This window comes from Geotrypetes seraphini, chromosome 15 (genome assembly GCF_902459505.1).
Source record: "Geotrypetes seraphini chromosome 15, aGeoSer1.1, whole genome shotgun sequence".
In the NCBI taxonomy this organism is placed as follows: domain Eukaryota; kingdom Metazoa; phylum Chordata; class Amphibia; order Gymnophiona; family Dermophiidae; genus Geotrypetes; species Geotrypetes seraphini.
The window spans coordinates 9,947,040-10,011,441 of record NC_047098.1 but is presented as its reverse complement, the minus strand read 5'-3'; the positions used below and the strand labels follow the sequence as shown (position 1 = coordinate 10,011,441).

Sequence of the window (64,402 nt, the reverse complement as noted above, 5' to 3'; positions counted from 1 at the left end):
TTCGATCCCACAACTTCGGGGTGCAGAGGCAGCAGCTTTACCACTAGGCAGCTCTACAACTACTAATTCAAATTTGAATCCAATCTCTCGAAAGGTGCACATCTGGGGGTTGTCCAGGACTACAAACCAACCCGGTTTCCACAGTGTCAGCAATGATTATTCGTGAGGCAGAGCCATATCTATTTAGCATGTGAATCCTATTTTTACTTAAGGAGGAAATTGTCGGGAGGGTGAGGGATGCCTAGATTTTTCCAGCCTCCACAAACCCAGCCACTTTCAAGACACATGGCATCTCTATCCATGGTTTGTAATGGAGCTGAAGGCACAGACATGCAATTATGATGTTAAAAGATGGCATAGAAACCAACTACCAAGCAATGGAGGAGGGAATGGGAAACAACGTAAATTACCTTTCCCTGGACACAGTGAAGGAATTTGCTCAACTTCCCATTCGCCTATGAGTGATGGCACAGAGCACATGTGACCAAGATTACAGGCATCCTTTGGGAGGATAAAAATCCACTTACCTAGCTATGACTGGATTAGGTAGAGCAGGGGTGTCAAAGTCCCTCCTCGAGGGCCGCAATCCAGTGGGGTTTTCAGGATTTCCCCCATGAATATGCATGAGATCTATTTGCATGCACTGCTTTCATTGTATGCTAATAGATCTCATGCATATTCATGGGGGAAATCATGAAAACACAACTGGATTCCGGCCCTCGAGGACCGGAGTTGGCCACCCCTGGGCTATATTCTTATTCTCTCATTGACTCATCTTGTCCTAGTCCAGGGGTGTCAAAGTCCCTCCTCAGCCACAATCCAGTCGGGTTTTCAGGATATCCCCAATGAATATGCATGAGATCTATTAGCATACAATGAAAGCAGTGCATGCAAATAGATCTAATGCATATTCATTGGGGAAATCCTGAAAACCCGACTGGATTGCGACCCTCGAGGAGGGACTTTGACACCCCTGCTCTACCTAATCCAGTCATAGCTGAGGTAGAGTATGAGGGGCATTCAGTAGGAAAGAAAATAGTTTAAAAAAATGTTTGTTTTATTTTTCAAAATAGTCCCCTGATAGCTCCATACACTTTTACCTGCAATGACTTTTTAACCCCTTTGAAAAAAAATTTATTCTGTTTGACCTTCAAACCAGGACGTTACAGCTTCCTTTGACATCTTCATCACTTGAAAACTGTTGTCCACGGAGAGATTTCGTCAAAACTCGGAACAGGAAACGATCCGAGGGAGCCGGGTAAGGACTGTAGGGTGAATGGGTCAGCTGCTGAAACCCCCATTCTTGGGTGGCAGCCTGTGATTGTGAAGATGCAGCACGCCTGCTGTGAGATTGACTCCCGCAAAGTGATCATTGTCAGCAAAACTCTCCCTGGTTAGGGTTGTCTTATGTGGCCTGAACTCCAGAAGCAAAAGTCCTTCATCATCCCAGAAGACAGTTGCCTGGCTTTGCCTTCAGATTTTGCTGTCTTGAACTTTTTTGGAATGGGAGATGACTTGTGCTTCTACTGCATTGACTCCATTTTGAACTTGAGGTCTCTGTGATAGACCCGTCACCGTATGAAAAAAAATTCATAGCCCTGGGAGGAATTTTTTGGTTGAAATTTCCTGTGAAATGTTTTATTATCTATCAGATAAAGAATTTCTTGGTTTTGGAGCCTAAACAGCTGTTAGAATTTGTAGAATCTAGGGAAAGTGCAGCATCTGTAACTTAAAAGATACGTAACTTGTCAAAATTCAGGCTCTAGGACCAACAGAGTATTACTGTTTTCTCATTTGATTAATTGTATATTCTTTTTAAAAATTAATTTCCTGTTGCCTGCTCTCAAAATATTGTGGTCTATATAACTGAATAGATATTTCTTTTTTCTCTTGGAAATTACTGATCTGATTCAAGTTGTATTTATTATACTTGATTGTTAATAAGAAATGTGATAAATAAATAATTTTTTTTTAAAAATTCATTTGGTCTTCACGGAGCATCTCCAAGTTCTCCTGCCAGCACTGGAGCCTCGTTGCCTTCTGACATGTTGTCAGCATTCTTGAAACCCATCTTGCCCCACCTTAGACATGCCCAACTTTTCATGAATTATTTTCCAAACTACCTGCCGAGATGCCCATTTCCTCAGCTATTGGGAAACCTTAATTTGTCTGTCTGACAAAATTAAATCCTTGACTTTCATGCACATTGCTGTGGTAGTTGCTTCCACAGGCCATCCAGGGTGAGGGTCATCTTTAATAGACTTTCCCCTACTTAAAACTGGTTGCGCCAAAATTTTACTTTGTAGGATGATGAGGCAGACTCGCTATAAATTGTAGTCATGGGTCTCCTTTGGCTTTTTCCCTTTTGTGAGAAATGTTAGTACAGAAACATTGCTCCAAATCTAGCAGTTTCTTACTTAATTCACATGAGGACTCTCCTGACATCCTGTCTCTTGGAATGCTAGACACACACTGAGCCACAACTATGTATGAGTAACCTTGAGCCTAGGTTTACCCTTGTGTTTTTTGGAAAAAGCATTGTTTTTGTAGTTTTAGTGCACATTGAAACATAAAACAAAAAAGTGATTTCCCTATTCCCAAAAGACATAGTATGTTTGCTTTGTGACTAGGACGAGAAGAATTTTGAGAATTTTGTACCCCATAACTTCGCTTGAAGTGTGCATTGTTAAGCATGACTGAAACGCAGATTGGACATATTTAGCTGCTGACCACTGGAGGGTGCTGTTGCCTTGCAAAACGGACAATCTTAGTAACAGTAAATGATGCCAGATAAAGACCTGAATGATCCATCCAGTCTGCCTAATGGTTACATGTATTATAAATTCATTATTCAATTGTCATATTTCTGGACTTTAGATTATAGAAGTCTGCCTGGTATAGTACTTAGGTTCCAACAAATGGAGTTGCCGTTAGAGTTACTCCAGCCTATCTAAACCATCCCAAATTAGTGGAATTCCAAAAGCCCAGCCCATCCTAAGCCAATTAGCCATATATACAGAACACGGCCCGTGTAAATCTGCCCATTTTTGGCACTAGTTGTTCAATTTATACCCTTCACTTTCTGATCAGAGATTCTCTGTGTTCGACCCAGCCAGTTGGGTTTTTGGGATAGCCCTAATAAATATGCACGAGATGGAGGTGACGGGCATGCAAATCTGCCCCATGCATATTCATTAGTTTAAGTTTCAGGTTTATTAGGTGTTTATATACCGCCTTTCAAGGTTTATCTAAGCGGTTTTACAATCAGGTACTCAAGCATTTTCCCTCTCTGTCCCAGTGAGCTCACAATCTATCTAACGTACCTGGGGCTATGGAGGACTGAGTGACTTGCCCAGGGCTATCCTGAAAACCTGACTGGCTGTGAAAACTTGGAATGACCTCCCAGAAACAATCAGAATGGAAACGAGATGCACCTTATTCCGGAAGAAGCTGGAAACTCTTCTCTTGGACAATTGAACCTATATGCTTCTCCCAATCTCTCCTCCCACAATTTGAGCCTCTCCTTCAAGTCCTTCCTCTCCTTCTCTCCGTAAGCCACCTAGACCAGTGATTCCCAACCCTGTCCCGGCGGACCACCAGCCAGTCGGGTTTTCAGGACAGCCCGAATGAATATGCATGAAAGAGATTTGCATGGAATGAAGATGATAGGAATGCAGATCTGCCTCATGCATATTCATTAGGGCTAGGGCTGTCCCCAAAACCCAACTGGCTAGCGGTCCTTCAGGACAGGGTTGGGGACTGGCCTAGACTTGAGCCTGCACAGGTATGAGCGACACACGAATGGAAGATTAGATTAGACTGACTGGCTGGTGGTCCTCCAGGATAGGGTTGCTCTGCTCTATGTATGCTCTATATCCCTAGGTATGCAGAGCGATGGGTAGCCCAGCAGCAGAGCCCCAAGGTGCCAAGCGGGAGCCCCGGGCTCGCTTCCAATAGGATGCATTCCAAGAGAACTGGGCTAGCGGCATACATTCAGTGTGCTCAATGGGCAGAGCTCCTGTTGACGATCAAGGCCTTTTCATAGGAAAGGCACCTGCTGTTCCTTTGTGGCTTACAATAGCCTGGGATGCTCGTAAAGGAAGGAAGGGTTGCTGGGAGGGGGGAGGGGGGGAAGCTTCATTCTGGCCTAAAACAAAGAGCAAGCGGTAGTGATGGCTTTGACCTTTGTGTCTTATTCAATAGCATTTTTCTGTGGTTGCCAAATGCATAAAAAATCCGTTTGGAAGAAGGCCCTAGAACCGTGGTTCCCAAAGATGCTTAAATGACCGGCTCTCAAGGTAGCTGTAATGAATACGAATGAGATACATTTGCATAATTTGGAGACCCAGTGGACTCAAATTTTGTTTCGTGCTTCATGCACAGCCTACGTGTAAAAGGAGAAAATGTTCCTCGTGGATGTGAGCTAATAGGGAAGCATTTTTTATGCGGTTTGAAAAGGCCAGCCGGCGCAGGTCCTTCAGGCCATAAAACAAATGGAATGCTTTTCACGGTTATCGACCCTTATATCAGAAGGCAGAGCGTATGGAGCGGAATAGACTCCTGATGCAGGCAATATGGCCGAAGCATGGCTGTATCGAGTCACAATATCACTTACATTTGCAATAAACCTGTTTGGTTTTAAAGGACTTGATTTCTTCGATGTTTGTACCACTGGCAACCCTAGCCCGTCCCAACTGTATAGTCGGTACACTGATCGTGCATGTCTGCTCCTTCTCCTTACCTCTCCCCCCCCCCCATTCCAGGTGGTGATGGGGCCGTACAGTGAGAGATTGGAGAAACTGGGCCTCTTCTCCCTTGAAAAGAGGAGACTGAGAGGGGACATGATCAAAACATTCAAGATAATGAAGGGAATAGACTTATTAGAGAAAGGAAGGTTGTTCAACCTCTCCAAGACAAAGTTAGATAAGTTCCTGCTGAACCAGAACGTCCGCAGGTAGGGCTAGTCTCGGGGCACTGGTCTTTGACCTACGGGCCACCGCGGGAGCAGACTGCTGGGCACGATGGACCACTGGTCTGACCCAGCAGCGGCAGTTCTTATGTTCTTATGGATGCGTTATGCATTTTCGAAGGACACAAGGGAGCGACATTCCCGATTCAGTTCAGCTCCTAGATATATCCACAAGGATCTCAGCAGAGGTCAAATATATGGTCTATCTCTGTGTGCATGGATTGGCACCGAGATGTCTGGTGGATAATATCCTGCCCTATGTTCCATTACCCAAATTGCGTTCTGTAGGCCGTGCCGATTTGTAAACTGCATTTGAAGCTGAAGGTGTCAAGGATGAGCATGATTTCTTGAAAGGGCCCTCAGAAATGGAATGGGATTCCAATGTACATACGCCAGCAGGTCAATTTATGTAATTGTAAGCAATTATTGAAGAAACACCTGTTCAGTAAGATGAAATATGTTTTGTAGATGTTTGAGCGCTGGTCGCTGATTTGCCTCTGTTTTAAATATGTACTGTGTATGCACAGTATTAATGTAATAGGAGGCTTGGGGCCACAGCTGGAGAACGCAGCGCCGGTCACGCATTTCCAGGTGCCGTCCAGCCGCAGCCCCGAGATTACTGTGCTGCAGCTTAAAAGGTTTGCGACACAAGTGAGCTACAGCCATAACGGCAGTGGTAAAAGTTCAAACCATTGCTCTCTAAGGCTTCCACGGCTGGCGTCACGATTGCAGCAGGTTTCCGGGTCTTGCTGCGTGGGTGTAGAAAGAACCGACGTTTCAGCCATCGGGCTGCGGCTTTCTTCGAGGGTATGCTGAAGAAGCCTGCTACAATCCAAAACATTGTTTGCTTTAGGGGCCAAACTATTTAAAGTTGGCCAGCGTCAGTGAAGCCGCTGTTGCTGTCTGCTCAGTGATACCGATTGAGGCTTCTGTCTACTTACCAAAGGCAGGAAAGAAGATTCAGAAATTATACGGCTGCTGTAAAACCATTAAGATTCATACAAGCGAGCAATTTGCAGACTAGAGCAAAGAGTGCTATCGGTGCGTTTTGGGACGTAAATTACTGCAATCAGCTTGCACACGGAGGTTTGGACTGTGGGGGATGTCTGGTGCCTGGCGCAGCCTATATCTGTGGCAGCATGGTTCACAGTTCATAGGTCACATCGTAAATCAGAGACCAAGGAAACCAAGCTAGTGCTTCCAGGAGCGGAAGCAAAGAAAGCCATGGTGATTAGCATAGCTGCGTGCTTTGCTGTTCCACAATGTCATTAGCGTAGCTCTGTGTTTCCCAAGTCGGTCCTGGAGCACTCCTTGGCCGGTCAGGTTTTCAGGCTATCCACAATGAATATGCATAAAAGAGATTTGCATATAATGGAGGAAGTGTGGGATTATTCTGTCCTAATGTTGACCTTTGAGTATTGACATTTGGGGTGGATGGGAGGATGGAAGGGCATTATTAATTATTAAGGCTATTGGGAAAATCTATGTTTCTGTGTTGTATTGAATGATCATTGAGTGGGTGGGAGAAAATGATTTGGTTATGTATATTTGTAAGTTTTTGTTGATTAATTGTATGTTATATATCTGTATGTTGCACTATTACAATTTGGAAAATCAATAAAGAATTAAATAAATCAATCTTGTGCATATTTATTGTGGCTATTGTGGACCCCTACTTGGTGGAGTGGTGTAACTGCCCCTAAATATAATTTGGTTAAAGCGTCACAGTACCCAATAGGGTTTCCAAATAACTCCACACAACCAAGGGATTCAGCAAGAAAAGAACGGTAAGGTTTATTAAATAGAAATGGACAAAGAACGTCGGGTAAGCTCTTCAAATGGGTACCAATTTGTACGATTAGAATTTCAGGGATCAAAGTCCCTCCTTGAGGGCCGCAATCCAGTCGGGTTTTCGGGATTTCCCCAATGAATATGCACTGAAAGCAGTGCATGCACATAGATCTATTACACATTTTTCTGTAATTACTTAAATTTCTGTGCGGTTTCTTTCTTTAGAAAATCAACTACAGGAGCTTAATAATCTTCCCGTGCAGGCATCTGTGATCTAACGGTTTTGTGCAATGGCGTATTCACAAGCGAGGGGGGAGGGGAAGATTTGTGTTTCACAGCATTAGGAATGTTTTAATTATGAGCGCTGGCACTTTCAACATAGCTGCCTGCCTGACCAACTACCAACACCACTACAAGCAGATAAGTGGACATTTATTTTCTGGCTTGTGAATTAGGTCTTGAATGTGGTGGAACAGACGATATAGGTGCAATGATGGGCTGATGGCAGCCTATGTATAGTTCAGTTCACATCTGAACAATTAATAGGTTGTAGGGCTGTTATAGGGGAAAACACCCTCCAGGGAGTCAAGACAAAGTTAGGCAAGTTCCTGCTGAACCGGAACGTACGCAGTTAAGGCTAGTCTTGGTTAGGGCACTGGTCTTTGACCTGGGGGCCATCGCAGGAGCACGATGGACCACTGGTCTGACCCAGCAGTGGCAATTCTTATGTTAAAAATTTTTTAAGTGTATAGCTGTGATTTAAAAATATATATTTTGTAATATTATCACAGAATATTAATTATTTACTCCCATTAATATATATTGAAGTATAGAAACATTGTAACATGATGGCAGATAAAGGCCAAATGGCCCATCCACAGCGTCCGCTATCTCCTCCTCTCCCTATTGGCTAAGGCTCTTAACATTTGCATCTCCTCTCCCTATTGGCTAAGGCTCTTTCCACCTGCATTGTGATGTCATAGAACTTTATGGTTATAGAAACATTGTACACGATGCAGGAAAAAATTTATTATCCCAAAATTAAAATGCAGTAATATAAAAACCTTTTTACCAACCAAGGGACCCAACACGGTCCGTGTTTCGGACAAACACCTTCATCAGGGGTCCATGGTAAATAAGGTATAAAATGTACTGCAAAAAATGAAGATAACAATTGCCTGTATATTAAATTCGTCGAAAGTGCTGCCAGAAATGAAGGTTTTTATATTACTGCATTTTAATTTTGGGATAATAAATTTTTGCCTGCATCGTGTACATTGTCTGCAGTTTCTATTTGGTTTTCCTGCTCCGGTGTTCATTCTGCAGATTTTGATGGATTTCTTTTTGTTGTTATAGAAACATTGTACCATGATGGCAGATAAAGGCCAAATGGCCCATCCGCAGGATCCACTATCCTCTCTCTATAGGCCAAGGCTCTTTATACCTGCATTGTGAGGTCCCGCGCCTATGAAGTGACATCAAAGGATGAGCCGACACAGACGTGCGCACGTTGCTCACGCCGGAGAAGTTAAAAAGGTACCAGGAAAGAGAAGGGGGCACGCATGGCAGGAGTGGGGTGGGGGAGGTATGTCACCACCCCAGGCCTTACTACACCACTGCCAAGATGCTTACCAGAGCCTAAAAAAATCAGCACTGAAATCACGCCTCCATAGGTGTTTTAAGCCGCCTAAAGCCACCGTGGGCGTGGCTAATGCCAGAAGTGGCATTAGGTGGCCTAAAGTGCCTTCAAGTTTTCAACTTTTTATTAATATTTGATGAATCGCTTATTCGGTTTGCTAAGCGATGTACAACTTCCTAAAAAACAAAGATGTGAGGACTAACAAAGTAACTTCAGACTTACAAATCCAAGACAGACATGAGTCGGGTGGGTAGAGGGAAAAAGTTACAATTCGTTAAGGAGAAAAAACAAAAAAGGAAAAAACAAAAGGGAGGGTAAAAAATCAGAACTTAATGTAACTGATTATAGGTCAAAAGAGGAAAGATTAAAAGCGTCGTTAAAAAGATAAGTTTTTAGAAGTTTTTTTAAATGAAGTAAGATCTTTTTCTTCTCTAATGTACAGTGGTAGTGAGTTCCACAGTTGAGGGGCCATAACTGAAAACATATCTTGTCTTCTGGTGCCTATAATTTTTAAAGAAGGAATGGCTAGGAGGTTTTGAGATGTCGAACGAAGAGACTGAGAGGTGTTATAAGGGATTAACAATCTGGTGATAAATTGAGGTTCGTTAAAAATTAAAGATTTAAAAACTAAAAGTAATATTTTGAAGGTGATGCGGTGGCTGATAGGAAGCCGATGGGAGTCTATCATTAAAGGTGCGATTCACGACAAAGAGAGGTGCCGAAAATGTAGGCCTGGAAAACCCTGGAGGCGCAATTCTCTATTCAGCGCCGTCACGTGATTGACACGCAAACAGCAGTCACTTTTAGGCAGCATCTAGAGAATTCGGGCCTAAGTATATAGCCCTCGTTCGAGAACCGTTCAGCGGCCCCTCGTATATATTGAATTTGTTTTGATTACGTTTTAAAATGGTTTTTTTTGTTGTTTTGGGGGGGTGGAGTTGACGTATGTTACACCATTTAAATAAACAAATGTTAAAAAAAATAAAACTTGTAGGGTCTTCGTTTGAAGTTTCAAGAGACTGGTTCAGTTCAGGTTCAGCTAGAATGCTTTGGAATTATTTTTTCCCTTTTAAGAAATAATGACCGGTCCACGGCATTCTACAGGGATATTACTTTTTATTCAATTTTCACACTCCCTTTCCGCATGTTTTTTCCTGCCCCCTCTTCTTCTTTTTTTAAGATTATGAAAAAGATTAAATATTGTAACTATTCCCTCCCATTTTTTTCCCTCCTTATGTATCATGTCAGTCTGTTTTGTCTGTTTGTATCTGAACCCAACTTATTGTTGTACTTTGACAATTCTATTTATTTTAAATAAATTGTTCATCGCTTAGCTTGTAATAAGCGATCAATCAAATGCTAATAAACTTGAAACTTGAATATGGAAGTACTGAAAAATTAAACTTACAAAGCACAAACGCGAAAGCAGAATCATTAATTACTGCTCGTCGTCACATGTGCTCATCAAAATACTGTACAGCAGACAGTGGCTGTAATTATCTTTGGGAGCTTTCTCTGCGTGAGATTACATTAGCATGTGTACACAAGGGGTGTAACTTGGCAGTTCCAAAAGGATGGCTGGACAACTCTCCCTCCCTGACCTAAGTTATAAGACAACATAAGCTCTACAACAAGGGCGGAGGGTGATAATCATTCTGGGTGTTCACTACAGGTCAGAGAAAGGAAATGTCCTCTTATGTGCAGAAAACACAAACCCTCCCCAACTGGCGTTAAGTCAATTAATTTCAGGCCAACATTCAGAGCAGAGAGTAATAAGTGAAAACAAATGGCATTTAAAGAAACTAAAAAATGAAAAACTATAGATAAAAATCACATCCCAGCAATAGAATCATCAAACCTAACCCAAAACACAGACCAGTCCAGGAATATAATGATAGTCGTAACGTTTGCCTAACTGACCTCCATCGTTATATTTTTGAAAAGGTATATCTTAATGGAGCACTGAAAAAAAAAAAATAGTCCCCAATTCCCCCAATCTCTTCTGGTAAAGAATTCTATTCTCTTGCAGCCTGATATAAAAATAATTCACAAAAGTCCATTTAAATTGACCTGACCCCTCAATTCTGCTCTACACCTACCTCGACTCCCACGTCCTCCTCCCACCCAATTTCGCTCACCCCGCCTCTACCCCTTCTCAAAGCTAACTGATGTTACCTCGCTGTCCTATACACCGTCTTGAACTGAAAAGGTATGACGGGATATAAATAAAGCTATTATTACTATTAAAGTGAACATTTTTACCTGGAGATAGGCTAAAATGAGATGTTCACGTGATTGGAGTAATCCATTTACCAGGGAATTCCAAGAGTGAACATATGCATGGAAGCTTATCCACAGATCATTTTTTTTATTTCAGTAAAGACTAAGCTGGACAAGTTCCTGCTAAACTGGGACGTACACAGGTGAGGCTGGACTCATTTTAGAGCACTGGTCTTTGACCTGGGGGCCGCCGCGTGAGCGGACTGCTGTTATCTGACCCAGAAGGCAATTCTTATGTTCTTAAAATAGGGAAATTTATGTAAACATATCTTCTGTAAACAATTATGTTTCCAGTGGTTCCGGCCCTAGACATTTTTATGTGGATTATTTACTCATTTTAATAAAGCCTTCATCCTGGACATTAACTCTCCGCAAGACTTTTGTTTTGGATACTTTATTCATTCAAATAAAGACTCAACACTTACTTGTTTTGGTCTATACGGCCTGCATCATGAGTCTAAATATGTAACACATCATAGTCAGACTCCTGATGCAGGCTGTATAGGCTGAAACATGTATGTGTCGAGTCTTTATTTGAATGAATAAAGTATTACAATACCCTAAGGTCACCGTCGCTGTCCTTTTTGGTTTCTCCTGTGTTGTGTGGGAACAATTATATTAAAACATTAAATAAAATTAAGCCCACATTACGGATCAGAAATAAGCAAACGTTGACAAATATAGAAACATGATAGCAGGTAAAGGCCAAATGGCCCATCTAGTCTGCCCATCTGCAGTAACCATTATCTCTTTCTCTCTCCGAGATATCTCAAGTGCCTATCCTAGGCCCTTTATACAGTATATAAGGAAAATATGAAAGCATTTTAGGGATAGTTTCACAGCAAGAGGGAGGGGTGGGTGGGTGAGCAGGAGACAGAGAGGTGTCAAAGCAGTTTTAAAGACATTTTAAAAAAAAAAACTGCTTTGACAGCTGCTCACCCACCCCTCCCTCTTCCTGTGAAACTAGCCCTAAAATGCTTTCATGCTTTCCTTATATACTGCATATAGGGATCTCTCGGAGAGAGGAGATAATGGTTACTGCAGATGGGCAGACTAGATGGCCCATTTGGCCTTTATCTGCCATCATATTTCTATATTTGTCAACATTTGCTTATTTCTGATCTGAGGAAGGGTTACCTTCGAAAGCTCATCGTAAAATTCATGGAGTTAATCCAATAAAAAAAAGGTATTGCCTTCTTTCCATATATTACCGTAGGATAAAGTGAAAACAAAAAAATAACTTGACAGGTGAGAAAATTAAGATCCGAGATTGCAGTCAAGGACACTGCCCATAATCTTGAGTTCCATGGGGCCATTTTCCGATTGGCTAAAACCTATCCAATAAAACTAGGTTAGAAGTAAGTCCTTAGTTCAGAAGGGACCTATGTTATATTGATGTTATATGACGGTGTCTAATCTTTGACCACTATACCCTCAACCACACCCTATGGTAATCTCAGTTAGTCATCAATTTCTTGAAATGCAAGTAGAGAGAGAGGATAGTGATTATGGTAGATATTTTATGGCTCATCCTATTTTAATTACAACCCTTCCCTTCTGCTCTGTACCTTCCAATCACCTCCTTTTCCACCTAACACTTAAGGATACGATCACACTGTTCCTCCCACTTCCCTTTCTTCAGTCCGAGTTCAGTGGTGACTTGTTTGAAATTTCAGTGCAGTGGCCGTATGCAAAAGAGCCTCATCTTTAAAGCTCTCCGCACATTGTCTAACATTTCCTTCAGGAACATATTGCATTTGTGAGAAAGATGCAGGAGCTGAAGATTAGGAGAGGCGGAACCTGGATTTCACCAAGCCTTGTTGACGGAATTACAGTAAACACTTTTCAGATCCGAGCCTCGCACTCATTTTGATATCCGATATCCAGGTCTACTCAGCCTGACCCTGATCAGGGTTGAGAACTTCTGGCAATGACACCGGGACAATTTTTCCCTGTCCCCGTGGGAACTCATTTTCCCATCCCATCCGATTCTTGTCCTGGCCCTGCACCATTCCTGCAAGCTCCGTCCTCATCTGCACAAAACTCGAACGCTTTAAAAATAAGTGTTTGAGGCTTGTGCGGTTAAGGCAGAGCTTACAGGAATGGGGCAAGAACAGGGACGGGGGCCAAATTTGTTCCCATGTCTCTACACTACACCACTCTAGAAATAAAAATGAGCCAAGTAGAGGACAATCAAGCCATTGTGACATCACTGATGAGGTTGGCTCTTAGGCATTGGTGGATTGAGGCATGATGATGTCACAATACCAGCTCTGGTTATCAGATTTCACGCTATTTATTCAGTGTTTATACCGTTCTCCCCAAGTAGAGAATGACACAGGGACAAATTTCTCCCCGTCACCACGGGAACTCATTTTCCCATCTTTGACTCATTCCTGCAAGCTCCGTCCTCATCTTCACAAGCCTCAAACACGTTAAAATCATAAGTGTTCGAGGCTTGTGTGGGGGTTTAAGGCTGAGCTTACAGGAGTGGGGCAGGGACAGCGACAACACTCACGGGCATGGGGGCGGGGACAGAGTTCCCGTGGGGACATTCTTTAGTCATTTCAAAACTCGATTATTGCAATGCTCTCTTTCTTAATATTTCACAGAAAGAATGAAGGAGATTACAACTGATTCAAAATACTGCAATAAAATTAACGTACAACGCCAGGAAATATGATCATGTCTCACCATTATTGATAGATTCTCATTGGCTCCCCATTAGCCATAGAATCACTTTTAAAATAACACTGCTCATCTTTAAAACTTTAGCTTCAGAGGAACCCCAATTCATATCTAGACTCTTAATACCTCATAGCACACAACACTTACTTCGCTCTACTGGTCAGAACCTTCTTTCAGTCCCTTCCCTAAAAATCATTGGTACGAGAAGGGCTGACATATTCTCTGTGACGGGTCCCCTATGGTGGAACGCCCTTCCACAATATATTCGTAATGAAAAAGACGTTTTAACATTTAAAAAAACTTTTAAAATCTTATTTATTTAGAGATGCATTCAATATTTAAAAGCAGAATATGTCTTGCTAAAAATGCGGTGGTTTACCACCCTTTTCCTTTTGTTCTTTCCCTTTTCTACTCTACTTGAAAATTGTAACTTTCATCCCTTCCTTCCCAAATTCTTGTATGTTTAGGTCATAAAATTGTTAAATGTGAACCTCTTTTATTTTTGATTTGTACATCGCTTAGTGATTCTAATAGGCGATCAATCAAATTTTGCTGATAAACTTGACAGGGAAAAATGTAGCCCCGTGCCATTCTCTATTAAAAACCAAAGGAATGCACCCTTGAGAATAAAGTTCAGTGTTGGGCTCCAGTAGTGCAGCTGTTCTACTCTGGAGATGACAACGACATCTTGTCATTTGAAGACAAGTAAATCTCAAAATAGTACACCCGGCCCAAACAAGTCAAGCACTGAACTAGACCAGCTTAGCTTGTTTATGCAGATAGCTATTATCGAGATCTTTTGCATCAACTGACATTCGCTTCTGTGATGATGTAGTCCATTTCTGGGCCATGGTACAAGCCCTGAACAGGACACGGACAGAAAATTGGAGGGTGGAAGAAGCAGCTCAAATAACTGATTACACAACAGTCTAAATTATAAAGGGCTAAATAATTGCAGATCTGACCCATTTTGGCATCACTACAGTGGCTGTGTCTGTTTTGGAGATAGCTGTATGTTTTCTTAAAGTCTTTCAAACACACACCAGGGTACGAATCTACCAGATTTTTTTTCTTCAGAGCATGTATTTCATCAGCAATTTTAATTGTTCTGTTGGAGACTCAAGTTTAAGTTGAACTTTGAGGAGTTAACATTGACAGTTAAGTGGTAGAGAGCCAAAAAACGTAAATGCCACAGAGATGAAAAGAACATAAATGAATGACCCCTTGTCTAAGGCTTAAATCTACAGCCTAAGCACCCCCAAGGTTGTGGGTTCAAATCCCTCGCTGCTCCTTGTGACCCTGGGCAAATCACTTAAGGCTCCTTTCACTAAGGTGTATTAGGGCCTTAACGTGCAAAATAGCCACGCGCACTAGACCTTAAGCATTGAGCTGGCGTTATTCTAGAAGCGTACCGCGCGGTTTAGCGCGTGCACTAAAAACGCTAGCGCACCTTAGTAAAAAGAGCCTTTAATCCCCTCATTGTCCCAGGTACACTAGATAAGGTTTGAACCCACCGGGACAGACAGGGAAATATGATAAAGTACCTGAATGTAAACCACTTAGGATAGAGACATTGAATATAAATAATTAAAATAAATAAATTTACAACATATGCTCAGAGACTCGGAGCCCTTCTAGGAAAGAAATCCCTATTGAAGGACTCATAGAAACATAGAGTATGACGGCAGAAAAGGGCCGTCGGCCCAACAAGTCTGCCCACTCGAAGAACCCTCCCTCTAAGAATTTCCCGGAGCGAACCCACTCCAAGAACCCTTCCTCAACAAGAACCCTCTTTTTAAGCATTTCCCCCGGAGCGAACCTACATGTTTATCCCATCGTCCCTTGCAGTCGAGTGCATTACTGGCCTCAACTACCCGACGTGGAAGACCATTCCATCGATCAACCACTCTTTCAGTGAAGTGTTTCCTGATGTCACCATGAAATCTCCCACCCACTCGCCATCCAATCACCACATATGTGGAAAAAGCTTCCAATTTAGGGATTTTTAAATTCATTTCTTAATTTTAATAAGTTTGATTGTCTTTTCTTGCCAAAATAGCTTGTAGCGTGAACAATCAGACTCTGCCACTCTAGAGCCCTGAAGAAACGATTTATTTAAGCGTAAAACATTGGCCATCGTCGGCAGAATACAGCAGGGATCAAGTCCCGCTTTAAGTTTCAGTCTCTCTGTACAAAGATGGAAAAGCGAGCAGACACGGAGCCCTCGGCAGTACTCGGTGGAGCGACACACCTCCAAGATAAGCTACGTTTGCTTTTCATTGTACAATAGATATTTCATTTTACCGAGATAGTGCTGAAAAACTGATCAGCGTATTCGAGATCAGTATATTTTGAACTTTAAAATTTGTGCTATTCAAAGGGTTTTGTTTTGTTTTTAAAGCCAATGATAGAAGCCTGGGAGATGGCTTTTAAAATAAGGTCTACCATTTTCCTAGTTTAGAAGCCTAATTTAGGTGTCCGGTGCTTAAAAAAAAAAAAAAAAAAAGAAAAAGCAGCACAAAGCTCCTTTTTACTTACCTTAAATCCACCTGTCACCCCCCAATTTAGGCATGCAGTAAAACTGGGTGCATATGTGTAGAAACTCGGCTCTAGGACATTTGTAGTGGCTAATTTAGAGGCGTGAACTCTCAAACTTAGGAGCCCATAAAGCAACATGAAAGGCAAGTTGGCGGTCTCTGGCATTGCATTAGGAAGTGCGCTTTGCTGACCAGATGAGCCTTCTGGTTCTTATCTGGCCTCAGTCTGTTTACGTTTGACTGATATCTTATCCAGGGGCCTGAAAAAACATTCTGTGGCCACTTTGGGCCCCATATGCAAAGGAGGGATGCCCATTCTCTCCTTCTGGCACTCCTTCCGAATCCCCACCCCCAAAGCCCACCCAGACTCCCCCCTATTCCTTTAACATGAAGGCCGTCTGGAGGGATACTTACTCCCTCTGGCTGGCAGGCCTGCCTCTTTGCACTGGGGAGGGGCCTAAGGCCCTGATTGGTCCAGGCGCATAAGGCCCCTCCCATAAGGGGAGGTTTAGGCACCTGGGACAACCAGAGTCTTAGGCCTCCTTCCCAGTGCATTCTGGGCTGCATTGGGAGTAGCCTAAGACTCTGACTGGAAATTAACTGAGTTATGGGCATATCCTGGACAATCAGCAAGTGGAACTGCAGAAGAATGAACATAGAAATAAAAAGGAATTTCTGTCCTCATGCAGTTTTAACAAAACATGATCGTGTTGCGGGAGGTTGCCTGCTGTATTTAAAAGCTAAGTGCTATATCTAAGAAAATTTAAAAGCCAAGGGGGAAATTCTAGAAACAGCGCCTAGATTTAGGTGCCGGAAGGCGCCCTACCAGCGTCTAAGTAACAAATGCTGTTTAAAACAGGAGGGGGGGGGGATGGCACTGTTAAATAATATGGGCTGGAATCACACCTACTTAGGCATTTTAGGCTGCTGAACGCCACTAAGGGCGTGGCTAATGCCAGAAGTGGCGTTAGGCACCACTAAAGCGCCTACGTAGGTCCCGGAAATGTAGGCCCGGAAAACCTTGGTCTACATTTTCGGTGCCTCTCTTTCACAGAGGCATGATTCTCTGTAGCAGGGGTGTCCAACCTGCGGCCCCGTGAAGTATTTTGCGCAGCCCCGGTCGAGGGCGATGCAGTGTTTTCCTCCGCTGCCCCCGGGTGTTTACCGTCTTGCCGGCTCCCTCCTCTGTCTTGCTGCAGCGTTTGTGCGGCCCCACAAACATATTTTTCGGTCAATGCGGCCCAGGGAAGCCAAAAGGTTGGACACCCATGCTCTATAGGGCGTCGTCTCATGATTGATGCACAATCGGCGGCCGATATTAACGCCCTATAGAGGATCTGGGCCTAAGTGTTATGCCTAAGAAAATATGAGAAATTCATTCTTAAGATGCACAGAAAGATATAAAAGAAAACCAGGTTCCTGGATCTATGAAGACTGGAAGCTGTACCGGTGCCATTAAAGTTGTTGGGGTTGGTGGTAAATTTAGTTGATGTTTTTGAATTGCAATCTCTTAGAATTTATATCAATACCACAGTGTTTTATCTGCCTTAATCACTTAGTTCAGGGGTGTCAAAGTCCCTCCTTGAGGGCCGCAATCCAGTTGGGTTTTCAGGATTTCCCCAATGAATATGCATGAGATCTATTTGCATGCACTGCTTTCATTGTATGCTAATAGATCTCATGCATATTCATTGGGGAAATCCTGAAAAGCCGACTGGATTGCGGCCTTCGAGGAGGGACTTTGATACCCCTGCCTTAATCGGTTAATTTCCCAATACATTAACTCTTGAATCTTGCACACATAATTTTACACTTAGGGCCAGATTTTATAAACTAGTCGTTGCCTGGGAAAACAGCACCTACCATCTGTCAATTAAAGTTAGGCGGCATTTGTAGAATTGTGCGTGAACATCTTAGGCGCTGGTCTTTTAAGCCAGGGTTTTGCTGGCCTAATATACCCGCTCCAAACCATGCCTACTTGCCGGTAGGCGTCTTGGTGCGGTCGCCTACATCCAACTGGTTAGCTACCTACCGAGTTAAACGGCTGCTGGCAAATAAATTTTTAAAATCATTTTTTAAATTGGTTTATAATGGTGCTTTCAATTATCAGTGCCAATTAAGTCAATTAAAATTTTTTTTTTTAAAAAAAAGGTTAGGTACCTAGATTGGCCAAGCGCCCTGATCTAGGCACCTTTTATAAAATCAGGGCCTTAGTGTGCAAAACGAGTGCCTAAGTTATACACTGTTCTATAACTTGACTGCTACATGGCACTAATTTGCACTTTGCAGTTAACGCCCTCCCCCCAAAAACCCCCAAGCTTGAAATGTCAATGGGGTGTGGACCTGGGTGGGTCAGGGGGCGTGCCTAGAACTTCTATGCACATGTTACGCACATACCAGTAGTTAGGGGTGCCTTTGAGCTGGCATTAGTACTGGCGCTCAAAGCCAGGCGCGTCGCCGCAGACCTACGCTCGTATTCTCTATGGGCAGCTCCAAGCGTAATTGCCAACGCACAATTTGCGCTTCGCTTCCCGCGCAGCATCCCAGTGCCTAACTTTAGCCGATACGTAGAGGATGAGGAGGAAGGAGCGGCCTAGTGGTTAGAGCTAGAGCCTGGGCACCCTGAGGTTGTGGGTTCAAGCCCCGTACTGCTCCTCAAGACCCCGGGCAAGTCACTCAATCCTCCATGGCCCCAGGTACGTTAGATTGTGCGCCCACCAGGACAGACAGGGACAAATGACCGAGCGCCTGAATTATAAACCACTTAAAGACAATTAATAGGCGGTATACGAGTAAAATAAAAATATGGGGTGTTTTTATTAAGCTAAATGCCAAGACATCCATAGGAATATAATGGATGTCTTAGTATGTAGTATGCGCTAAATCGATTACCGCACCTTAATAAAAAGGACCCCTAAATAAATTACCCCCTGAATGAGACAAATTGCACACAAGAGTGTTATCAAACCTGTTTTCATAAATAAGTATATTATATCTTTATTAAGTTCAAAAGACATAGCACACAATTAACAAAAAAAAATGAACAAAAATCATTTTACATCAAATACTGTACACGATGCATTAAATGTCAGTGCATACTCTACAGCATAACATTTTGCCTTCATTTAGTTTGTACTAAAAACAAGTAGGGTCATTTAAATTAAACTATATCTCTAGCAATTAACTGTAAACACTATTGTTTCTTATCACTGTGTTACGAGAAGAACCTTCTAGTACTGCACCTGCCAGAATCAACACAGGCACCTCCGCTGCTGGGGTTACAGCTTCCTAGGGAACCAGGCCACACACAGGCCTCACTCTCTTCCAAGTCGACAGAAAATGAACTGAAAGCAGCTACGAATGGGAGACGGGCATGTCCACATGCATTCTTCCGTGTCCTTCACGTTGTATTGTGTGCCAAGGGGGAGGGGTGGAGGTGGTTTTACTTTAATAGCAATAAATAATTTAAAAAACAAAACAAACCCCCCCCCTCCCCGAAAAAATGGAAACAAGGCCTGCTAGCCTTGTACAGCCCATGGAGCCAATGCACCTTGGATAGACGCTTTTCCATGCAAGATTAAAAACAAAAAGCAGTACAGTTTCTTCATTTGAATTTTTCTTTGGTCCATGTAAGGAAAGATTAGGTAATAGTAGCAGTGTGAATGGCAGGAGAGAAAGATAAACACCTCCACCCCTCAATTTAGAGGGCAGCTAGAACAAGTAGAGAATTACATAAGCTTCCCATGGAAACCACCTGTTCTCTTGTACCCCTTTGATACGGAGCATTCAGATGCCCACAGGCTTTCAGTATGGCACATTCAGGGTAAAATTTAACATTTGCAGGGGCAGAAGAGCACCTTTTTATTTGGAGGGGTCAACTAAACTAATTAGTGGCCCTGCCCACAAGCTCTAATTGCTGGTACTGTGTTGAGCATAACACTGGTAAGGTCGTGACCCCAGTGGACCACCCCATTTCACCGACTATGAACAATTGTCTTTTGGTTTTACCTACCAAAAGCCATCATTTAAAGGATTCTCAAGTGTATGCCCTTGGACAGGGCAAATAAGATTAACGTAAAAAAAAAAAAAAAAATACTGCTATTTCCTTCTAGACAGAATCAGCGCTCTGGCAAGTGACCCTGTCTTTCCTTTGTTGATATGACTGCACAAAAGTCAAAACCAGAAAAGGAAGGGAACTCAATTGCAAAGCATGGATGGAGATCTCTTTACCACTTCTCACCATCATGGAAGGTCATTCCTACTCTTCATTCTCTTCCCTTATCTGCACATTAGGCTTAAAAGACCTACTTCTGAAGAAGTCCAGCATGAAGACAACACCCAAGTTCTCCCTTTTCTCCAAGACGTGGATGGCAACACTCCCTACTAAGAGATCATAAGTTTCATTTTGACATTTGCGATCTTCAACGCTTCGTAACACGTTTCAAAAGAACGTCTACCTCCAACAGGACCTTAGTCAAAATCTTGTCCAAAGTCTATGAGGAAACCACATACGACAAATGTTTGCGCTTAACATGGTTAACCATGTCTGTTTTAGGCTTTGAGTCCAGTTTGGTAGATGACGCTACGGTGCAGTCTGTGGAACACAACTGCACTTTTGTTTCAGCACCAGCTTCTTTCGTTTCTGCACTGGCTTCTGTGAAGTATTTTTCAAATCTGTCCAGGTATGGGGGCCTCTCTGGGAGAAGATAATAGTGTGTTGAACTAGCCTTCTTCCCATTCTCTATGATGGGCAAAATACAAGGGATTTTATTGGCAGATCCTTCACTCAGTTGTCTTTGCAAGCCCTTGTTGCTAACATATTTGGGATCTGGAGCAAAGCTTTGTGTAGGAGGCATGATCCCATTGAGGTATGAGGGCAAGCTCTTAGGGCTTGGGGTGCGAGAGTTACTTCTTGACAGAGGTTCTCTTGGGGGCACTTTTGGAGGCCTGTCCTCATCACTGTATGTGTTAGACGTGACTTCAGCAGACCACCTTCGATAATCAGGTTTGACTGGTCTAGGTGGTATAGGCACCCTGGGTGGAACCTCAGGTTTTTCTTCATCAGAATTAGGAGATGCCCTATTTAAATGGTTTGATATCTTTATAGTGGGCTTATTGTATGATCCAGCAGGCCCCGAATGGGATCTTCTAAGTCTCCGATGTGGTTGTACTGGTTTTTGAGGTTTTGCCTCTTGTACATGTCCATTTTGGTTAGTGGTTGAATTATCCACTGGCTTGGCTCCAGCCACAGTATCAAAATAGGCATAGTTAATTTGTCCGCAACCTCTAAAGCTCCTTCGACTTGGAACGCCGTATTTAAAAGCTAAAGGCTTGGAGTCCTGCAGCAGTAAGTCAGTATCTGAACTGGTCAAAAATTCGACCTCACTGTCCAAGTCATCTACTAAGTCTTCAGAAATCGGCAGTGGCGGAAGTGGCCTTGAGCTGCGATCACTGCAAGGGACAGCGTGGAACTGCAAAGGACCACTTTTTATTGGGGTGAGGGGAGGAGTCTTTTCAGAACTGGCAATTCCATTCACAGAAAGTTTCTTAAATGACGGGACAACCTGATCTTCCTCGTTATGCACGGGCAAATGTTCATCCGTCGGCACCGTTAGATTTAATGGATTTGGTTTCTTTGGTGGAATCTTCATGGAATTTTCCATACAGCAGTAGCTGTTCATAAGGACTGGCTGTGAAATGCGCCCTAAAAAAATAGCCAGAAAAACAGGGTTAAAGTTGGGTTAAAAAAAAAAAAAAAAAATGCATTCATGGCTTCAAATTCTGTACAATTGCATTAAAATGGTTTTAGGCATAGATGGATAAACATATACAAATGACATTCACAGCTTCTGGTTTTATGGCATTTAATTTCCAACAATTAGAGACGTCTTATTCACTGGATTCCATTATTCAAGAGCTCCAGTTAGAAGAATCTCATTTACCCCTTAATTCTACATATAAAGTGTTATAACACCGTGCGCACAATTTTGGTCTCATAACCATGTGCAATTTAATTGACCAAGCAGCTAATTTGCACCAATAATTATCATTTTCACAAGCAATTACTGGTGCTAGACAGAATCAATTACAAGTTACATGCCTAAATTTTATGAGCAAGTCAAAAAACAGAATGCCACAAAAATAAAGCAAAGAATAGAAAAAGGCTGCCACTAGAGGTCAGCATAGCTTCAGAGGCCGCATTTCTCCATCTATGGTTTCCTGAAGAATGAAAAATATGGAGCCCAATGGGTTTCTAGGATTTGGTATCTGTGGAAAGCCGGTTTTAGATAGATAACACGCCAGACACCTGTTTTCAGAAGGATATTTTGCATGAACAAAATAGAGGGACCATTTTAAGCCTTTTACCTCTTGGTCATTGGTTGAAATGTGGCCAGAAGATAAAGACCAAATTATTTGGTGGCCCATATGAAAATAATAAGGTCTCAATCCCATTCCCAGCGGAAAGATGCACGAACAATTAAAATCCAAAACAAATTTACCATTTCTGTCGCTAGTCAGCGCACAGGTGCCAAAGTATGGCAGGATACTAAATTGCCCCCATCTCCCTTAAAGGAGGTCCTTCCAAACCAGGACAGTCACTATGGAGGACCGCTTCATCAAAGTCCCTACTGTACATTGAGAACTTCAGTGTCCAGTGTTGCCTTTCAAATATTTGCAGGAAACTGCTCCAGTGGTGTATTAAGCGGGGGGGGGGGGGGGGGGGGGAGCACCCATCCTCCTCTCTGCCCCCCTCCACTACCACGTGCCCCTTCCCTTCCCCCATACTTCATTAACATTCCGTAGCGCAGGCAACCCCCCCCTCCCAAACCTGCAACCTCTTCCTCCAATGTCACTTCCTGGATTGGGGCCTAGGAAATGACATCAGAGGAAGAGCCAATACTGGTGTGAGCAGCAGGTTGGGGGAAGTGGAAAGGGAAGAGGCGTGCAAGCAGCAGGAGGGGGGGGGGGGAAGAAGCAGATGGCGGTGGGGGTGGGGGAGAGGCACCACCACCCTGCACCTCTTACTCTTGCTACGCCACTACACAGCTCATCGCTTGATGATTGAAAACTTTTCCACGAAATCTTTACACCCTTTCTATCACACATCTTAAAACGGCATGTTTAAAACTTTAAACTTAATACTTCTGCTACAAGCTCCACGAAGCCGAGACAAGATACATACCAATTGATAAATGCTGTGGTTCAGCTGAGTTCAGACTGTATGCCATTGCTATAGGGTCCATGTCAAAGTAGGTGCTGCAAGACAAAAGAAGTCCTCAGTTATTTTTGACCTTTATCAACAGGTTATAAAGTCATGCTAGAACAACGGTATCTTATAACGGACAAGTGGCATTTAGAAAACTGTTTTTAAACATACTCGTTTGGTAAATTTTTTAGCTAAAGGATTGTAATTCACTGTGAATGGCCAGTATCTTTACTCTGTAAACCACACAGAATCGAGAGGTATACAAGCTGCGGTATGCAAGCATAGTGCTATATTATGTTATGCGTTTCTGTGGTAAACAGAAAAAAGACTTGTATAGCAAATGTCTATGTAAATGACATAGAAAGAGCTCTCAGATACCTACACCGTCAAATCATAATTGATTATTCCGACGGTTTATGTAGGTTCGAGATATCATTCATTGAGCTCTAAGTTTTCTATAAAGTGCAAAATGCTTAGTGCAATAAATTCAAATAAAGTGCATTGTGCTTAACAACTCATATTTTCTACCTTTTGCACTTAACTTTAGCTGCCTTGTGTTGTCGGGAAATTGATATATATATTTTTTTTAACGAGGGTTTAATTGGGTTTTAATGTCATGACCAATTATCACGCCACTTAAACCAATATATATATATATATATATATCCACCACTATGCAGCCTTCAGGACCAGTACCTAGATCCCTAGCGGCTAGCGACACATAGTGATGCCGAAGCTCGGAGGTTTAGGGGCAGCACCGGACTTCGTCAGTTATGTGCTGCTGGCCGCAATTCAGAAAGGACCCTGGGCCTGTGAAACTCTTGCCTACATTTCTAGCACCTAGGGTCCTTGGGAGCCTCGCGCGACTCTGTAAGCGGAGCTGGTCTGTGATTGACCATCGACAGGCACCACTTACAGAATCGGGGCCTAAATGCTGGGCCATGTCCAGGCTATGGCATTGAATTTCTGGTACCTGACAAGAGGAAAGAACGTTAAGTGTAATATGAAATATTTAAATTGGCTATGGTGAACCAAATAGAGATAGGCCCGCCTAAAAGTTAATCCTATTTATTCGATTACCTTGGCTGGTTAAGTGCTGAATATTGGCCCAGAATAGCCAGTTTCAGGTTGAGCGTTAACTGGACATTTTCAGCGGCACTCGTCGGCCAAGGGTTGACTCCACCCCTGGAATACCCCCAAATTAGCTAGTTATGGGTTGGGCGCTTACTGGACATTCTCAGTGGTACTAACTGGTTAACTGTTGCCGAACATGCCTGGTTAACTCCAGACAGGCGATTTAAATGGCCAGTTTGAAGATTAGTCCCCTCCCCCTTTGTATTTATTTACTTAACTGCTTAAGAACCTGAAGCCTGTGAAACCACCCAGGGACTCTTTGTTCTCACATGGACTGGAGTTTGTCATTGTTGCAGGTGACATTCCTCTTCCATTATTTTTACTTAAGGATGTCCCAGGGCGTGTGCTCACATCCCAGCAATGCCACGAATGCCCCAGGGCCTCCATTAAATCCACACGTTCAGAAGTCAAGGTGATCCAGGTGTCTAAACGACCATCGCTTCACGGTTTTAGACCTCAAAATATGATCCTTTTTTAAACCCACAACCTGCCGAGAGAAGCAGGAGCAAAAGCGTCCTGTGTAGCATGCCTCAAATTAGTCCTGGGGATTTCCCCCCTCCCCACCCCCTTGCATCATGCAGGCATGGGAAATCAACACATGGGGGTCAATTTTGGCATCCCATTTTCCTTTGTGCCCCGTGTGGCTACACAACTACAGCAAAGCTCCCGAGCCTCCGGCTGAAAGATCGTTCCTCTACAAACCTGTCAGTGCATAATCTATTTCTGCTGCTGTGCCCTAATGTTGTATATTTAGCAAATGATACCCATAATCTTGTCTCAGTCACGGAAACCATTTCTAATTTTGTTATTAGGTTTCACTATAATCCAGAGCTTTTCGTGTCCATCTGCATAATGCAAGTAAAACATTAGCCAGCTTTCAATTCCAAGTGCGGTTCAGTGAGGTCAGGTGCAAACAGCCTAAGGAGAGGTCGCCAGCCTCCTGCACTATGACACGGAAAAGAGATGGCGTTCCAATTCGAGCATATTGACAAACAGCCTCACACAGACCACAGGCAGGGGGCGCACTCACATTCACATTAAACTTACTTTTCGAACCCACTGGTGCTGGCCCAGTATTCTTTTGGATTCATTATGCTTTGCCCATTCAAAAAATGGATCTCGTTCTTCAGGGGGACTCGGATGTCCTGAGCAGCAAGTCCTGCGGTTGACATTGTCCCTCGGTTATCTGAGAATTTCAGTCTTTAAAATTCTGGTCGACGCTTACGATGTCCTAGCGGCCGTCATTCCTGCAGGAGCAAAAGAGGGAACTATGAGTATGGCAGAATCAAAAACCTATTACCAGCAGTTGTTTCATAAGTATCATGCTGACAATGTATTGTATCTCTCTTACTTGAATTTCAATACTGTTAAATATATTTTTTTAAACTGTTTCATGGGAGTCCTATTATTAAGGATCAATTTACTGGTTGTTTACTACTGTTTCGCTGTTAACAAAATTGTAAGTTTCGTACGCTGAACTGTACTTGCTGTAGACTGCCTTGGGCGACTTCATAATGACCATCAGAAAATCCAAATAAATAAATATTCTGAATCACTTAGAAATCCCATTAGTTAATTCACCACTTCAAAGAGAAATGACAACACAGTGGCAAATGCTTCACAAGATCTGTCTGGTTAAGATTTGGCTCTTGCGGATGATACCAAAATCTGCAATAGAGAAGATACCCCTGATGGTGTGGATAACATGAGGAAAGACCGAGTGAAACTTGAAGAATGTTCTGAAATTTGGCAGCTAAGACATAAGAAATGCAAGGTCATGCATTTGGACTGCAAAAACCCAAGGGAACAACAACAGTTTAGGGGATGAAGAACTTATGCGCACGACGGAAGAGCGGGACTTGGGTGGGATTGTATGTGATGATCTTAAGGTGGCCAAACAGGTTGAAAAGGTGACGGTGAAAGCACGAAGGATGCTAGGGTGCACAGGGAGAGGTATGGCCAGCAGGAAAAAGGAGGTATTGATGCCCCTGTATAAGGCCCTGGTGAGACCTCATTTAGAATATTGTGTACAATTCTGGAGGCCGCACCTTCAAAAAGATATAAAAAGGATGGAGTCGGTCCAGAGGAAGGCTACTAAAATGGTGCGTGGTGTTGTTGACTCTAGCCGCATGGGTGCCCTCCATTCTTCCCTGCCACTGGAATGTCCCCCCACCTCGCATATCTCTTGAAATGTTTGCCAATGCCAGTAGTACCTTCCACCAGCTGGTCACGCCGGCCTTGGCTCCCTTCTGACATCACATCCTGGTCCCACAGCCAGGAAGTGATGTCAGAAGGGAGCCGACGTGAGCAGCAAGCGGAAGATGCTGCTCGCACTGGTGAACATTTAAAGAGGTACATGGGGGGAGGGGGCAGAGAGGAGAGGTGCTGGTGACCCTGAAAAGACTGTTCCCAGGGCGATCCACCCCTCCTGGCTCCTCCCCCTTACTACACCACAGATTGTGGCACTGGAACTTGTCCTAACTTGCAAAGAGCTATCCGACTCATTCTCGTGTTCTATTTGCTTGGATAATTATTTGAGGATGGCAATGAATACTGGCAGGGTTTGGACAACTTCTGGGTTCACCCTGACTGCTACTGCACCATGCCAGTACTCGCAAGAGCGCCCCACGGTGGTCAGAGCAGATACACAGCAACACTCTCCAGTTAAGTGCTACTGAAACTCTGCTCTTGGACCACAGCGTGATTTTACCAGGTAGGAGCTTCTCATGGACCCATCGATTAGCAGAAAACCAAAATTAGACATTTCCAGGATTCCCCCATCCTACCGCCCCTTCCCCAAAGGATCAATGCTTAAAGATACAGGCTCTGCTTAGCCCTGCAAAGGCAGCATCTGCTGATGCTTTGGTTTTATGAAGAGCCTGAAAAATGCTTCCAGCGGGTAACCACCCACAGGAAAAATATATACGTAGAGTATGGAGCAATGGAAAAGATGAAATCATGGCAGGGAAACCTAGAAAAGTTATTGTGCGTGGGGGAAAAAATGTTCAGGCTAAACGGCAATGTGGCTTTTATTTTAAGCCAATGGCAATTTGGTGCAAAACGGAAAGCCATTTAACTAGCACTGTGAGCAAACCTTAAAAACTATAATAGAAATGTACCTTCATCCGAGTTAATGCCACATTGCAGTCGTCCGGTGTGGTTACAATTCTATTTCTGGACAGAGGTTTGCGTGCAGTTATGAGGGGGTGCTGAAACGTTCTCAGCCCAACCAACTTTCTAAATGCTGAGGGTTATTTTGTACATTTTTAAAAATATGTCTTTTTACATTATGAATGTGAACTTGTAATGCGCCTAATTGATAGGCGGACTAGACATTTTTAAAATAAAAAAATTTTGCCACTGTATCAGCGGGTTTTTATTATGTTACGTGCCAATTTGCAGAAATAAAATTCTATGCTTTCTTTCAGATTAATGATCGAACCATACCCACGTCATTCTCTTCTTGGTTGGGCTGAGAACGTACCAGTGAAGACTTTCAGTCTCTGGTAACCAGAGCCGAGATTGTGATGTCATAATGCCTCATTCCACCAATAAGAGCCAGGGCTGAGAACGTACCAGCAACCTCTGGTAGTGAGAAGACTTTCAGTCTCTGGTAACCAGAGCCGAGATTGTGATGTCATAATGCCTCATTCCACCAATAAGAGCCAGGGCTGAGAACGTACCAGCAACCTCTGGTAGTGAGAAGACTTTCAGTCTCTGGTAACCAGAGCCGAGATTGTGATGTCATAATGCCTCATTCCACCAATAAGAGCCAGGGCTGAGAACGTACCAGCAACCTCTGGTAGTGAGAAGACTTTCAGTCTCTGGTAACCAGAGCCGAGATTGTGATGTCATAATGCCTCATTCCACCAATAAGAGCCAGGGCTGAGAAGGTACCAGCAACCCCTGGTAGTGAGAAGACTTTCAGTCTCTGGTAACCAGAGCCGAGATTGTGATGTCATAATGCCTAATTCTACCAATAAGAGCCAGGGCTGAGAACGTACCAGCAACCCCTGGTAGTGAGAAGACTTTCAGTCTCTGGTAACCAGAGCCGAGATTGTGATGTCATAATGCCTCATTCCACCAATAAGAGCCAAGGCTGAGAACGTACCAGCAACCTCTGGTAGTGAGAAGACTTTCAGTCTCTGGTAACCAGAGCCGAGATTGTGATGTCATAATGCCTCATTCCACCAATAAGAGCCAGGGCTGAGAAGGTACCAGCAACCCCTGGTAGTGAGAAGACTTTCAGTCTCTGGTAACCAGAGCCGAGATTGTGATGTCATAATGCCTAATTCTACCAATAAGAGCCAGGGCTGAGAACGTACCAGCAACCCCTGGTAGTGAGAAGACTTTCAGTCTCTGGTAACCAGAGCCGAGATTGTGATGTCATAATGCCTCATTCCACCAATAAGAGCCAAGGCTGAGAACGTACCAGCAACTCCTGGTAGTGAGAAGACTTTCAGTCTCTGGTAACCAGAGCCGAGATTGTGATGTCATAATGCCTCATTCCACCAATAAGAGCCAGGGCTGAGAACGTACCAGCAACCCCTGGTAGTGAGAAGACTTTCAGTCTCTGGTAACCAGAGCCGAGATTGTGATGTCATAATGCCTCATTCCACCAATAAGAGCCAGGGCTGAGAAGGTACCAGCAACCCCTGGTAGTGAGAAGACTCAGTCTCTGGTAACCAGAGCCGAGATTGTGATGTCATAATGCCTCATTCCACCAATAAGAGCCAGGGCTGAGAAGGTACCAGCAACCCCTGGTAGTGAGAAGACTCAGTCTCTGGTAACCAGAGCCGAGATTGTGATGTCATAATGCCTCATTCCACCAATAAGAGCCAACCTGTATTATACTAATTTTATAGCAATTTATGTTTATGTCTACAAAAAGTGCATTTAGGGAACACTGTAGTTAGGTACCTTTTAATCTTCATCCTCAAAACCAAGAAATCTCAACATAAAAATATCACAGAACACCGAAAATGTTCTGGACAAATCTACCAAGTTCAAAGTACTCTACCATACTATAGAACGGTCAGCGTTTGAGAGACAACAGAAACAGCGTGACGGTATATTAATATAAGCCTGAAGTTTTAGACTGACTGAAATTTCAACTCATAGTTTTGATTACCGGCGCATAAGACACAGCCCATATTTTAAGCATATTTTGAGGGGGGAATATGGTAATTTCAGTTCTGGCAAACCTTAAGCCAAAGAGCAAAACCCTGAAGTTACATCCTACATGGTCTCCTCACATGCCACAAAGCCAAAGTTCTGACATTTAGCTAAAGTTCCTGAAGGAGCTTAAAAAAATTGAACAAAAAAAAATATTTAAGAACCAAATTTCTCCAGTGGCCATTTTCAAGGCCTTATAAGCAACAGCATCAAATCTCTTCCAGAGAGATGTGAACAAACATTTTGTACAGACCGTGACCAAATGCAACGGCTTTAAAAGGTCTCCACTTTCGGGAAAAAAAGCACAACGCACTGGATGGTGGCTACAGCACCTATCCTTTTTGGAAGCAAATTTTGCGAGACCTGGCAAGATTGTAAAGAAAATGTGGTCCCGCCTCCAGCCCACCCTAGCCCCGCCCCCACCGTCTGCTCTTGTCCGTCCGCAAATCGCTTCGGGGCAGGGATGTCCGCGCATGCGCGGATGACAGGCGTTGATGTTGCGTGCGCCCATGACGTCATGGTGTGAACCGCACACGCGCAGACTTCCCCCCTGCCCGACGCGATCTGAGGAGACTTTTCAAAATCTGGACAAAGTGACGGGTTTTGAAAAGTCGTCCGGAGGGGGGTCCAGACATATCCTCAAAAAGGAGGACATGCCTGGGGAAATCCGGACGTCTTAGGTAGGGTTACCAGATGCCTGGGAAAACCCGGACGTTTCCCCTTTTGAGAGGACTGTCCAGGTGCTGGAGGGATTTCTAAAACCCAAGCGTTGATAATAGAACAGCGCCATCAAGAACAATTTAAAAAGATTTTTAAAAATTAATTTTCTGGTAGGCGTCTACAACAAGCTCATAATTGAAAAAAAAATTAAAATGAATTGGACGAAAGGCATCTTATCTTCTTACGCGCGATTTTACAAAATCTGGGCACCTACCTACCGTTATGTGCCATGCAGTAACTCCAAAGTAGACATGTTTAGCGGTGGAGAAAGACTTGGGCACCGCTAGGCATGATTCTCTAGAGGGCACAGGCAGTGGCGTAGCGCCGTCTTGACAGAGGCGCCGGGAACCCATCCCCCTCTTCGTCTCCCCACTCCTTCCCTGCCCTCCCCCACGGCCACGTACATGCCCCTTGCCCCGTATCTCTTTAACGTTTCGGGGCGTGAGCAGCAACCCCAACCCGAGGCTCACGCCAGCGTCGGCTCTTCCTCCGACGTCTCACTTCCTGGACCCAGAGAAAGAGCAGACGCCGGTGCGAGCAGCAGGTTAGGGGCTCATACCCTGAACATTAGAGAGAGGCACAGGGGAAGGGAAGGGGCCTGGGTGCGCATGCAGTAGGAGAGGGCGGGGAAGGGGCACCTGCGTCCCAGGCGCCTCTCACCCTTGCTACACCACTGGACATAGGCGCCTGGAATGTAGGCCTTTAAAAACCTGGGCTATATTCTGGCCACGATTTTGTAATAGGTGCCCAAGTGAGATAGGCACCTATGTCTTTAGGCGCCATTTATAGAATATGTCCCTAAGTGTTTATAATCTAATCTAATCCTTAGGTTTGTATACCGCATCATCTCCACGTTCGTAGAGCTCAGCGCGGTTTACAGTAGGAGAAATAGGAAGGAACTACAACAGAGGGTTAGAGGTAGAAGTGTGAAGAAAATTTAGAGGACTTGGGATGCCAAGATATAAGAGTTTCCTTGATTCCTAAGTTGGAGGGAGACTTACATTTTTTGAGAAAAGCCAGGTTTTCAGATGTTTGCGGAAAACTTGGAGGGAGCTCAAGTTCCGAAGAGGGGAGGTAAGGTTGTTCCAGAACTCAGTGATTTTGAAGTGGAGGGAGGTCCCTAGCTTTCCTGTGTGGGAAATGCCTTTTAGCGAGGGGAAGGATAGTTTTAATTTCTGGGAGGATCTGGTGGTATTAGGGTTTGAGGAATTCCAAGAAAAGAGGGATAAAGGGAGGGAGGATACCGTATAGGATTTTGAAAGCTAAACAGGCGCATTTATAGTGGACCCTGGCGATTATCGGAAGCCAGTGGAGCTTGGCCAGGAGCGGGGAGACATGGTCAAATTTACTTTTAGCGAAGATGAGCTTGGCCGCGGCATTCTGGATCCGTTGGAGTCTGTGGAGATTTTTCTTAGTTAGGCTTAAGTTTATACCGATCATCAAAACCAAAATCCAACACCCCCTCACCCCTGGATGCTGCAGAGAGGCCCTGCCTTCCACCTGCACAGCCTCAAGCAGGCTCTGCTAGTAATTACAATGTGTCAGACTAACCACGCTGTTTGAATCTCGGCTTTCGGGAGGGCGACTGTGTTAAGCAGGGCCCACTTGAAAAATCCCTCTGGAATGCCAAGCTTTCGCGTCAACGAGTGAAATATTTGCACCGTCGCCTTTTTATTTCTCTCCCTATTGTTTAGGTCACCTGCCATTAATAAGATTAAAAAATAAAACGGCAAAATGACCCCTTCCTCCACAGAGGAAGTCGGCTCCCAATTCTAAACAAGAAGTCTTTGTGCGAGAGGTGGTGAATGGCCTGGAGATTTTAGCGGGGCCGAGTGAATGGGTACGTTATGAAGAACTCGAGCAGAACTTTCTCCTTGCTTCAAGAAAAAAAAAAAAAAATGAATTTGACAAAATAATTGTGCATTGTTTTTTTTTTTGAGGGCATCGCAGAAACTGGGGCAAGTGAGAGCAGAGAAAATAGCACTTTTTAATTTTGTTAGTTTTTATATTCTTTCAGTAAACAGTTAACGGAATATCACGAGGGTACTCAACCTCCCCTAACATCAGAGCTCTCTCTCTCTCACACACACACATACACACCTGGAACAAACTGTTCCATCCCTGGCAGTATTCAAATCCAATCTACAAGCCCACTTTTTTTTTTTAGGTTGCTTTTAACTCTCAACCCCCGCTCGTTTGTAAAGCCCTCATGGCTGAGAAACTCCCCGACCCCCCTACTTGTCTTGTTTTGTCTGTTTGATTAGATTGTAAGCTCTACTGAGCAGGGACTGTTAACGTACAATGCTGCAGCAGTAGTAAAAAAACACCAATGAACTAGGGCACGATACCACCAGAAGTGAGATTAGGTAGAATAAATGGCCTTCAGGGTTTTATATTCTCCTATCATGCGTTAGCTCAGGGGTAGGCAATTCCGATCCTTGAGCGCCGGAGCCAGGTCAGGTTTTCAGGATATCCACAATAAATATGCATGAGATAGATTTGCATCTCAAGAAGGCAGTGCATGCAAATCCATCTCATACATATTCACGGTGGAGATCCTGAAAACCTGACCCAGCTCTTGAGGACCGGATTTGCCTACCCCTGCGTTAGCTGAACAGGCTATGCTAGAGGAGATTTGTTTTAGAGGGGCCCTTTTACCTTACCTACAGAAAGGGGAAGACTTGGAGTAAGTGGTTTCTAGGAGCAGTATCCGATTGTGGAACATTTCAAATCCCCTGGGAGTTTGCTCAGTTCTGCTGCAAAATGCTGGTTGATCATTGAAATTCAGTTAAAAAGATGGAGGGGGAGGGGATGTTAAATAAAGATGACTTGATGGGATGTTATTACTTCCTGTTCTATACTGCCCTTAACTTCCTTCTACCTTGCAGTGGCTGAAGGAAGGAAGTCCATTCGGACCGATTTGTGAAAAAGGGAAAAACAAAATAATGCCTTGCTTTGTTTCTCTGTAATGAATGTCCTGCCTTTTGCCTCTGAAATTTTGGGAATCCGTGCAGGGCTATGCGGAAGTCTAATATACACTACGATGGGACAGATGTCGGATTTCAGATAAATAACCGAGTTCAAAGAAAACCAGAATAGTGGCGTGTCTGAACCAGAGACTACCAGGTTTAGTAACGTAGTCGTAAAAAAATATATGTAATAAAAATAACCCAAAATCCTGAAGTCAAAGGCAATGCACACAATGATATAAATGCAATGAGGGCAGCTGAAATACAAGATAAAAGGGTCCCTTGCTTCAGCTCATCCACTGACGTCTTATTATACTTGCACAAAATTTATTCTTCATCAGTATCAGCCATCAGACTTCTTATTGGCTACATTGATATAGCATTTGGGACTTTTATGTTTCATGTTTAGAGCCTGGGCTTTCTTTTACCTTGTGTGCACAGTGGCATAGTAAGGGGGAGGGAGGAGGGGGCAGACCCCCCAGGCACTATGTTGGTGGGGGCACTGCCACCCCTCTTCCCCCTCCACAGGCACACCCCCTTCCCTTAAACCTCTAGCTGAAGTTGTTCGCGGCCGGCAACGTCGTGCTCTTCGTGACCCCCGTCGTCTCTCCTGCCGACATCACTTCCAGGTGCCGCTCACAGGAAGCGACATAAGAGGGAAAGCTGACGGGGTCGCGGGGAGCACGCCGTTGACCGCCGCGAGCAACAACTTCAACTAGAGGTACGGGGGAAGGGTGCGTACGGCAGGCGGGATCGGGGAAGCAGTGGGGTGGGGCGGCAGGGGATGGTTATCTCCCCCTCGCTATGCCACTGTGTGCATTGCCTTTTAACTTAAGGTTTTGGGGGGTTTATTTTTATGTTAATAAACCTGGGACTTTCTGGTTCAGATACTCCACTGTTCTGGTTTTCTTGTCATTCCAGTTTTGGGGTTTTTGTTTGTTTTTTCCCTAAATTTCAAAGTAAGCATTTAACTTGTTACTAAACCTTCTACCATTGCAGGGCAGTTTACATCTTCTCCCAGTTACACGCATAAGCTAATTAATCAATTAGGTGCTTATTATTGGAGTTAATTGGAGCTGAATGGCATTTAATCGGCATCTGCCCTATATTTTATTCTATAACATGCACACCTAAATTTCATAGCACACTACTCGAAAGGGGAGGGGGGGGGAGCATGGCCATGGGAGGGCATGGGCAGCTTGGAGACTTTCCCAGAAATTAGAGGCAATGGAATGGAATACTTGGATTGGAGGGAGGGAGCAGCCTAGTGGTTACAGCCGATGCCTCAGCACCCTAAGGTTGCGAGTTTGATCCCAGTGACTCCAGACATAAGAACATAAGCAGTGCCTCCGCCGGGTCAGACCACAGGTCCATCCCGCCCAGCAGTCCGCTCCCGCGGCGGCCCAAAACAGGTCAAGACCTGTCTGAATCATCAGAAGGGGCTCCCTTGCCACCTTGGTTTCTCATTTAAGTCCTGCCTTCCTATCGAAGTCCTAGCCCTCCGGTCTTGCACATGCACGACCAGGTTAGTTTATACTCATTACCTGATTTATTTCCTATACTTGTGTTACCTCCCAGCTCCTCCCTCAGTATCCCACGATCCCTTTATCCCTCAGGAATCCATCCAATCCCTGTTTGAATCCTTGTACCGTATTTTGCCTGATCACTTCCTCCGGTAGCGCATTCCAAGTGTCCACGACCCTTTGGGTGAAAAAAAACTTCCTTGCATTTGTTTTGAACCTATCTCCCTTCAGTTTCTCAGAATGTCCCCTCGTATTTGCTGTCCCCTTCAGTCTAAAGAATCTGTCCCTATCCACCTTCTCTATGCCCCTCATGATCTTGAAAGTTTCTATCATATCTCCCCTGAGCCTCCTTTTCTCCAGAGAGAAGAGCCCCAGCCTATCCAGCCTCTCGGCCTTCCATTGTTCCAGGTACCATAACTGGAGGGTGGTGAGCTTGCCGAGACAGAGGGATAAAACACCCGAGTACCTGATTACTATGCAATGTATTGTACGCCACTTTGGGTGAATCTCTTCGTGAAAAGGCAGTAAATAAATTTTTATTTTTTTAAAATAAAGATTTATGCACCCAAAGAGATTGACACAGGGATAAATTTGACCCTGTGAGATCCATCTCCATTCCGGCCCCTGCAAGCTCTGTCCTCATCTGCACAAGTCTCAAACGCTTATGATTTTAAAGTGTTTAGAGCAGGGGTGTCCATCCTTTTGGCTTCCCTGGGCCGCATTGGCTGAAAAAAAAGTTTATGGGGCCGCGCAAACGCTGCAGCAAGACAGAGGAGGGAGCCGGCAAGACGGTAAACCCCCGGGGGCAGCAGAGAAAAGCACTGTATCGCCCTAGACTGGGGCCGCACATAATACTTCACGGGGCCGCATGCGGCCCTCGGGCCACAGGTTGGACACCCCTGGTTTAGAGGCTTAGGCAGATGAGAACAGAGCTTGCCAGGAATGGGACAGGGACAGAATTCGCAGGGACCGGAACGGAGATGGACGCAGATCCTGTGCGGGTTAGAGCTATAGCCTCCGTATCCTAAGGTTGTGGGTTCAATTCCACGCTGCTCCTCGTAACCCCGGGCAAGTCTCTTAATCCCCCCACTGCCCCAGGTACATTAGATAAGAGTGTGAGCCCACCGGGACAGATAGAGAAAAATGCTTGAGTACCTAAATGTCAACCACGTAGGTTACGTAGCATATAAATAAGTAAAAATAAAGGAAATTTGTCCCTGTGCCATTCTCTAGTGCCCGACTGCTATCAGATGGGCACAAGGATTGATGTCAGGTTATATTGGAGGAGCCATGCTGTCTTACGGCGCATTGCGAAAAGAAATCCAGACTATACTATTTGATAAATTTATCTTCCTAATTCGAAGTTTTATTCATAATTTAAAAAATTTCACCGTCTTTTTTAGCTAACATGTTGTATTTATACTCCATCAATATTATGTATTTCGCCGATTGAACAGTTTCTCTTTTGCGTAAACCGCCTAGAATTCATTTGATTGTGGTGGTATAGAAGAATAAAGTTATGTCATAAAGGTTATTTGGCACTAAGGGCTCCTTTTACAAAGGCGCGCTAGCGGTTTAGCGTGCGCAATACCGTGCGCTAAACCGCCATCCGCGCTAGCCGCTCCCGCCTCCTCTTGAGCAGGCGGTGGTTTTTAGGCCAGCGCGGGATGAAAAGTCACGTGCGTTAACCCCGCTAGCGAGGCTTAATAAAAGGAGCCCTAAGTGACCGTTATAAAAAACTGGAACTTAACAAGGACCTTAACGGTACTTAACTCTAGCGTGCGATTTCCTGAACTTGGCCCCTATGTACGAAAGGACAGGTTATAAGTCAATTAAACACAATTATCTACAGGTCCAGCAACAGCCATCGTATGACCCACAGGTGTCAAAGTCGGTCCTCGAGGGCCAGAATCCAGTCGGGTTTTCAGGATTTCCCCAATGAATCTGCATGAGATCTATTTGCATGCACTGCTTTCAATGCATATTCATTGGGGAAATCCAGAAAACCCGACTGGATTCCGGCCCTCGAGGAGGGACTTTGACACCCCTGCACCGGTTTATTTTGGCTGATTTCGCAGGAGTCCAAAAAGCCCTATGGTACAGGAATATAGTTGATGCTCTACTCCTGTACATATGTCTCATCTTTCTGGTCGAATGTATGGTCTACAATTGCCCGTATCTTGCAAATTACCGATGCGTTTTCCTTTGACTTATTGTTTAATGGCTCTTCGATATTCTCTTCCCCTTTATCCATTACTCATGAACGGTTGTTAATTATACTTTTATTTACTGCTCTCTCCACTATTCTCCACAATTGGAAAGATTCCACTAAATTACATGTCAATCAATGGTGGAGCTCAATTTGTCTCCTCGTGAAATATGAATGTCATTTTGCTGAACGCAATAATTCCATGTCCTCTTATGCAAAAATTTGGTCCCCATTGCTTGAATATTGTAAATCAGACCCTTGACTACTGCACTCATGAGTATAATTTGTATCTTGCCTCACCCTTAGTCTTTTCATTTCAGGCACCTCTCCGGTTTTACCATGTTTCATTTCATATTGTTTATGTCAATTTCTTGATTTTATGCTTGGATCATTTAAACTGATTACTCTGGTACATTGTTAGAACTTAGCACCTATTATGTCTTATTTCTTTTTCCTGAACTAATGTCTTCTCAACTTCTATTTTCTTTCTGATGCATTCAATCATTTTGTGGATGCACTCACATTTGTTAATGACATTGTTATAATGTGCTCCTTGTTGGAGCACACATATTGTTGGCTTTGTATTTCATCTTTTATAAAATCAATAAAACTTTTTGAACTAAAAAACAAACAAAAAAAACAATTATCTTTTAACAACTGGAGGGGGGGGGGGGGTGAAGAGCAAATGCTCAGACAACCTGAATAAATAAAACTCTTGAGCAAAATGGAGCAGCCTTGCCTTGTATCTGGTTTTAGGGATACACAGTAGTGGAGCAATCACTTTTTGACAAGGAAAACAAGACATTCATTGAAGAAAAGCTTGGAGCATGTGTGGGGAACACACTCCAGCGCTTCCCACCATGTATCCACTTGAAACACACATTTCTAACAGCAAGGAAAGCGGTAACAAAGTTGCTTTCAGAAATAATCATATCATGTCTATGGACCATTCATGGATTCTTCCGGAGGAACCAGCAGGAGGATTACTTCTAGTTAGGGAGAAAAAAAAAAAAAAAAAAAATTCACTATTAAGAAATCAAGAAATCCTCCTGAAAAGAGATTTTTTTTCCAGCAAGGAGCCTGTTCTATTTACTGACCAATAAAGGTGTAAAGGGGAGCTAAGGGCAGGCTTATCCATTAGCCAGTTTGCCTAGGGCCCATGAAAAGTTGTGTTTTCTTTTTTTAAAAAAAAATCAGAAGTAAAAAAGTTATTTTCATGCCTTATCTTTCGGCCTTGAAAATCCGCACAATAAACAGAATTACTAATACAGAAAATACAAATAAAATACACATACAATTCAAATAAAAAACGCAGTCATATTAAATGCCGCTAAAGGAGGGGCCCACGAGCGCAAAAGTGTGTAGGGCCCATAAAAGTCATATTGCAGCCCTGGGGACAGGGGGGGGGGGGAGGGAAGCTAATCCCTGCTTGTTGCTGAGGTGGCTCCAATGTCAGCCTGCACTGGGCAGAGACTTTGGATTAGACCAGCAGTCTAGCAGTTGGACAGGCCGTAGGGAACATTTGAATCCCTGTAGCAACTAGGAGGGAGGAAATACGCCTCAGAATAACACTTGGTCGCTCTCCAATGAAGACTTTTCAAAGTATTCAATGGCAAGGCGGTAACACCACAAACGAAGATCAGACTTGTCCATGCACTCATTTTCTCAATGGTCAGTTACGGATGCGGACGCTGGACACTACGGAAACAAGTCAAAGAAAATCGACTCGTTTGAGCTTGGGTGCTGGAGAAGGCTTTTAGGCATGCCGTGGACTGCCAGAAGAACAAATCGATTCTGGAAGAGATCAAGCCGGCTACGTCACTCGAAGCCCAAACGATGAAGTTATGACTGTCTTATTTTGGTCGCACCATCAGATGAGAGATTGCCGGAGAAGGACATCACGTTTGGGAAGATCGAAGGAACCGGACGAAGAGGGCGACCTGCAAATCAGACAGCTGGACACGTTGAAAACCAATCACGGGGATGACTCTGGAGAACTTTCCGGACTAGCACAAAACTGATTTCTTTTTAGATCTGCAAATCATAAAGTTGCTAGGACTTGAGCACGGGTCGATGGCATCCAACAAGAACAGGTGTGATGCTTTTAACTAAGTCATCAGCAGCTTGTTTGCTAATTAAATTGAGGATGTTGCAAAGGTTTAATACACCAGCTAAGGATCTTGGGATCCATGTACAACCAAAGGGGCTTCCAATATCCTCCTCAAGTTTTGCATCTGGAATTTGTTAGACCAGGGATCTCAAAGTCTCTTCTTGAGGGCCGCAATCCAGTCGGGTTTTAAGGATTTCCCCAATGAATATGCAGGAGATTTATTTGCATGCACTATTTTCATGGTATGCTAATAGATCTCATGCATATTCATTGGGGAAATCCTGAAAACCCGACTGGTTTGCAGCCCTCAAGGAGAGACTTTGACACCCCTGGACTGGGACAAGATGAGTCAATGAGAGGATAAGACTTTAGCCCAGGGGTGGCCAACTCCGGTCCTCGAGGGCCGCAATCCAGTCGGGTTTTCCCCAATGAGTATGCATGACATCTATTTGCGTGCACTGCTTTCACGGTATGCTAATAGATCTCATGCATAGTCATTGGGGAAATCCTGAAAACCTGACTGGATTGCGGCCCTCGAGGAGTGACTTTGACACCCCTGCACACGAGCAATGCCTCATGGCACAGACTATCACTGGCTCCTAAAAAGCTGCGGGCTGACGAGGTAACATGCTTTAAGAATTCCTGTGCGTGCCGGCACATTTACCTCGCCGGCCTGTGGTAGAAACGTCTGCCGCTGTTTAGCAAAAGGAGCCCTGTATTTTGTAAACACCAAACGTTTGCATTTTGATCACAGCCATGCAGGCAATACAATCCTGCCGAAGACGTCCTAACTTACTACAACAACAAATTATGGCTTGCAACCTGTTTGCTGACATATTATTAACGAATCCGATGACTAATTTAGAGGGGGTGGGGCACGTTTCTGCTTTGCTACTCATCCAGTTCCTCCCAGCAGGATGTCATTTCCTCATCTTGTTTTGCAACTCGGTATGTGTGACTCCAAATATTTAAGGAAGCCGGAGAAAGCCTTTGCGGCCACACAGCTATCGAATGAACTATTCTAGTTCCCGGTTAGAGGAAAATCGTTGCTCGTTCTTAAAAGCTTCTATTAGCTCGCAGGTATTGCGCAGAAATCGTCTGCCATGTTTCTCAGTCACGTTTCCTCGGGAGGGCAATACGTAAACAGGGCAGAGCTTCTCCAAAAAGAAGACATGCTTAGCCAAGGTAAAGCAGACCCTCTCTCCCCCCCCCCCCCCAGTGTATTAAAGTATTCAAAGAAAAAAAAAACAAAAACACAAAAAACCAAATTCACAGCAGGCTCATGGAAAACCTTCATAAAAGGACAGGTACAGTAACCATCACACTTTAGACAGGATCACTGAAGGGCTTTCCTTATTTTCCCGCCCCTCTCTTACTAAAGCCATAGCCCATCTAGTCTGCCCACTCTAATGGCCCACCCCCCTCGTCTTTACCCCCCTAGAGATCCCAAAGGGACACGCATGTGGGATCTCTAGGGGGGTGGGTCATTAGGGTGGGCAGACTCGATGGGCTATGGCCTTTTTCTGCCGTCATTTTTCTATGTTTCCAGCCGATATAGCACGCGTCCAGAGCATATAACGGACACGTTAGCATTTAGCGCCAGCCAATATTGAGCCCACGCTATCGGCTAGCGCTCCATCGTAAAAAGGAGCCCTGTGTTTCTATGGGAAAAATACTAGTATCTGACCCAAAAGATTCCCCCCCCCTCCATCACACCCTGCTAACGCCTTCGCTTTCACGCATTAAAGCAATCATTTGAACTGCTTCCTGATCAGTATTTGTAGTGCATGAAGTGTTACAGAGTAAAGACACTGAAAGTACATTAAACAGCTTTGTTTTTCCATAAAAAGCCGGAGGGGGAGGGGAAGACAGATAGTAAAGTCTCTTCTGACCTCAGGACTGGAATTCAGAATTGTGCTCTCTAAATCCTCGATTAGACAAAAATAAATCTTCCTACACCGGAGGCCCAAGGCTGGTATTTGACACTTGGAGAGTTATTTAGGCATCCAAGACCGTCGCAGACAACTGGTATTCAGCTACCGGGAAATCAGGATGAACAGGATAGATAGCTAGTACTTATAAGCAGTCCACGGAGAACCTAAGTTACAGGTAAGTAACTACACTATTTCCCCAGCCAGTATGCCAGAGCACATCAGTGTACCAGAAAAAGGAGGAGCTTTTTTCTGGTTTACTTGTCTTCCTCTACAGACAGAAACCCACCCCCCTCCTTTTGCTGTTGCTAAAGCATACTAATCTGCCATTCAGGTTTTTTTGGGGGGGGTTTATTTTTTTAACCAGCCAGCTAGGGCCATTAGTAGGGAAAAGCGCTAGAGAAGAACAGAGCTACTGACTGCCATAAGGTTTCCACGACCCTTCCCCAGGTCTCCTCTATCTTGTGCAGGGAGGAGGGGGGAAATCGGATCAGCAATGTTTACCTGCTGGGACCTTCATATGGGAGGAAACAGGAGATAAGCACGATCTCAACTTCCTCTGTTGAGAGTAGCAGACTTTGGGGGGGGAGGGGGAGGGAAGAAAGACAGGAAAGTGGATGGAAATAGAAGGGACAGTATCTGATGAGGAAGGGAGGGGGGAGGGAGACATGATCAGCCAATACTAGGTGTACCTGGAGGAAAATGGGATTAGGAGCCCCTGATCCAGTACACTGCCACAGACTTGAAACATGGGGATTCTGTGGCCTATACCAGATTTTATATACTGTTTAAGGATGTAAACATGTTAGATTTGTGAGGTACAACTGCTTTGCTCTCAGTGTTGGGAATGTAGGGAGGGGGGGGAGAGATTTGCAGATGCTGCTTTTTATAATTGCATTTTAAGTTTTATAATCTTTTTTTTTTCCTATTTTTTATTTTAATTTATTCTTTATTATTTTCTTTGTATTTTTTTTACTTTCCTATTGATAATGGAGTTCTTTTTTTTGTTAATGTACCTAACTGTGATGATGTATCGAATAGTGGTCTATAAATACCAATGACACCAACATGTGCTTGAAATTCTCCAGGACCAGGGCAACCACCGTACAAACTAGAAGCTTGCGAGCAATGCTAAAAGTGAAAAAGCTCAGAGCTAAACCGACACAGGTGCGCTTTGTATGTCTCTTTACACGCATCCTACGTAATGTGCTTCTACACCTTAACCCTTTCAGGACCATAAGGATCGTAGGCCAATTTTTGTGGTTTTGACGACATTTTTATGGTAAAAAGGGCTTGCAGATGCCAAAAAATTGATTTTTTTTGTGAAATATCATTATTTTTATTTTAAAAAATCACACTTCTGGCTTATGGACAGTGTGGCAAGTGAATCTTCTCGTCAATCTGGCAACGACGCTAATGAATGAATGTCGGAACCAGTTTGTTTACATAAAGGCAGTATCCTATGGAATCCGTACATATCAAATTTAGAACTGTAGACTATCCCAATCAAAATTTATAGGATTTTAAAGTTATGGGACAAATATGTCCCTTGGTCCTGAAAGGGTTAAAGAGAAGAATGCAAGACTTCGATCATCTACAGCTGGGCTGGAATTTTGGAAGACAAGTAAGCTTTGGCCACCGTCTGTTAAAACTTTCTGAACATAACCTCCCCCCCTCCCTCCCAATCCCCTGTGGGATGAAACTGCAGCCCGGGATCTGAAATCCGCAAGGCCCGCTGGCCAATGCTAGCCCTCGCTCCGTGTTACTCCTACTCCTTCCACTAGCCGAATACAGATTACAGCAACTGTTTGCTGAGGACTTGCAGCGATAAACCAGGACCCTAAAGAGCCCTGGGCGATGGCTCAAAATCTTGCAAACCGGCAGAGTGCATGCTAAGGTGCAAAAGAGCAATTCGACTTCCAGCTTTAGCACAGACGGCGTGGGTGCAAAGACAGGGCAAAGTGCAACTGCAAGTCAGCTGTCTCGGGGCCAAGCGCCATTTCTCAAGCTCCAGTGCACTTCTCGACCCAGTTCTTCGCTTTAATGAGTTACTTTGGTCAGACACACAGCGGATGGTACAGGCGAAAGGGCATGCCGCATTTCCACTGGGGAGCAAGGGAAGAGAAAGGACAGATGGGCGGAGGCGCCAGCAACCTGTCCATTTTGCTTTCGACCCCGATCCGAATTGCCACCGCATTACGGTCCGACTAGATTAAGACCGACAAACGCAATTCATCCTGCAAGATTTCTTTCCTTTACAGAACTTGGAAAGCCGAAATGCAAGTCAAACACAAGCTTACAGAACGACAGCTAGGAAAATATTTAGGTTGTCCCACTACTCAGCCTCTACCTTCTTAAACCGGGCATGCAATAAACCCCGACGCCAGATCTATCAGAGAGCGACAAGTTTGACTTTTTTTTTCCACTATGACCATAGCCTGGACCCCCAAAAGACCACATCACTACACTGATCGGAACAAGGCAACACGGCACTTTCTAAATAACTTCACCCTTGCCAGTTTATGTAAATGTTCTTACTGTTGAGTGGAAAAAAAAAAAAAAGCTTTTATAAAAATTCCAGCCTCACCTTTCTTCACCCCTGACAGTTGCCTGGCAACCATTCTTGTCCTACCTGTGTTACAGGTGCACCTACAGTCAAGCAAACACACCTCCTTAAAGCCGCAGTATCCTCTCATTATATACCCCAGCTTATAGTTAGACATCAATTAGGGATTTTAGCAAGTTGCAAAGCGGTGCTCTTATGCATGATGAAATCACAGGACAGTCTTTCTTAACACGCATTAATTAGGACAGCAGGTACAAAATAAGATTGTGACATGATGATATGCCAGAGGTCTCCGAACATTGGCTCCATAACCCCTTAGAGCTGACATTCTCTAAAACCAGAGCTTGTCCTAACTTAACTGTTCCAAAGATAAAACACCCTCCTTCCATCAAAATGAAAAAAAAAAAAAAAAAATAGCATTAGATCTGAGAATAATACCATGAGGCCATTTGACTATGTCTTGGTCAACGTACGTTTAAGTCTTAACCGAGTGCTATTAAGACTGATCTAATCCAGGCTTAATAAATATGTTTCCGGCTTTAGACAATTAGGGCATCTTGGCCAAACATGTCACGAGCGTCGTTTTGAATCAGGTTTTCACCTCTCATGTCGCTGCGCAGGAAGAAACGGGGTTACTTCAACAACGTCCCTACTCGGTACCTCCAGATCGCAGCCGCGTAGCTTTGAGCGCAAATTCTTAGCGCGGGCAACGAAGACCAGGGGAAAGCGCAGAGCCCAAAGGAGGCTCAAATAGTCCCAGCCAGGTGCTCTTAAACTGCATCCATTGCGGGGCGGGCTCTGTAGGACCTTGAGCCAGCGAGCGCACGCTAACGCGACAATTCTGTGCATTGCTGGGAATGAAAAGAGAGAGCGATCGGAGCCCTGTCGTCAATGGAGCGCGGCTCATCTTTGGGGCTAAATCCCGGTGGAGGCGGGGGCTCTTCTTACCTGTCTGTGCAGCAGCCCCTGCAAGTCAGCTCGTTGCACGTCCCTTGCCCCCTCCCTCCTCGCCCTTTCCCTCCTCCTCGCGCCGCTCTCATGCCAGCCCGGGACCCGCACGCGCGGCAACACCAGCGCTCCCGGGGCCGCAGCCTTTCTTTTATGAAAGGCCGGGCGGGCTGTGACGTCAGCTCGCCCCACCTCCTTGGGAGCCGGTCACCCCCGAGAGCTTCTTAAAGGAGCCGCGGCACATTCCGTCCTGGATTTCACAACGCGAACGCGAAGCCAAATTGTTTCGTCGATCAACTACGCTCTCTCTCTTTTTTTTTTTTTTCTTTTTGGGGGGGGGGAGAATGAGGGGGGCAACTTTTTTTTTTTTAACTTCATGGAGCTTCTTTATAACAATAGTAAATTAATTCATATGCAGAGGCGGCGAAAATGTCTCTAGGGTTAATGCAAACCTCTGTAAATACCTTTTTTTGTGCATATAAACGCGCGATGCACAGAAAAAAAATTACATCGTAGGCTTTAATTTAATAGAGAGAAAATAGAAGCAAGGATGCAAAGAAAAGGTAAATAGGTCATTTTTCTGCCCCCCCCCCAAAAAAAAGGAGCTGCTTACCTATTGCAACTGGTCCAGGGCCAGTTCACCTGTGCTTCCAGACACCGGAGGGGGGGGATGGGCACAATTTGAATGTCAAAGCCGAGCAGTGAAGCTTAGTAAAACCAGCTTCTCCCCCCTCCAAGCCCCGATTCATTTCATCAGCGTGCTAACATCGGAAGCGCCTTATAAGGGGGGGGGGGCTGGTGCTTTGCATTGTGCCAGCTGGCACGTCCTGGCAGTGACCCGAGCGCATGTGATCCAGGGCTGCTGTTTACCGCACGTCCGTAGGCGGCACCTGTCCTTGTGCCTACACACGTCCAACCCGCCTTCCTCTCCCCTCCCCCCCCCACCTCCGGGACACACTAATAACGGTTCCTGAGTCGGGATCGAGAGGTCGCGATAGGATCGAGTCCCAGTCTGCTCCCAGTCTGACCATCTGGTCTTATTCCATCGGTGGGTCTTTCCCATGCATGCTCGAATTCTACCGTTCTGGAACCAAATTGTATTTATTTCTCCTGTACTGACTAAACGTATCTTTATTGTAAACCGTTTCTATCCCATGTACTGTCAAATGTATCTTTATTGTAAACCGCTCCGAACTTCACGGTATAGCGGTATATAAGATATTTAGGGCTCCTTTTACGAAGGTGCGCTAGGGGCTTAACGCGCGAAATTGCCATGCACGCTAGCCGCTACCGTCTCCGTATGAGCAGGCAGTAGATTTTCGACTCGCATGCATGCGATAAAAACGCTAGCGCTCCTTTGTGAAAGGAGCCCTTAGTGTTCCTGGGTAATAAATGTATATATCGCCTGAAATCTCAGCGGATGCCATATAACAAACATATATAATAGACAATAGTTTTTACAATTACACGTCTCCCTCCGTATTCGCCGTGGTGGGGGATTAACAGCACCACAAATACAGAAAAACCGCAAATAACTTTTTTCATATGTTATTCGCTGTTTCTATTAAAAACCATCGTGACTAGGGTGAAACCGCGAACAACATGGCGGGACACCTGGCCTGTTCCTGAAGGAGAGGCAAAACACGGTGAAGAAAGTGCTGGGAATCGGCGATTTTCTTTGTAAACGCTTGGAATCAGCGATTTCTCTATGCAAGCTGACATCATTTTGGGGGGAGGAGCCAGCAAGCTAAAAACCACGAATAATCAAAACTGCGATTGCTGAACCGCAACTACGGAGGGAGAAGTGTAACAATTTCACATGGTCCTAATACAATTGCTCCATACACTTCCTATAAGTGATAAAAGTGCAACCTAAAAAAAAAGGAGGGAGGAAGTGGGGAAAGGGGGGAAGGGAGGTGGAGGTAGTAAAGAGTTGATATGGGTCTTATGGAAATATATTTTGGAGGAATGATAGAAATATGTATGAAAATATCATAATTGTGAATCTATTTGAAATGGCATCCATTTGTATTGTATTATATTTAATTATTTCCTTCAATAAAATGTTATAAATTAAAACTAAAAAAAAAAAAAAGTAGGTGTGGTTAGGAGGGGAGGAGCCAGCAAGCTAAAAACCGCGAATAATCAAAACCGCGATTTCTGAAACCGCGAATACGGAGGGAGAAGTGTAACAATTTCACATGGTCCTAATACAATTCCTCCATACACTTCCTATAAGTGATAAAAGTGCAAGGTGGAGGTAGTAAAGAGTTGATATGGGTCTTATGGAAATGTGATGAAATGTCCGACGCGTTAACCCCCGTAGCGCACCTTGATAAAAGGAGCCCCTGGTTTCAGTAAGCGTAAGCCTGGTGCCCAAAACTAGACGCAAGATCGATTCTTCAATATTCTATGAAGGATGCATGTCCTTTAAAGCAGTGTTTTTCAACCTTTTTACACCTATGGACCGGCAGAAATAAAAGAATTATTCTGTGGACCGGCGGTTGAAGAACACTGGGCTAAGTCGTGGGCCAGACCCCGCCCATCTCTACCCAAGCTCCACCCCAGACCCCGCCCCCATAATAGTACTAATTGCACCTTGCATGTCCCGTGCCTCATCTGGAAGCCTTCCCTCTGACGTTGCGACGTCAGAGAGAAGGCTTCCGGTTCAGGCGCAGGATACCCGTAGGTGCCACTGCCCGTGGCTTTGTGCACTGAATCAGTGAGGAAGAGGGAGCTGGCTCGAAGATAACGCCGCATCGATCACACCGTGGACTGGCGGTTGAAGAACACAGCTTTGGGCTTGATGCACATGCTGGCCCTGTGGACCGGCAGGAAATTTCTGTGGACCGGCACTGCTCCATGGACCAGCGGTTGAAGAACACTGCTTTAAAGAATTATGCTGGAGGCATTGGAGAATTTTTCAAGGGGAAATAACTTAAGACTGGTTAATTTCCCTAGTATTACTATGGTAACTCCTAGGGAGATGTTTAAAATATATTTACAAGAAGTTTTTGGAAGTTCCAGAGGAGGCTTTACCTCCATTAACACAAGTCTATTATTTTCCTCATAAACATGAACAAACAACCATTCAAGAACCACTAAGGGCTCCTTTTACGAAGCCGAGTTAGCGGTTTAACGCGTGTAATAGTGCGCGCTAATTTGCCCGCCGCGCCAGCCGCTACCGCCTCCTCTCGAGCAGGCGGTAGTTTTTAGCTAGCGCGGGGGTTAGCGCGCGCTAAAAATGTGTGTGCGATAAAACCGCTAACGCGGCTTCGTATAAGGAGCCCTACATGTTTCCACGTTGTTGGGACTTTCAGATAAAGAACAAGCTCCCGAGAGAGGTGGTGGAGAGGAAAACGGTGACTGAGTTCAAAGAAGCGTGGGATGAACACAGAGGATCTAGAATCAGAAAATAAGATTCAAAATTGAAGTAAGGCCAGTACTGGGCAGACTTGTACGGTCTGTGTCTGTGAATGGCCGTTTGGCGGGGGATGGGCAGGGGAGGGCTTCAATGGCTGGGAGGGTGTAGATGGGCTGCAGTAGGTTTTAACAGAGATTTCTGCAGTTGGAACCCAAGCACAGTACCGGGTAGAGCTTTGGATTTTTGCCCAGAAATAGCTAAAAAAAAAAATTTAAATTGAATCAGGTTGGGTAGACTGGATGGACCATTCGGGTCTTTATCTGCTGTCATCTACTATGTTACTATGTCTGTTATTGAGAAAGACATGGGGGAAGCCACTGCTTGCCCTGGATCGGTAGCATGGAATGCTGCTACTCTTTGGGGTTCTGGAATCTTTTGTTACTCTTTGGGGTTCCGGAATCTTGCTATGCTTTAGGATTCTGAATGGAATGTTGCTACTCTTTGGGGTTCCGGAATCTTTAGTTACTCTTTGGGGTTCCGGAATCTTGCTATGCTTTAGGATTCTGAATGGATGGTGACTTTAAGAGATTATTGAAGAGGTGCCTGGTTTGCCTTATGCAATATGGGTATTGATTTCATTGTAAGAGTTTAAGCGCTGGCCGCTGACTTGCTGGTGTGTAAATGTGTATAATAATAATAATAACAGTTTATATACCGCAATACCGTGAAGTTCTATGCGGTTTACAAAAGATTAAGAGAAGGTACAAAATGAATGAACATAAGAGAGGTGAACGAGAGAGGATAAAAGGTCTAGAAAACCAATATTGAGGAGAGGGAGATGTACGGGTCAGTTGTCTAGATACAACAGGAACAGGTATGTTTTTAGGCGCTTCCTGAATTCCATGTAAGTAGTGGGCAAGAGCAATTGTTCTAGGTCTTTACCTCATAATGCTGCTTGGTGTGTATCAGATGTGTTTATGTGTTGTGTATGTTTTATTGTGAACTGCTCATGAAAAAGCAGAATAAAACCATAAAAAAAATGTCAAGTTTATTAAAAATTTGTTATCCCGCCTTTTCAAAATTACAAAGCGGCTTTAGAACAATAGGAAGCAAAAACAGGATAATACAAACATATTAAAATTAATAGCTAATTAATATTCAGTAAAGACAAGTACCAAGGCCCTCTTTTACAAAGGTGCGCTAAGCGTTTTAGCGCGGATGTAGCACGTGCTAAATCAACAAGTGCGCTAACCGCTAATGCGTCCATAGGATAACACGCACGCGTTAGCGGTTAGCGTGTGCTAAAAAAGCTTAGCGCACCTGTGTAAAAGAGGGAGGTAAAACTCACGTATCAAACTGACATGAAAGGAAAGGGTAGAACTATTAGAACAATTAAGGAAAAACCAAAAGGTAAGGGGTACCAAGATTTTAATCTAAACCAGGGCAGGATTAACAATAGGCCCAGTAGGCACGTGCCTAGGGCCCAAAATGGTCAGTGGGGGGGGCCCGATGAAGGAGGGCATCAACATTATTTTTCCAAACGGCGATGGGCCCCTCCAGCATCGATCGGCAACGCGGGCCCCCCTGATCAGCAATGTGGCCCCCCCCATCGATGGAAAGTAAGACAAGCAAGCAACGCGGGTAAGAAAGGCAACGAGAACTGTAATTTTGCAAGCGGTGCTGCTTGCCCAAAGCTTCCCTCTGACGCAGCTTCCTGTTTCCGCCTGGGCACATGGTGGGGTGGGGCGGGGCGGGGGTCCAGTGTACTTGTGTGCCTAGGGGCCCTCGACAAATTAATCCTGCCCTGATCTAAACTGCTAAATTAGCCATGGACACTGGGCGAGTGATCGATTAAAATGTTAACTGCTAACATGGGAGATAACGTGGAACAATTCCCAGTAGCAGCACGACTGCTTTTCCCAGCTACCTTAAGGCCTCCTTTTATAAAAGTGCGATTGTTAAGTAAGGTGTAGTATTTGTTACTATCTGTATTTCACTGATTGACCAACCTTCTGTGTAAACCACCTAGAAATTGTTTGATTATGGTGGTATAGAACAGTGTTCTTCAACCACCGGTCCATGGACCGGTGCCGGTCCACAGAAATTTCCAGCCAGTCCACAGGGCCGGTATGTGTATCAGGCCCAAAACTGTGTTCTTTAACTGCCGGTCCGCGGTGCGATCGATGCACTGTTAATAAGATTATATTGTGTGTATATATGAATGGAAAAAATAGTGTTACAATTAGGACTATGGGGGCAGGGGCTGGGGGTTGGGATAGGCATGGTCTGGCCCACGACTTAGCCCAGTGTTCTTCAACCGCTGGTCTGTGGACCGATGCAGGTCCACAAAATAATTCTTTTATTTCTGCCGGTCCATAGGTGTAAAAAGGTTGAAGAACACTGGTATAGAAGAATAAAGTTATGTTATGGCAGTTTTTAGTGCGGGGAGCTGCGCGGAGTGGCCCGCGCTGCTTCCGACGCTCACTGAGTTCCTCTGAGCGTCGGGAGCAGCGCGGGCCATTCAGTGCGGCTCTGCGCGCTAGAAACTGCTATCGCAGTTTCATTAAAGAGGGGGTAAGTTAACTTTTGGTGTTAACATGTGTTAACTGTGCTTCAGTGAGTAGGCTTCTTAGGGGGAAGTTATCAATCTGGGCTGCCGTTAAGATTGCTTATTTTACCCAGAAGTCATGCTGTTGTAGGATCCCATTGTATCTTAAGGGCAGCCCACGTCGATAACTTCCTCTCTTAGTGTGAAGAGTTCCAGTTTCTAGTAGCCAGAGCTGAGATTGTGATGTCATAATGCCTGATTCCACCAAAGCCTAAGAGACAATCTCTTCAGTGATGTCACAATGGCTTGATTGCCCAATACTTGGCTCGCTTTTATTACATATTGCAGTGATTTCAATATCTAGAGATTCTTTTTTTTTTTTCTTCCTTTAATTGGGGGAAGTAATCAGCATAGGCTACCATTAAGATGTTATTTTACTGTTAACCTTAGCTATTAGCATCTAGGTGTCATTGCATAAAATGGGACTTCATCTTAAAGGTACCCAAGTTGATAAAGTTCTCCCTTATTGTAAAAACACAGGAGTTCCTAGTTCAGAATGTAATTAGCTTTCAGTGCTGGGAAATTTTAATCATCATGCAAACTTTCATTCTGGCCTTGTAGGAATGAGCTAGTACAGTTAAAAAATAAAAATAAAAAAAATCTCAAAACTCAGAACTCAAAAGAAGGGGAGGAATGACCTTAGTTGAGCTATGGGCTGTGTGAACTAGAAACATAGAGGCAGATAAAGGCCAAATGGCCCATCCGCAGCATCCATGTTCTCCTCCTCTCCCTATTGGCTAAGGCTCTTAACATTTGCATCTCCTCTCCCTATTGGCTAAGGCTCTTTCCACCTGCATTGTGATGTCATAGAACTTTATGGTTATAGAAACATTGTAACATGATGGCAGATAAAGGCCAAATGGCCCATCCAGTCTGCCCATCCGCAGTAACCATTATCTCTTCCTCTCTCCGAGAGATCCCAAGTGCCTATCCCACACTTTCTTTAATCCAGACACAGTCTCGGTCTCCACCACCTCTTCCAGGAGACTGTTCCATGCATCTACCACCCTTTCTGTAAAAAAGTATTTCCTTAGATTACTCCTGGAAGATCTTTGGAACATGGACAAATTGTAGTTGAATATATGCTGCATACACCCATTAATGTTATAACACTGATAAGTATTATAAAGGGCATGATGCATCTGATTGTAAGAAGAATAAGTCAAACATAAGAAACAATTGCAGCAGTTAAAAAAAAAAAAAAAAGATTCAGATTACAATACAAAGTATGGCATAATATGTTACGTTAAAATGTCAACACAATGCACGACAAAACATTTTAATAGATAGCATAGGGTGTAAGCAAAGAAGGAGTAACAGAGGTCAGAAAACAAGGGACTGAGTCGAAGAAGTTTCACTTGAGGTCAGAAAGGCGCTTGAAAATAATCAGGTCCTTTTTACTAAAGCCAAAAGCGCAGGCTGGCGAGGTAAATACTCCGACGCCCATAGGAATTGACTGGGCGTCGGAGCATTTGACAAGCGACACTCAGCTGCGCGGCTTTGTTAAAGGGCAGTATCATAGCTAGCGTAGGAATGGATAGACATGTCCTGCTATAGCGTGGGCAGCCAAGTGTCACTCCGTGTGTGTGTGACTAGCAAGTTAGTTACTACTTCCAATAAAGGCCCGGTTGAAGAGTCAAGCTTTCACCTGCTTCCTGAAGTAGAGATCGTCTTGACGAAGCCTTTCAGGGAGTGCATTTCAGAGTGCGGGGGCTACTCCGGAGAAGGCTCGCTGCTGAGTGATGTCCTCCAGCTAATTATTTATTGCTTTCCACCATCTTGATTGGCTGAAAGATGCATATCATAGCAGGACCTGCTTATTCACTTCTACACTAGCTAGGATAACTTTTGAGCACCATTCTGACCTCATGTGCAACGTTCTTCTAATTCGTCCCCTTATTTTCTTAAACCTGCTACTCTGTCTTGTGCATCTAACCTTTCTTACACCCTGTGCTATCTGTTAAAATGTTTTATCGCGTGCTGTGTCAACATAGAGGAAGGAGTGGTTAGAACTCCAGCCTCAGCATCCTGAGGATGTGAGTTCAAATCTTTTTATTTATTTTTTTAATTTATAAATTTCAAATCAAATATACAAGAATCTACTTGTTACAGCAATACGGAGTATCATTTTAAACACCCAAGGAAAACAGTAACAGCGGGATCTGGATAGTCCCTGCTGCTGTCCCTAAACCCCCTATTCCCCTTTACCAGCCCCCAAAATAAAACCAACACGCTTTATTATGGTATATAGCCGCAGCTCTTTATTTAAATCTCTATAACCAATAAATTAACTTTGCATAAATTAACATCATTAACATAACGAACATCAATTAAATTAACACCAGCAAGCTCCTCCCGAGCTACCCCATGTAAACATTGCATTTGCCCCCAACCCCGCCACCAACAGCAAGCGTCTGAGGGGTGGCATGACCTCATGCCCCTTTAACCCGGGTCACCTGACCCCAAGGCACGGCTCCCAGCCGGCCCACCGCTCATCGCCGGATGAGCCCCAGCACCCAGTAGCTCTGGAGACCCGCCTTCCAAGCCACTAGAGCCACCAACTAAAGGGCGGGCGGGTGGGACAAAAACCGCCCTGGAGGACCTGCTACAAACCGAGTCCTCCAAGGTCCCGGTTTATCAGCCCCCACGAACCGCCCCTCAATCTTAAACTACCCAATCAACACTTGCCTTTTTGGCGCGAACCCCTCCCCTACTCCTAATCTAATTATGCCGTCCCAATCGTCCTACCAGCTTGCCTGCGGACACACGAGGGCCTCCCAGCCCCGTGTTACAATCCGCCACACGAGACAAGCTCACTGGCTACTCTTTAATTAAACCATAAAGTATTAAAGAACAATATAGGAAAAACTGAAAAAGGGAAAACCCTTATTCATTTTCAAAATAATTATTAAAACTCCTTCTTAGACTAGTGGGGAATAAGAAATCAATGAGACAAGGAGGTCTCCAATAATTTAAACAAATCATCACATAAATCAGCACTTTCATATTAATTAGTCAATTTGTGGTCCGAGAAGTGTCGAAGCTGTTCTGGTGCGTAAAAGACATACTTAGGGCTCCTTTTACTAAGCCGTTCTAGCGGTTTTAGCGTGCGCTGCATTGCCGCGCGTGCTAGATGCTAACGTCAGCATTGAGCTGGCGTGAGTTCTTGGCGCGTAGCGTGGGGTTAGCGCACGGGGCAATGCAGTGCATGCTAAAACCGCTAGAACGGCTTAGTAAAAGGAGCCCTATAGTCCCAGCATATCTGAAGAGGCATTTACAGGGGTAACTGAGTAGGAACGTGGCTCCCATTTTTTAAATACTTCATCCCGTATAACCAAAAACAACTTTCTGCGGTCTTGAATAATAATAATAATAACAGTTTATATACCGCAATACCGTTAAGTTCTATGCGGTTTACAAAAGATTATTGGGGTACAAGTTGAGTTGACGTACAAGTTGAATTAACTTAAGGGATGTGGGGAACAATTGGGAGAAAGGGCAAGAGAGGGGAAGGAGGGAAGTGGGTCAGCTGTCTAGGTCTTTCGGGAATAGGTGGGTTTTGAGGCGTTTCCTGAATATCTCATAAGTGGTGGGCAATAGGAGTTGTTCTAGGTCTTTACCCCATAGAGCAGCCTGATGTGAGAGAGGATGCTCACGGTGCATCCTCTAACCGGGGGAGAAACGAAGTGCGAGTGGGAGCTTCTCTTGTGTTTGTTGGCTGAGAAGCCTTTGTAACATCTGGGTAGATCCAAATTTTGTGACCCATAAAGAAACTCTGTGAAGATGGAAAGAAAGCCTTCATAATTGCGTTCAAGTCCTGCTCAAACACTTAGGGCTCCTTTTGCAAAGGTGCGTTAGGGCCTTAACACGCGGAATAGCGTGCGCTAAAATGCCGCACACGCTAAAATGCTGCGGGCGCTAGCTGCTACCGCCTCCTCTTGAGCAGGCGGTAGTTTTTCAGCTAGCGCACGCTATGGCGCGCTAATCCGGTGCGTGCGCTAAAAACGCTAGCGCACCTTTGTAAAAGGAGCCCTAAGGAAACTATCAACGTTCCGCGGTGTTCAGTTTCTTCCTGGGAGCTTTCTAGTACATCTGTTATATTATTTAAGGCCGTTGATTGAGGATTATCAAATGAGGTGGGCAACTTTTCTAAATTCCTAGGCAAGTAGTAAATTTTATTTGCTGTTGGCAAGAGTTCAGAGGAGAATTTCAAATTGTCTCAAATATTTTTTTAAAAGTTTCAATTGGTGTAGCGAAAGCAACTTTAGGAAAATTCAATATACGCAAATTCAGACGCCTGTTATAATTCTCCAGTGGTTCAATTTTCCTTTGAAAAAAAAGTCTATCTTTTACCACAGCTGAAGAAACATTTTGCAACGAAGAAATCTCTTTTTCAATTTTTTCTAAATTTTAAATTAGTTTATGTCACTATTTTGAATCGAAGTCGTCAAGTAGGGAGTAGGGAGAGAGGAGACATGATTGAGACATTTAAGTACATCACGGGACGGATCGAGGTGGAAGTTGATATCTTTCTTCTGAAGGGACCCTCGACCACAAGAGGTCATCCGCTCAAACTCAGGGGAGGGAAGTTTTGTGGAGACGCCAGGAAATACTTCTTCACGGAAAGAGTGATTGAGCATTGGAACAAGCTTCCAGTGCAGGTGATCGAGGCACGCAGCATCTCAGACTTCAAGAAAAAATGGGATACCTATGTGGGATCCCTACGAGGGTCATGCCAAGGGATAGGGTCACTAAGGTATAGACTTGAAAGAGCGGGTCAGTAGAGTGGAAGTATAATTACAATCATACTTAAGGGGGTCATTAGACTTAATAGGGAGGGTCAATAGGGTGGGCAGACTTGATGGGCTGTAGCCCTTATCTGCCGTCATCTTTCTATGTTTCTATGTTTCTAAGTCGTCCGGTTTTCTCACCACATTCAGCATGTCTCCTGCAGATTTTGTAGAGGCAGCTTCCAACTTCTGGAGCACTCGCCATATGTTTTGAAGTGTCGCCGTCTGCGATGAGTCGGCAGCCTCCGCTCCACGATTGGTAGTTGACTCGGCATCTTGGTTTGCCTGGTGCCCTCCCCCCCGGGCTCAACGGCTTTTCGGGCCTCACACCGCTCACGCCTTCCGTTGCCGGGTTCGGCAGCGATCGTGCTGCTGGCGGCGAAAGCGATGTCTCAAACCCCATGGCTCTGGCGTCTCCTTCCACCAGAGCTACAGCAGGAATTCCCCCTCCTAATATGGCACGGACTGCCCCCCCTACTCCCCCTTGCTACGCCACAGCCAAGAGGTTTTTTTTTTTTGGGGGGGGGCAAAGTTTAGTAAGTGGATTTGACTCATGGGGTGAAGGGAGCTGCTACTTTTTAAGTGTATATTATGTTACTGACAAAGAGTGTGTGTGGAAAAAAACCCAACCAACTCCCACCCCCCTAAATAAATGAAACGCTTCAAATAATATAAAAATGTCAATAATATGAAGAAGAAGAAATTACAGTTTATTGCCCTGGTTTCTTTGGGGTCAAACACAGTTTTGAACTAACACAAATGGGGAGGATTAAATCCACCCACAATGTCTTGTAACATAAATTATATCGATCACACATTTTCGTTGACTGTATATATCATTTTAATGAATGCCTCTTTGCAGTGCAAGGACAGTGAACACACTCTAATTATAGGGCGTGAGGGTTGGAAGATAATAGTGTATTTAGATCTTGCAATATTTGTACACAAACACCGGGAAAGCTACCCAAGTATATTCATTAATTCAGAGCCATTTCCAAGAGCTTTGTTCGTTTCCGTCCTTTTCTTTGGGGTCTTTCCAACGTTTTCTTCCAAGGTAGCAGGAGTGAAACTGCAGCCCTGTGGCTACGAGGGACGGCATTCTCCTTAGGCAACCAGTAGGGTGTGCCCTCTCCCCTTCCCAAATCTCTGGGTGATGCAATACATGCAACCTATTCATTCCAGGAATTGTGATCCTAAACCCTGCACTCAGATTAAATATCCACACCTTTCACATTCCATTTCCGATGCACACTTTCCCTGTATTACTTGTTTACACTGTCTCTTGCTCTGTCCTTCATGTAAGCACATCCTTTTTCGCTTTGTCTGTCCTGCATATTACACTGCTTTGTCCTGCATATAACATGCCCTTTCTCTAAACCAGGGGTGGCAAACTTAAATACACAAATTAAAAATTTGGACAAAGTCGCAGGCCAACCAAGACAAGTGCCGTGGTCGTAACCATGTTTAAGGATGAGGTTCGGCGAAAGAAACGAAAAGAGTGTAACCATAAAAGTGGCCAAAGAAGCATCGCGGGCGCAAAATAAACTAAAACCCAACAATAAAAATATACAGTGTCCCCCTCCCCCCCCCCCGTGAATTTGCGGTTCACGAATCGCAGACTCGCTCATTTGCGGTCTGCTCCGACCGCCTCTTCCTGGAGTAAAGTCGGGCTACACCAGTCAGGAGCTGCATGTCAAAGCAGCTCCTGATTGCTGTAGCCTGACTTTACTACAGGAAGAGGTGGTCGGAGCAGACCGCGAGTGATTTTCTTCACCCGCGGCGCTCCAGCTGCCCTCTCCTGCCTCCCCTGCCTTTTGACAGGCGAAACACCGCATTCACGTTTTTTGAAATTTGCAGGGTTCTTGGAACGGAACCCCTGCAAATTTTGGGGGAGCACTGTAATATAAATAGTGAAAAATAAATAATAACAAAACCTTGCGTGCGGTAAGGTTTAAAAATGCATAAATAAAAAGTCTCTGCTGCAGAGCCTGAATAAAGTGTAGCTGTCCTGCACTAACAAACGTCACAGTGTGGCAATAGACCAGGGGTAGGGAACTCCGGTCCTCGAGAGCCGTATTCCAGTCGTGTTTTCAGGATTTCCCCAATGAATATGCATTGAAAGCTGTGCATGCAAATAGATCTCATGCACATTCATTGGGGAAATCCTGAAAACACGACTGGAATACGGCTCTCGAAGACCGGAGTTCCCTACCCCTGCAATAGACTATATAGAAAGTGGGAACGGACAATGAACACTCCAATGAAGATCGCTGATGTAAAACCAACTTGTTTATTTCAGAAAAGGACACAAGCAGAAGCAGTGGGCCCGACACAGCAATGTGTTTCGGCGTCTGAGGAACGCCTGCATCGGGGGTCACTGTGGCGTATATGTTCACAGATGACAGGTCTGGGATAAAACAAAGCTCGGTCCAACTAACATGCCAGAGTAACCCAAATCACTGAAAAGCGGAAGCAGGCGTTCCTCAGACGCCAAAACATAGTGCTGTGTCGGGACCACAGCTTCTGCATGTGTCTTTTCTGAAATAAATAAGTTGGTTTTACATCAGTGACCTTCAGTGGAGTGTTCATTGTCCATTCCCACTTCCTTTTGTACTGTTTTATACCTGTGGGTTCTCTCTCCTGTTGGACTTTTTGGTGTTTAAATAGACTATAGAAAAGATAAAAACCATCAGCTAATATTTTATGGGAACGTAGGATAACTTAAAATGACTATGCGCATGTTAAAAATAAAAAGGAAGAATGAAATAAAGCCATGGTGGCTCTTACCCAGTAGAGAGAATCTGTAGCGCTCTGAGCTGAGCAAACCGAAAGTAAAACGGGCTCGATAAACGCCGTCAATTTAAAAAGAGGGGTCACATGACAAGTGCCGTAGTCACAACCGTAATCGTAAACAACAAAGTGGCACAAAAAAAACGCTAAAGGAATCGATGGTCACATGATGAATTAAAACCCGATTAAAAATAATAAATAAATAAATAAAAGCGAAAGGTCTAAAAACAACCGACACACATCGTGAAGATAGGATAGCTGTCCTTCGTTGACTTACCCGGCGGGCTAGCTCTAGTAGACATTCGGGGCTCCTTTTATCAAGCCGCGCTAGCGGGGTTAACGCGCGTGACTTTTAATCGCACGTTAACCCAAAAACTACCACCTGCTCAAGAGGAGGCGGTAGCGGCTAGTGCGGCCGGCAGTTTAACGCACGCTATTACGCTATTGAAAATCTTGCTCATATATTTCACACTTATATATTTGCCCAGCCTTTTTTTGTGTGTCTCTGTCTCACACACACGCCCACACATCCTCTATTCGGCACATTGTACACATCCTGCCTTGTACGATTTAACACAGCAGTGTCTGATCTCATGTGAAGCTCAGCAAACAGCTGTAGCCATGTGTAAAATGGTCAGTCTTTTAAATCGCACTCATGATTCCAAAGCTAAATATTTGGCTGGCGCAGTTAAGGCCTGCTTGTTTGTTTAAATGTGGTTTTCAGTAGCTGGAATGCAGCGTGATATGATGATTATTATTTTAAATGTTTGCTGGTGAGCTCATGATTTTATTGCACCTAAAGTGACTTGCTGAAGATGGTGTGCTGGATATATTTTCTGTGATAAAATTACAAATTGCAGAGACGTGCAACGAAGCTAGTGAAAGCTATGGAGAACCTGGACTACGAGGAACGACTTAGGAGACTGGGGTTGTTCTCCCTTGAGAAGAGGAGACTGCGAGGGGATCTGATCGAGACTTTCAAAATACTGAAAGGATTCGACAAAATGGAGCAGGGAAAGCAGTTATTTACAATGTCCAATGTGACACGGACAAGAGAACATGGACTGAAGCTGAGGGGGGACAGGTCCAGGACGAATATCAGGAAGTTCTGTTTCACTCAGCGAGTGGTGGACACCTGGAATGCTCTCCAAGAGGAAGTAATTGCAGAATCCACCGTTCTAGGATTTAAGAGTAAACTAAATGCACATCTCCTTACGAGAGGCATAGAGGGATATGGGTGACTAAAATTACGTCAGGTGTACACCTGGCTGGGCCTCCGCGTGTGCGGATCGCCGGACTTGATGGACCGAAGGTCTGATCCGGAGATGGCGGTTCTTATGTTCTTATAATGCCTCATTCCACAGTGCCTCAGAGCCAACCTCATCAGTGATGTTACAATGGAGTAGCAACATTCCAGAATCCCAAAGAGTAACAAAAGATTCTAGAACCCCAAACAGTATCAAGATTCTAGGCAGAATCTCAAAGAATAGCAAGATTCCAGAACCCCAAAGAGTAGCAGCATTCCAGAGCTGAGATTGTGACACGGACAAGAGGACATGGACTGAAGCTGAGGGGGGACAGGTCCAGGACGAATATCAGGAAGTTCTGTTTCACTCAGCGAGTGGTGAACACCTGGAATGCTCTCCAAGAGGAAGTAATTGCAGAATCCACCGTTCTAGGATTTAAGAGTAAACTAGATGCACATCTCCTTAAGAGTGGCATAGAGGGATACGGGGAAGGGTAAATTAGATGCACATCTCCCTTGAGAAGCATACAGTGATATGGGGACTAAAACTAGGCCAGGGTACACCTGGCAGGGCTTCCGCGTGTGCGGATCACCGGACTTGATGGACCCAGGGTCTGATCCGGAAATGGCATGTTCTAATTGTGCAGCGTGCTTTTACAACAACTGGGTAATATGGTTCATAGACAATTGCGCGCAAGACAATGCATTCACGTGACTTGTATTTAAATGCTGTTCGGAGAATATATATCATGAGATAACGTAACCATGGTAACGAAAATGCATTCACGTGATTTATGTTGAAAACGCAAAGAGTCAAGGGAATCATACATAACACACGTTGACGTGATGACGTGTTCACGTGCTGTACGTGCGCGTGTCCTCCGATGGTCAAGTGGCCTCTAGTGGCGCGCTCAGTTGTCTTGCGCTGAGTTGTCTTGCGCTGAGTTGTCTTGCGCTGAGTTGTCGCTGCGCTCAATTGTCTTGCGCTGAATTGTCGGTGCACTGAATTGTCTTGCGCGCAATTGTCTTAGCGCTTATTTGTCTGCGCGATTTTGTCTGCGCGCAATTGTCTTGCGCGTTTTTGACCTGTCACCGGGTAATATATTTAAATATTTTGGCCTTACGACAGCCATCAAAAACAGATTCCCAACTGAAGTTCAGAAAGAAGAGCACGGCACCCATCCCTGCAATACATCAAGGGCTCCTTATACTGAGGTGCGCTAGCGTTTTTAGTGCGCGCACAAGATTAGCGTGTGCTAGCTGAAAAATTACCACTTGCTTAAAAGGAGGCGGCAGCGGCTAGCACATGCGACATTTTAGCCCACGCTAAAACCACTAGCGCACCTTTGTAAAAGGAGCCCCAAGTTGCAAAGTCTGCCAACACATTTCACGGGATCCCGCATTTATGTGGGGGGGGAAAAAAACCCCTGTTCTGAGCTTGGGGAGAATGGGATGGAAAATGAATTAAATAAATAAATAAACATTCAGAATAAGGGAATCCTACACATGCTTATCAAGTTTCCAGTTTTTATTTTAAATTAAAATTTGATTCAATCGCTTATCTAGATTACTAAGTGAGGTACAGTTTGATTAAAATTGGGTATCTTCTAATGCGGTATAATATCATTCAGTGGAAAAAGTGTAAAGAAGGATGCTACACTGGAGAAACAGGCCAGATGCTAAAGACTAGGATCAATCTACACAGATATCATATCAAACATTGCAATACCAACCAGAATGTTACCTATGTGTGACAATACACTTCTCCCTCCATATTCGTTGTGATAGGGGATTAACAGACCCGCGAATACAGAAAAACCACAAACAACTTTTTCATATGTTGTTCGCTGTTTTCTATTAAAAAACCATCGTGAATATGGTGAAACCGCAAACAACACGGCGGGAGACCTGGCCTGTTCCTGAAGGAGAGGCAAAACACAGTGAAGAAAGTGCTGGGAATCAGGGATTTTCTCTGTAAACGCTTGGAATCAGCAATTTCTCTATGCAAGCTGATGTAATGGGGGCGGGGGAGGAGCTAGCAAGCTAAAAACCACAAATAATCGAAACCGCAATTGCTGAAACCGCGAATACATAGGAAGTGTACTTCAAAACACCAGAACACTGCATCAATGATTTTATGCTGAGGATACTAAAAGGGAATTTTAAGGCAATCCAGGAACATAAGACCCAATGGGGGGGAGGGGGCGAGGTTAGGGTCTGCCTTAGGCACTGTCTTGGTAGGGGCACAGCACCCCTCCTCCTCTCCGCCCTCTCAAGCTCCTTCCATGCCCCCCACCACTGCCTGTGTGACACTTCCCTTCCTCCATGCCAGCGCCCTCGCCAAGACGGCGCTTGAGTCCGACCACCCTCACTATGTCACCGTCTAAGTGTTTTGAAAATGAGCCTCTTAACTCTCCATTTCCAACAAAGTTCCTATAATACATGTAAACATTGGCATCCCTCCCCCACCCTCTTCCCCACCCCTCCCTGCCGTGCACCCAGCCCTCCACCCCTTTCCCTGTACCTTTTTAACTTCTCCGGCGTGAGCACCATGCCCATGTCAGTATCGGCTCGCCCTTTGACATTACTTCCTAGGTGCGGGTCCTGTAAGTGATGTCAGAGAGAGAGCGCCGATGCGGACAGCAACCTCACGTTGGGGAAGTAAAAAAGGTACTGTAGAAGGTGAGGGGCATGCATTAGCGGCAAGAAGAGGAGCAGGAGGAAGACCACGCCCCTAGGAATTCCGTGCCTGGAGCGCACTGCTTCTCCCCCCCCCCACACCTACCTTACTATGCCACTGCATGTAAACCACTTTGGTTGTACCACAGAAAGGCAGAATATCAAATCCATCAACCTTTGCTTTAGCCCAGTGGCATCAAACTCGCGGCCCAGGGGCCACATGCGGCCCGCCAGGTACTATTTTAAGGCCCTCAATATGTTTATCATAATCGCAAAAGTAAAAGAAAACCATTTCTTGATCATGTGTCTCTTTAGCTATAAATGAAATATTATTATTAAGACTTAGCCAAAAGGAAAGATTTATAAAATATAAAGATTTCCCTCATGCAAAATTGTCATTTCTTTAATAAGGCATTAACTATTTTTTTTCTGAGGCCCTCCAAGTACCTACGAATCCAAAATGTGGCCCTGCAACGGGTTGGAGTTGGAGACCACTGCTTTAGCCCCTACCTTTGGTTTTTGAAGGCAAAAGAAGGTGACAGTGGGTGGAAGAAAAGGCGTTTGAGCATGACAGGATAAGAGATTCAGGAAGGTGGGCAAAAGCAGTGAAGCATTACAGAGCAGAACGTCATACAAAAAGTCCACCCCGATATTTTGTGCTCTGTTACTCGCAGCAAACAGAGAAACAAAATACTGCAGATCCGTCTTGTAAAACCGTGCTAAGAGAACATATTAGATTGCTCCCTTGAGGAAAATGTATTCAAAGCTGCTTCAACACGAGAATTCGTTCTCCTCCCCCTCTAGGCCTCTTTATTATGTGTTTAAGGACAGGAGGACTTAAACACAGGAAAACATTCAAATGGGATTCCAACCACCTTGAAAGTTGGACAGAAGGAGGGGGGGCATAACTTAAAGCCGAGATATTAAAGGACGGTAGAAGGGAGAAGGCGAGGATTTCTAATTTCGCCCTTAGAAGTTGTACGAGATTTGGCGGCCATGACTACCGAGAAATAAAACTGTAATTGCCATAACAACGAGCACCTTCCATAGCAACTGCATAATAATGTGGGACAAGTGTGTACACATTTTTTGGAAGGAGGAATATTGGGCAGCTGGCAGGAGAGATGGATTATGGTGTGTGTTTCCATTCATGTGTGTCTGTGGATTATAGTGCGTGTGTGTATGTGTGCATGTGTGTGTATAGGGTTACTAGACGTCCAGATTTCCCTGAACATTTCCATTTCAAAACCCGGCACTTGTATGCGCAGATGGCGTCTAGGAGCGGGGCTTGTGCTGGCGGAATGGGGCGTGACACAGGAGGAACGGAGCCAAACTGGGTGGGCCTGTGGGCGTGGCCATGGGTCCAGATTTTCCTTCGGGAAAATCTGGTAACCCTACGCCTGTACGCATATAGGTCCTGATTCTATAAATTATGCCTAACGGTTAGGCAGCTAGATTAGCTTGCCTAGCTAATCTAGGCACGTAACTTAATTGTCATAATTGGCTTAATCAGCACCAATAATTGAATGCGCCATTAAAAAAAAATTTAAAAAACCTAAAAATTAATTAGTTGGTGGGTGCCTACCTTTTGTATCCTATGTAGTTTCTCTCATTATTTTAAATTGTCCGTGTTAACCCCCACTCTTTAATAAATATTTTTAATTTTGTGTTATGCAAATCACTTAGGCCTAAGATCACAAGGAGCAGATGTGGGATAAATGCAAAGTGATGCACATTGGAAATAATAATCGGCATCACAGTTTCTGGATGCCAGGGTCCACCTTGTGGGTTAGCGCCCAAGAAAAGGATCTGGGTATCATTGTAGACAATACAATGAAACCTTCCGCCCAATGTGCGGCAGCGGCCAAGAAAGCAAACAGGATGCTGGGATGGTTAACAAGACTAAGAATGTCATAATGCCCCTGAATCGTTCCATGGTGCGACCTCATCTGGAGTATTGCGTTCAATTCAGGTCTCCTTATCTCAAGAAAGATATAGCGGCACTAGAAAAGGTTCAAAGAAGAGCGACCAAGACGGTAAAGGGGATGGAGCTCCTCTCGTATGAGGAAAGACTAAAAAGGTTAGGGCTCTTCAGCTTGGAAAAGAGATGGCTGAGGGGAGATAGGATTGAAGTCTACAAAATCCTGAGTGGAGTAGAACGGGTGCAAGTGGATTGAATTTTCACTCCGTCAAAAATTACAAAGACTAGGGGGACACTCGATGAAGTTACAGGGAAATACTTTTAAAACCAATAGGAGGAAATATTTGTTCACTCAGAGAATAGTTAAGCTCTGGAATGCATTGCCAGAGGTTGTGGTAAAAGCGGATAGCGTAGCTGGTTTTAAGAAAGGTTTGGACAAGTTCCTGGAGGAAAAGTCCATCGTCTGTTATTGAGAAAGATATGGGGGAAGCCACTGCTTGCCCTGGATCGGTAGCATGGAATGTTGCTACACCCTGGGTTTTTGCCAGGTACTAGTGACCTGGATTGGCCACCGTGAGGACGGGCTACTGAGCTTGATGGACCATTGT

At 44.4% G+C, this 64,402-nt stretch overlaps 1 protein-coding gene across 2 annotated transcripts; it reads right to left on the bottom strand.

Moving 5' to 3' along the window:
• Nucleotides 1-18,873: 18,873 nt before the first annotated feature.
• ERRFI1 (ERBB receptor feedback inhibitor 1) lies at nt 18,874-45,116 on the bottom strand. 2 transcript variants are annotated; one of them, XM_033921848.1, is made up of 4 exons: nt 45,010-45,116; nt 25,293-25,492; nt 23,088-23,161; nt 18,874-21,608 (listed from the first exon to the last, which is right to left on the bottom strand). In XM_033921848.1, the coding sequence occupies exons 2-4, from the start codon at nt 25,415-25,417 to the stop codon at nt 20,398-20,400; spliced, it is 1,410 nt and encodes a 469-aa protein (XP_033777739.1). In that variant the 5' UTR covers nt 25,418-25,492; nt 45,010-45,116; the 3' UTR covers nt 18,874-20,397. The 2 variants fall into 2 exon arrangements, with proteins under 2 accessions (XP_033777739.1, XP_033777738.1); XM_033921847.1 differs by lacking the exon at nt 45,010-45,116 and adding an exon at nt 44,397-44,516.
• Nucleotides 45,117-64,402: the final 19,286 nt, after the last annotated feature.

Coding starts and splice junctions, on each gene's coding strand:
- ERRFI1 (XM_033921848.1), bottom strand. CDS start 25,417: ATGTCAACCGCAGGACTTGCTGCTCAGGACATCCGAGTCCCCCTGAAG. Junction 23,162..25,292: donor AGCACCAGTGGGTTCGAAAA/GTAAGTTTAATG, acceptor TTTGTCTTGCAG/CACCTACTTTGACATGGACC. Junction 21,609..23,087: donor ACCACAGCATTTATCAATTG/GTATGTATCTTG, acceptor CTATTTTTTTAG/GGCGCATTTCACAGCCAGTC.